Source organism: Triticum aestivum, chromosome 6A (genome assembly GCF_018294505.1).
Source record: "Triticum aestivum cultivar Chinese Spring chromosome 6A, IWGSC CS RefSeq v2.1, whole genome shotgun sequence".
NCBI lineage: Eukaryota > Viridiplantae > Streptophyta > Magnoliopsida > Poales > Poaceae > Triticum > Triticum aestivum.
In genome coordinates this window covers 1,088,041-1,160,129 of record NC_057809.1, presented here as the reverse complement: position 1 = coordinate 1,160,129, position 72,089 = coordinate 1,088,041, and the positions used below count along the sequence as shown (strand labels likewise).

The following is a 72,089-nucleotide window of genomic DNA, read 5'->3' as shown; positions in this document are numbered from 1 at the left end:
CCACTTTTTGTCCTCACAACCACCATATTAGGCCACCATAGTGCTATGTCCATGGCTTGCGCTCATGTATTGCGTAAGAGTTGAAAAAGCTGAAGCGCGTTAAAAAGTATGAACCAATTACTCGGCTCGTCATCGGAGTTGTGCATGATGGGAGTATTTTGTGTAATTAAAATGATGCATGGGCTAACTATATGATTTTGTAGGGATAAGCTTTCTTTGGCTATCTTATTTTGATAGGACATGATTATTTGTTAGTAGGCTTTGAAGCATTATTATTTTTATGTTTTGTAAGCTTTTATCTTGAATCATTTGGATCTGAACATTCATGCCACAATAAATAAAATTATATTGAGAATTATGCTAGGTTGCATTCCACATAAAAAATTCTATTTTATCATTTAACTACTCGAGGACGAGCAGGAATTAAGCTTGGGATGCTTGATACGGCTCCAACGTATCTATAATTTTTGATTGTTCCATGCTATTATATTACCTGTTTTGGATGTTTATGGGCTTTATTTTACACAATTATATCATTTTTGGGACTAACCTACTAACCGTAGGCCCAGCCCGTATTGCTGTTTTTTTGCCTATTTCAGTATTTCGAAGAAAAGGAATATCAAACGGAGTCCAAATGGAATGAAATCTTCGGGAGCGTGATTTTTGGAACGAACGTGATCCAGAGGACTTGGAGTGCAAGTCAAGAAGCAGCCGAGGGGGCCACGACAAGGTAGGGTGCCCCGCCATAGGGTGCGCCCCCTGTCTCGTGGGCCCCTCGGGCGGCCACCTACGTACTTCTTCCTCCTATATAAGCCTACATAGCCCGAAAACATCCAGGGAGCACCCGAAACACAATTTCCACCGCTGTAACCTTCTGTATCCGCGACTTCTTGAGGAGCCTCCTACTGGATTGATACCTTGGTTCTCAAAAATTGAGGGAAATACTTACGCTACCATGTTGCATCACCCTTTCCTCTTCAAGGAAAACCAACGCAAGCTCAAGATGTAGCAGTTGACACCCACTGAGATATCCTTGCAAATGGATGATAAATCAACTGCTATACCTGTCGGCATTTGTGAGGACGTGCTTGTCGTAGTTGCGAATGTTACTATCTTAACAGACTTTGTCATTCTTGATATTCCTGAGGACGATAGTATGTCGATTATCCTTGGTAGACCCTTTTTAAATACTGCAGGTGCTGTTATTGATTGCAACAAAGGCAATGTCACCTTTCATGTTAATGGAAATGAGCATACGGTACATTTTCCGAGGAAACAATCTCAAGTTCATAGCATAAATTCTATTGAGAAAATTCCATTAATCATTATTGAAGGTTTTGAATTTCCTCTCCCTACTGTCAAGAAAAACTATGATATTCTTATTAGTGGGGATGTTCATATTCCCGTTGAGGTAACTTAGTGTCACTTTGAAATTTCTCCGGTTCCGTGTTACTCGGAATGAGTTGGTTAACAAGACTTGATCAACCTTGTTAGTGGATTCATTTTGATGATCATGAGATGGACGAAACTAGAAGGCACAACCTTCTGTACTTTCTTTTTGCTTTCTGTTATTTCAAATAAATAAAGCAAAAATAGTATTATCTGTTTGTTTTCTGAATTATCCGTGCAATAAAAATACCCCGAAAATAAAAGTGCTCCAAATGCCCTGCAAATTTAGTATGATTTTTTATGGATTATTTGAGGATTTTACGCACTAAAATCACTACAGGAGGGGCAAGCACCAGGCCACGAGAGTGGAGGGCGCGCCCACCATCCCTGGGCGGTCCCCCCCTGTCTCATGGTCCCCTGGTGGCCCCCTTCCACTTATGCACACTCCATATTCTTCGCAAAGAAATCCCCATCCAGCTCAAGCACGAGTTCTAGCTCATTTTGCTGCGATTTTTGATCTCCTTGCACAAAGCTCCATTCACAAAACTGCTTTGGGAGATTATTGCTTGGTATGTGAGTCCTCCGTTGGTCCAAATAGTTTTTGTTCTAGTGCTTTATTCATTGCAAACCCTTGCTGCCTTGGTGACCCTCTTCTTGAGCTTGCATGTTAAATTTATGAGGTTCCAAGTAATTCTAATGCATGATTTAGGCTCTAGGCACTTGTAGGAGTAGTTGCTATCAAACTTGTTTAGTCTTATTCACTTTTATTTTGAAGTTACTAAAATTTCAGAAATTTTCAGAAAATGTTAAAGAGATTTTTGAGGGGCTCTTCTAGCCCAGGCTCCCAGGAAAAACAAGTTAAAGAGAAGGAAAAGGCCAAGTATAATCTTCCTCGCATAGCAGAAATACGGCCGTGTGAATGACCATGCGATGATTTCTTGAGAGAAGCTGGAATTTATGAAGATTTTTATTCTTTGATCAATAATGTAGGCCTCACCGATTTCCTCCACAACCGGATCGACCAGTATCTCTTACTCACCAATACCTTCGTGCAAAACTTTTATTATTATCTTGAGAAGTCACCGCCTTCAGTATCATTTCATTTATATGATGAATTTAGAGAAATGTCTTTATGTGATTTTTGTGCGGTATGTAGGATACCCTTTCAGGGAAAATTAGATGAACCGCTTCCTAGGGATGTGGATGGCTTTGTTAACACTATCATTGTAGGGGACCCATAGAAGGGTTCCGATGCGAGATCTCAAGCATACACTTTCCAGTTTTATGCTACTTTGCCATATTTGATAGTAGATGCTTGATTGGTCGTGGAAATAGTGGAAACTTCAGTGTCCCAGGTATTATTATCCTTTTCCATGCCTTGTTTGGTGATAATAGTTTTAGTATGGGTGCCGTTATTGTTAAACGTTTAAACATGGTCGTACAAAAGGCCCCATCTTTCGAGGTATCTATGCAGCATGTCTTGCTAGACATTTTGGGATACCTATTAGGCACTATGAGAAAGAGGAGACAATTTTGCCTTCTAACATTTTAGATTATAGGAGCATGGTAGCACACAACTTTATTGTTCAAAATGATGATAAGACGCTCTTATATAACTTGAGATTTAGTAAGAAACACAATGAGACTATTATTTTGCCTGCACCTTTGTTGTTTGATTTGACTGCAGATAATTTTCTTGTCACGCCGGAAGAGGTGTACGCTCATCGAGGCCAAGAATCCACTCTAGAACCTGAGCCCGAGACGGAACCACCACTGGACCCATATTGTCCATCATCTTATCAGTTGGATCCGGAGGAGATCTCCAACCAATGGTATCCTGATTACACCTCTCAGTACACCGGGGAGAGTAGCCGCGGTCCGTGGCATTAAACCAACTTAGGCCAAAAGCCTAAGCTTGGGGGAGTATGTATTTCTCACCGACTTTACATTCATGTTCACACACTATTCTAGTCGTCGGTGCTCATACTCTTTCATTGTATTATCCATGCTAGTTTAATTTTCTTTTTCAAGTTCTCTTCTTGTGTGTTTGATAAACCTTAAGAAAAACCAAAAAATTTAGTTAGTTTAATTTTTATGCTTGTAGTAGAAATTAAAATGAAAACCCAAAAAGATTTCTCGTTCTTCTTTTACTTGTTGGGAGCTTTCCCGTGTAAATAGTTTTATTTTCTTTTCTTTCCTTTGAGGGGTTGAGAGTAGAAGACCATATTTAAAATGTTTAGTGGCTCTTATATGCATGATTGTTTATTTAACCTAGAGCCCATATTATTTTGTCTTCTCTCTCGAGTTGAATGCTTGCAGAATCCAGCTTAGTCCAATGCACGTGCACTATTATTATTATACACATCGTTCGGTCGTGCAAGTGAAAGGCAATAATGATGATATATGATGGACTAATTGAGATGAGAGAAGCTGGTATGAACTCGGCCTCTCTTGTTTTTGTAAATATGATGAGTTCATCGTTCCTGATTCAGCTTATTATGAAGTAAACATATTTGCAATGACATTTAGAGATTATAGTTGCTTGTGCCATGCTTGATTAGCTATGAGTTATAATGGTTTACCTTGCGTGCCAGCATGCTATTAGAATGATTATGATGTGGTATGATGGGATGGTATCCTCCTTTGAATGAATTGGGTGACTCGACTTGGCACATGTTCACGCATGCAGTTGAAACAAATCAACGTAGCCTTCATGATATTTATGTTCATGGTGGATTATATCCTACGTATGCTTATACTCGGTGTGAATTAGTTTTAATGCATGTTTATGACTGTTGTCGCTCTCTCAGTTGGTCGCTTCCTAGTCTTTTGCTAGCCTTCACCTGTACTAAGCGGGAATACTGCTTGTGCATCCAAACTCCTTAAATCCCAAAGCTGTTCCATATGAGTCCACCATACCTTCCTATATGCGGTATTTACCTGCCGTTCCATGTAAATTTGTATGTGCCAAACTCCAAACCTTCAAATGAAATTCTGTTTTGTATGCTCGAGCAGCTCATGTTTCCACTAGGGCTGCCTATATCTTCCATGCTAGGCGGGTTATTCTCAAGAGGAGTGGACTCCGCTCCTCATTCACGAGAAAGGGTCGGTAACCGGGATGCCCAGTCCCATGATCCAAAAAGATCAAAGCAAATCAATATAATTAAACAAAACTCCCCTAGGGCTGTTGTTAGTTGGAGGCACTCCTTGTTTTGAGCAAGCCATGGATTGATGCTTGTTAGTGGTTGGGGGAGTATAAACTTTTACCATTCTATGTGGGAACTGCCTATAATGCATGTAGTATGGAAGATACAACCATCTCATGGTTGTTGCGTTGACAGTGAAAGTATGCTGCCCAAAATATTATTCAATCTCTATTTTAAAATCGAGCTTTGGCACCTCTACAAATCCCTGCTTCCCTCTGCGAAGGGCCTATCTATTTATTTTTATGTTGAGTCATCACCTTCTTATTAAAAAGCACCCGTTGGAGAGCACACTGTCATTTGCATTCATTATTATTGGTTTATATTGGGTATGACTTGATTGGATCTCTTTTACCATGAATTACAATGTTTAGTCAGTCCTTGATCTTTAAAGGTGCTCTGCATTTATGTTTTGCGGTCTCAGAAAGGGCTAGTGAGATACCATTTTGTTATATCATGTTATGATTGTTTTGAGAAAGTGTTGTCATCCAAGTTTTATTATTATCGCTCGCTAGCTAATTATGCTATTGATATGAGTAATTGTGAGACCGAGGTGTCATTGTGAGTATGGTTAGTTTATAATATTTGTTGAAACCTGAATGCTGGCTTTGCATGTTTACAACAACAAGAGCAAACAGAGTTTGTAAAAGTTTTTCTTTCTCACTTTCAGTTTATCAACTGAATTGCTTGAGGACAAACAAAGGTTTAAGCTTGGGGGAGTTGATACGTCCCCAACGTATCTACTTTTCCAAACACTTTTGCCCTTGTTTTGGACTCTAACTTGCATGATTTGAATGAAACTAACCCGGACTAACGCTGTTTTCAGCAGAATTACCATGATGTTGTTTCATGTGTAGAAAACAAAAGTTCTCGGAATGACCTGAAAATCCTCGGAGACAAGTTTTAGAAAATATAAAAAATATTGGCGAAAGAATCAAGACCACGGGGCCCACACCCTGTCCACGAGAGTGGGGGCGTGCCCACCCCCTCTGGGTGCGCCCCCTGTCTCATGGGCCCCCTGCAGCTCCGCCCACCTCAACTCCAACTTCATATATTCCGTCTCACAGATAAAAAAATCAGAGAGAAAGTTTCATCGCGTTTTATGATACGGAGCCACCGCCAAGCCCTAATCTCTCTCGGGAGGGCTGATCTGGAGTCCGTTCGGAGCGTCTGAGAGGGAGATTCATCGTCGTCGTCATCATCAACCATCCTCCATCACCAATTTCATGATCTTCACTGCCGTGCGTGAGTAATTCCATCGTAGGCTTGCTGGACGGTGATGGGTTGGATGAGATTTATCATGTAATCAAGTTAGTTTTGTTAGGGTTTGATCCCTAGTATCCACTATGTTCTAAGATTGATGTTGCTATGACTTTGCTATGCTTAATGCTTATCACTAGGGCCCGAGTGCCATGATTTCAGATCTGAACCTATTATGTTTTCATGAATATATGTGTGTTCTTTATCCTATCTTGCAAGTCTATAGTCACCTATTATGTGTTATGATCCGACTACCCCGAAGTGACAATAATCGGGATACTTCTCGGTGATGACCGTAGTTTGAGGAGTTCATGTATTCACTATGTCTTAATGTTTTGGCCCGGTTCTCTATTAAAAGGAGGCCTTAATATCCCTTAGTTTCCGCTAGGACCCCGCTGCCACGGGAGGGTAGGACAAAAGATGTCATGCAAGTTCTTTTCCATAAGCATGTATGACTATATTCGGAATACATGCCTACATTACATTGATGAACTAGAGTTAGTTCTGTGTCACCCTATGTTATAACTATTACATGAGGAATCGCATCCGACGTAATTATCCATCACTGATCCATTGCCTACGAGCTTTTCATATATTGTGCTTCGTTTATTTACTTTTCCGTTGCTATTGTTACAATCACTACAAAACCCAAAAATATTACTTTTGCTATCGTTACCATTACTATCATACTACTTTGCTACTAAATACTTTGCTGCAGATACTAAGTTATCCAGGTGTGGTTGAATTGACAACTCAACTGCTAATACTCAAGAATATTCTTTGGCTCCCCTTGTGTCGAATCAATAAATTTGGGTTGAATACCCTACCCTCGAAAGCTGTTGCGATCCCCTACACTTGTGGGTTATCAGCGCCCACCCCTACAGGGCGCGCCCATCGAAAGTTGTGGCTCCATCAATGTACTTCTTCCTCCTATATATACCCACGTACCCCGAAAACATCCAGGGAGCCACCAAAGAAATATTTACGCCACCATAACCTTCTGTGTCCGCGAGATCCCATCTTCGAGCCTTCGCCGGCGCTCCGCCGGAGGGTGAATCGACCACGGAGGGCTTCTACATCAACACCATAGCCCTTCCGATGAGTTGTGAGTACTTTACCACAGACCTTCGGGTTCATAGTTATTATCTAGATGGCTTCTTCTCTCTTTTTGGATCTCAATACCATGTTCTCCCCATCTCTTGTGGAGATCTATTCGATGTAACTCTTTTTGCGGTGTGTTTGTTGAGATCCGGTGAATTGTGGGTTTATGATCAAGTTTATCTATGAGAAATATCTGAATCTCCTCTGAATTCTTTTATGTATGATTGAGTTATCTTTGCAAGTCTCTTCGAATTATCGGTTTGGTTCGGCCTAGTAGATTGATCTTTCTTTCCATGGGAGAAGTTCTTAGCTTTGGGTTCAATCTTGTGGTGTCCTTTCCCAGTGACAGCAGGGGCAGCAAGGCACGTATTGTATTGTTGCCATGGAGGATAAAAAGATGGGGTTTATATCATATTGCATGAGTTTATCCCTCTACATCATGTCATCGTTCTTAAAGTGTTACTCTGTTCTTATGAACTTAATACTCTAGATGCATGCTGGAGTCGGTCTACTTGTCACAGACGTGATGCCTATATACATGATCATGCCTAGATAATCTCATAATTATTCCCTTTTCTATCAATTGCTCGACCGTAATTTGTTCACCCACCGTAATACTTATGCTATCTTGAGAGAAGCCTCTAGTGAAACCTATGGCCCCCGGGTCTATCTTTTATCATATAAGCTTTCAATCTACTTTTATTTGCATCTTTACTTTTCCAATCTATATCATAAAATACCAAAAATATATTTATCTTATCATATTATCTATATCAGATCTCACTTTCGCAAGTGGCCGTGAAGGGATTGACAACCCCTTTATCGCGTTGGTTGCGAGTTCTTTGTTTGTTTGTGTAGGTGCATGGGACTTTTGAGGAGCCTCCTACTGGATTGATACCTTGGTTCTCATAAACTGAGGGAAATACTTACGCTACTATTACTGCATCACCCTTTCCTCTTCAAGGAAAACCAACACAAGCTCAAGACGTAGCAGTGGGTCATCAAGAATATTTTCAAGCCTATGCAAGTTGACAGCTACGGGGTTCTCTTCTCCTTTCCTATCAGTGATATGCAAATCAAATTCTTGTAGCAGAAGAACCCACCTAATGACTGTAGGTTTAGCAACTTTCTTTTCCATAAGATATTTTATAGCAGCATGATCTATGTGAACAATTACTTTATAATCAACAATGTAAGATCTGAATTTATCACAAGCAAACACCACTGCTAAGTATTCTTTTTTAGTAGTAGCATAGTTTCGTTGAGCACTATCTAGAGTTTTAGTAGCATAATGAATAATATTCAGTTTTTTATCAACTCTTCATCCTAGAACAACACCAACAACATAATCACTACCATCACACATAATCTCAAAATGCAAGTACCAATCAGGCGGTTGAACAACAGGTGCAGTAATTAAGGCTTTCTTTAGTGTTTCAAAGGCTTCCATACAATCATCATAAAAAATAAAGGGAATATCCTTTTGCAAAAGATTCATAAGAGGCCTAGAAATTTTAGAAAGGTCTTTCATAAACCTCCTATACAAACCAGCATGACCAAGGAAACTACGAATCCTTTGATATCTTTAGGACATGGCATTTTCTGAATTGCATCAACCTTGGCTTTGTCCACCTCAATGCCTCTTTCAAAAATTTTATGGCCCAAGACAATAGCTTCATTAACCATAAAGTGGCACTTCTCCCAATTCAATACGAGATTTGTTTGTTCACATCTCTGCAAAACTCGATCAAGATTTCTTAAACAATCATCAAAATATTTCCCATCAACAGAAAAGTCATCCATGAAAACCACAACAAACTTTTTACAAAAATCAGAGAATATAGCAGTCATACATCTTTGAAAGGTAGCAGGTGCATTACATAAACCGAAAGGCATACATCTATAAGCAAATCTTCCAAAAGGACAAGTAAAAGTGGTATTTTCTTAATCAGATTGCAAAACAGGTATTTGTGAAAAGCCGGAGTATCCATCAAGGAAGCAAATATGTGTGTTCTTGGATAATCTTTCTAACATTTGATCGATAAAAGGCAGCAGGTAATGATCTTTTCTAGTAGTTTTATTTCATTTTCTATAATCAATTACCATACTATAGCCTGTGACAATTCTTTGTGGAATAAGATCATTCTTATCATTAGGAACAACAGTAATACCTCCTTTCTTAGGGACACAATAATACCTTCTGATTTTTAGCAGGATCAACACAACTATCATCGTAAGCTATCCTAAAGGTATTACTTGGCACTTTATTGAAATAAAATCTATAAAACATGATTACTATAGTATCTTAATCATGTCAACACTAAAAAACAGTAAGGTAAATATTGGGTCGTCTCCTAACACGCGCTTTTCTTTAATGCCTTTCTAGCTAGGCATGATGATGACAATGACGCTCACATAAAAGATAAGAATTGAAACATAATGGGAGCATCATGAAGCACATGACTAGCACATTTAAGCCTAACCCACTTCCTAAGCATAGGGATTTTGTGATGAAACAACTTACGGTAACAAGAATCAACTATCATAGGAAGGTAAAACAAGCATAGCTTCAACATTTTCAACACATAAAGAGGAAACTTGATATTATTGCAATTCCTACAAGCATATGTTCCTCCCTCATAATAATTTTCAGTAGCATCATGATTGAATTCAACAATATAACCATCACATAAAGCATTATTTTCATGATGCACAAGCATATAAATTTTACTACTGTCCACATAAGCAAAATTCTTCTCATTCGGAATAGTGGAGTATCATAAGAAACTCGACTACTATTAATTGTTTCCACGTTGAAAGATTAATGTTCAGAAGAAGGGTAATCATAATCATGACAAGTTTTATAAATATAATCATCACTACTTTTTATAACATAAGTGTCATCACAATAATCATCATAAATAGGAGGCATGCTATCATCATAATAAATTTGCTCATCAAAACTTGGGAGGCTAAAAATATCGTCTTCATTAAACATAGCATCCCCAAGCTTGGGACAAACATTAATTACAGCAAATATATTCTCAAACATGTCATTCTCATCAAACATAGCATCCCCAAGCTTGGGCCTTTTCATATCATAAGCATAATCACTCTCATCATTAATAGTATGGATAGCACCAAGAGTATAGAAATTATCATCATCACAATGAGTAATAGGAGCAACATCATTTGGGAGGGATACCTTTCTACCTTTGCTTCTCTGTCTAAGAAATAATAGGAGGATATTGGGAAGTCTCTTCCCTCTCATTAGTATTCTCTTCATCTTCTATTTGTTTTATTTTCTTTATGTAATTGGCAATATAAGGATTTTCAATGCAATTCAGCGCACAATACATAAAAATTACTTCTGGATCAAAATCAAGAACTTTATCAAGGAAAAATTCTGGCATATCCTTAGTTATACATTTCATTTCTTCATAACCAAAAAGCAAACTAAGTTCATTATGATGTGCAAGGGAAAATCTAGTCATCACAATTTTTATACACGATACAATCATGAAATAATTTGCATTGGATATTTAAATGACCACGTTCATTGCAAAGTTCCCAAGGATGATTAAGAAAATTTTAATTTTCAGCACAAACATGTAGCCTTTCTTGCAACCATCTGGTCTCTCAATACTTATGCCTCTTGCAAAATCTATCTTCCATATTTGGTGTGTACTTGAAAACTCTATGCGCTCCATAAAAATTGACATGCTTATAAGAGACATTTTCATCATGACTAGTGCAATCATCATTAGTACTATGGATATTCAAAGAGTTCGTACTAACCACATTGCAATCATGCTCATCATTCACATATTTTATGCCAAGCATTCTATGTATTTCTTCTTCTAGTATTTGAGCGCAATTTTCCTTCCCTTCATTTTATGAAAGACATTACAAAGGTCAAGCATATGAGGCACCCTTAATTCCATTTTTTTGTAGTTTTCTTTTATAAACTAAACTAGTGATAAAACAAGAAACAAAAAGATTCGATTGCAAGACCTAAGATATACCTTCAAGAACTCACCTCCCCGGCAACAACGCCAGAAATTGCTTGATGTCTACTACGCAACCTTCTTCTTGTAGACTTTGTTCAGCCTCCAAGTGTAGAGGTTTGTAGGACAGTAGCAAATTTCCCTCAAGTGGATTACCTAAAGTTTATCAATCCGTGGGAGGCATAGGATGAAGATGGTCTCTCTCAAACAACCCTGTAACCAAATAACAAAGAGTCTCTTGTGTCCCCAACACATCCAATACAATGGTATATTGTACAGGTGGACTAGTTCGGCGAAGAGATGGTGATACAGGTGCAATATGGATGGTAGATATAGGTTTTTGTAATCTGAAATTATAAAAACATCAAGGTAACTAATGATAAAAGTGAGCACAAACGGTATTGCAATGCTAGGAAACAAAGCCTAAGGTTCATACTTTCACTAGTGCAAGTTCTCTCAACAATAATAACATAACTGGATCATATAACTATCCCTCCACATGCAACAAAAGAGTCACTCCAAAGTCACTAATAGCGGAGAACAAAAGAAGAGATTATTGTAGGGTACGAAACCACCTCAAGGTTATCCTTTCTGATCGATCTATTCAAGAGTCCGTAGTAAAATAACACGAAGCTATTCTTTCTGTTCGATCTATCATAGAGTTCGTACTAGAATAACACCTTAAGACAGAAATCAACCAAAACCCTAATGTCACATAGATACTCCAATGCACCTCAAGTATCCGTGGGCATGATTATACGATATGCATCACACAATATGAGATTCATCTATTCAACCAACACAAAGTACTTCAAAGAGTTCTCCAAAGTTTCTACCGAAGAGTCAAGACAAAAACGTGTGCCAACCCCTATGCATAGGTTCACAAGGTCACTGAACCCACAAGTTGATCACCAAAACGTACATCAAGTAGATCACGTGAATATCCCATTGTCACCATAGATAAGCACATGCAAGACATACATCAAGTGTTCTCAAATCCATAAAGACTCAATCACATAAGATAACTTCAAAGGGAAAACTCAATCCATTACAAGAGAGTAGAGGGGGAGAAGCATCATAAGATCCAACTATAATAGCAAAGCTCGCGGTACATCAAGATCATGCCAAATCAAGAACACGAGAGAGAGAGAGAGAGATCAAACACATAGCTACTAGTACATACCCTCAGCCCCGAGGTTGAATTACTCCCTCCTCGTCATGGAGAGCGCCGGGATGATCAAGATGGCTACCGGTGAGGGATCCCCCGTCCGACAGGGTGCCGGAACAGGGTCCCGATTGGTTTTTGGTGGCTACAAAGGCTTGCGGCAGTGGAACTCCCGATCTATGGTGCCCCTGGATGTTTTCGGAGTATATGGGTATATATAGGAGGAAGAAGTAGGTCGGTGGAGCTGCGAGGGGACCACGAGGGTGGGGGGCGTGCCCAGGGGGGCAGGCGCGCCTCCCTGCCTCATGGCCTCCTCGCTTCTTTCTTGACGTCCAATCCAAGTCTTCTGGATCATGTTTGTTCCAAAAATGACTCTCCCGAAGGTTTCATTCCGCTTGGACTCCGTTTGATATTCCTTTTCTGTGAAACACTGAAATAGGCAAAAAAAAACAACAATTTGGACTGGGCCTCCGGTTAATAGGTTAGTCCCAAAAATAATAAAAGTGTATAATAAAGCCCATTAAACATCCAAAACAGATAATATAATAGCATGGAACAATAAAAAATTATAGATATGTTGGAGACGTATCAACCTCCTAGAGCTTCAATAGGGAAATTGTATTTAAGCAGAGGTTGTTGTTCAAAAAAGATTCGATCTATTTCATTTCTTTCATGAATATGCAAATCATTTTCATGGTCCAATAAATATTGATCCAAAGGATCAGTAGGAGGCACAACAATAGAAGCAAGACCAATAATCTCATCCTTACTAGGCAAATCTTTCTTATGAGGTTGTTTACTAAACATGGAAAAATTAAATTCATGAGATTCATCACCAAAGCTCACACCGACAGTTTGTTTCTCACAATATATTTTGGCATTGACGGTGTTCAAGAAAGGTATACCAAAAATAATGGGACAAAAGTCATCTTGTGGGGAGCTAAGAACAAGAAAATCAGTAGGGTATTTTCTTTTCCCACAAAAGATTGAACATCTCTAAGAATCCCAATTGGTGATATAGTGTTTCTATTAGGAAGTTTAAATAGTGACATCTGTGCCTTCTATTTCAGCAGGTGCTATTTCATCTTTAATTTCTTGATATAAGGAGAAAGGAATAGCACTCACACTAGAACATAGGTCACATAACCTATGATAACAGTGATGTCCTATCTTAACTGAGACAACAGGCATGCCAACAAATGGTCTATGTTTATCTTCTCCTTCAGGTTTGGCAATTCTAGAAGCTTCACCACATAAGTAAATAACATGTCCATTAATATTATCAACTAAGGGATCTTTAACCGTAGCAACACTTGGTTCAACTCTGATTTGTTCAAATGGTTTGGGTGTTCTAACATAACTTTTGTTAACCACAATTAAAGCTTTAGCATGTTCCTTCATCCTAACAGGGAAAGGTGTTTTTTCAATATAAGTAGTGGGAATTACAACTGGATCAACGTTGTAAATGATAGTTTCTTCTTTAGCTTTTACCGGTTCTTTAATTTCTACTTTAATTTCTGGGTGATTTTTAAACCACTTATCCTTAGGGAGATCAACATGAGTAGCAAAAGATTCACAGAAGGAAACTACTATCTCAGAGTCAAGTCCATATTTAGTGCTAAAATTTTGAAAAGCATTTGTATTCATAAAAGATTTAACACAATCAAACTTAGGTTCAATACATGACTCTTTACCTTCGTCGAGTTCACAATCTTAAGAGTTGTGTTTAATTCTTTATAACAGATCCCACCAGAATTCAATAGTCTTCTTCATAAAAGAACCAGTACAAGAATTATCGAGCATGGTTTGATCATTATGAGAAAGCCGAGCATAAAAATTCTGAATAATAAATTCTCTTGAGAGCTCATGATTGGGGCATGAATATAACATTGACTTGAGCCTCCCCCAAGATAGAGCGATACTTTCTCCTTCACAAGGCCAAAAATTATATATATAATTCTGATCACGACAAACTAGATGCATAGGATAATATTTTTGATGAAATTCCAATTTCAATGGATTCCAGTTCCAAGATCCAATATCATCGCATAGCCTATACCATGTCAATGCCTTTCCCTTCAAAAATAAAGGGAAAACCTTCTTCTTAGCCTCATCTCCGGGCAAACCTGGAAGCTTAAAGAATCCACAAACTTCATCCACATATATCAAGTGCATATCAGGATGTTCGGTTCCATCTCCTGCATAAGGATTGGCTAGCAGTTGTTCTAACATACCCAAAGGAATTTCATATTCAATATTTTCAGTAGGTGCAGTAGGTTGAGGGGAAACTAATTGTGGTTCCGGTCGAGGTGAAGATACCCCGAACAAACCCCTCAAAGGATTGTTTTCCACAGTAGCAAGTGACAATAAATTTCAGCATGTAGTAATAATGTTTCCTTACCAAGAGCGCTTCACTCTCCGGCAACGGCGAAAATAGCCTTGATGACCCACACGTATATGGGGTCAATTGTAGCCTTTTCGATAAGTAAGAGTGTCGAACCCAACGAGGAGCAGAAGGAAATGACATGTGGTTTTCAACAAGGTAATGTTTGCATGTGCAAAAATTGTAAGTAGTGGAGTAGTTTGATAGCAAGATAATTTCTAACGAGCAAGTAACGACAGTAGTAACAAAAGTGCAGGAAGGTAGCCCAATCCTTTTGGGGCAATGGAAAGGCCAAAACGGTCTCTTATGATAAACAAAGTGATCTTGAGGGTACACGGGAATTTTATCTAGTCACTTTCATCATGTTGGCTTAATTCGTGTTCGGTACTTTGATAATTTGATATGTGGGTGGACCGGTGCTTAGGTGCTGTTCTTACTTGAACAAGCCTCCTACTTATGATTAACCCTCTTGCAAGCATCCGCAACTACAAGGAAGGTATTAAGAATAAATTCTAACCATAGCATTAAACTTTTGAATCCAATCAGTTCCTTACGGAATAGCGCATAAACTAGGGTTTAAGCTTCTGTCACTCTCGCAACCCACCATCTAATAACTACTCCACAGTGCATTCCCTTAGGCCCAAATATGGTGAAGTGTCATGTAGTCGATGTTCACATGAGACCACTAAGAGAATGACAACATACATATCATCAAAATATCAAACACATATCAAGTTCACATGATTACTTGCAACATGATTTCTCCTGTGACCTCAAGAACGAAAGTAACTACTCACAAATGATAAATATGCTCAAGATTAGAGGGGTATTAAATAGCATAATTGATCTGAACATATAATATTCCGCCAAATAAACCATATAGTAATCAACTACAAGACGTAATCAACACTAGTAGTCACCCACAAGCACCAATCTATAGTTTTGATACAAATATTGAACACAAGAGATGAACTTCGGTTTGAGAGGAGTTGGTGCTGTGAAGACGTTGATGAAGATAGCCCTCCCCAAGATGGGAGAGTTGTTGGTGATGATGATGATGATGATGATTTCCCCCTCCGGGAGGGAAGTTCCCCCGACGGAATCACTCCGAATGTCCTCCACCTATTTTTTCTAGGTCAAAATGACTTATATACCAGAATATGGGCACCAAAGGTGGGTCGAGGAGGGCAGCACCCACCAAGGCGCGCCTGGGCCTCCTGGCGCACTCAGGTGGGTTGTGCCCACCTGGTGGCCCCCCTTTGGTACTTATTTGCTCCAATATTTATTAAATATTCCATAAAAAATCCTCGGGAAGTTTCATCTCATTTGGAGATGTGCAGAATAGGTAGCTTAACGTAGCTTTTTCAGATCCAGATTTCCAGCTGCCAGAATTCTTCCCCTTGGTGCATACCTTGCATATTATGAGAGAAAAGGCATTAGAATTACTCCAAAAAGCATTATTATGCAATAAAACAACATAAATAAAAGTAGGAAAATATGGTGCAAAATGGACGTATCAATGACGATATCTAAGGCAATGATCGTGAATATAGGCATCACGTCTGTGTCAAGTAGACCGACTCCTGCCTGCATCTACTACTATTACTCCACACATCGACCGCTATCCAGCATGCTTCTAGATTATTAAGTTCATAAAGAACGGAGTAACACATTAAGTAAGATGAAATGATGTAGAGGAATTAACTCAAGAAATATGATGAAAATCCCATCTTTTTATCCTCGATGGCGACAATACAATACGTGCCTTGCTGCCCCTATAGTCACTGGGAAAGGACACCGCAAGATTGAACCCAAAGCAAAGCACTTCTCCCATTGGAAGAAAAACCAATCTAGTTGGCCAAACCAAACTGATAATTCGTAGAGACTTGCAAAGACATCAATCATGGATATAAGAATTCGGAGAAGATTCAAATAATAGTCATAGATAAGATGATCATGAACCCATAATTCATTGGATCTCGGCAAACACACCGCAAAAAAGTATTACATCGAATACTTCTCCAAGAACATCGAGGAGAACATGGTATTGAGAATCAAAGAGAGAGAAGAATCCATCTTGCTACTAGCTATGGACCCGTAGGTCTGAGGTAAACTACTCAAGCTTCATCGGAAGCGCAACAGTATTGATGTAGAAGCCCTCAGTGATCGAATCCCTCTACAGCAGAACACCGAAGAAGGCCCCTAGATGGGATCTCATGGGTACAGAAGGTTGTAGCGGTGGAAAAGTGTTTTCATGAATGCCTCTGTTTGTTTGGGGATATATGGGAATATATAGGCGAAGAAATTAGGTAAGGGAGTGCACAAGGGGCTCACAAGGGTGGGGGCGCATCTCGTGGCTCTTTCGACTTCATCTCCAAGTCTCCTGGTTGTCTTCTGGTCCAAGAAAAATCATCGCTAAAGTTTTATTCAGTTTGTAATCCATTTGATATTCCTTTTCTGCGAAACTCAAAAACAGGGGAAAACAGGAACTGGCACTGGGCTCTAGGTTAATAGGTTAGTCCCAAAAATAAATAAAATAGCATAATAATGCATATAAAACATCCAAAACAGATAATATAATAGCATGGAACAATCAAAAACTGTAGATGATGTATCATCTCCCAACTAGCGCTTTTCTTTAATGCCTTGTTAGCTACGCAATATGATGTCAATGATGCTCACATGAAAGATAACAATTGAAACATAACGAGAGCAGCATGAAGCATATGACTAGCACATTTAACTCTAACCCACTTCCTATGCCTAGGGATTTTTTTAGCAAACAATTTATAGGAACAAGAATCAACTAGCATAGGAAGGTAAAACAAACATGACTTCAAAACTTTACGCCCATAGAGAGGAAACTTGATATTATTGCAATTCATAAAAGCATATACTCTTACCTCATAATAATTTTCAGTAGAATCATGAATGAATTCAACAATATAACCACCACATAAAGCATTATTTTCATGATCTACATGCATAGAAATTTATCTACTCTCCACATAAGCAAATTTATTCTTCTTCATAATAGTGGGAGCAAACTCAACAAAATAACTATCATGTGAGGCATAATCCAATTGGAAATTAATATGACAAGTTTCATGGTTATCATTAATCTTTATAGCATACATGTCATCACAATAATCATCATAGATAGCAACTTTGTTCTCATAATCAATTGGAACTTGTTCCAAAATAGTGGACTCATCACTACATAAAGTCATGACCTCTCCAAACCCACTTTCATAATTATCAAAATAAGATTCAACACCCTCCAAAATAGTGGGATCGTTACTTCCTAAAGTTGACACTCTTCCAAACCAACTTTCATCAATATAATAATCATAAATAGGAGGCATGATTTCATCATAATAAATACTCTCCTCAAAACTTGCGGGACTGAAAACATCATATTAATCAAACATAGCATCCCCAAGCTTGTAGCTTTGCATATCATTAGCATCATCGATATTCAAAGAATTCATACTAACAACATTGCAATCATGCTCATCATTCAAAGATTTTATGCCAAACATTTTATTGCATTCTTCTTCTAACACTTTGTCACAATTTTCCTTTCCACCGTTTTCAAGAAAGACATTATAAAGATGAAGCATATGAGGCAATCTTAATTCCATTTTTGCAGTTTTCTATTATAAACTAAACTAGTGATAAAACAAGAAACTAAAAGATTCAATTGCAATATCTAAACATATACGTTCAAGCAATAACCTCTCCGACAATGGTGCCTGAACAACTTGTTTCCAACGAACCAAAAGAACATCATTTGAAAAACAGAAGGAGGAGACAGCACTGCCAGCAGAAAGAGGTACTCCTCTTCCCTTATTTGTTCAAATATTACATCTTTGTTCACACCGTATTCATCCCACGATAGATAATAGTTGACTTCCTCTTACTACACCCTCTTCGCAATACTCACAAGGTTTCCCCCCATATACTATTTCACTGGACCAAACACGGCAAGACTCCGGAATTCATGGACCAAACGCGAAGATAAAAGATCACTGGGACTCATTTGGGGAGTTCAAGCAATTGGAGCGGTCGAGGATAAACACGATAAATGCTTAAAAGAAAGAGTGGCACCATTCTCCGGGGCTAGGTGGCTACAAGAGTGGCATCCATAAGTGGGAGCAATCAGAGCAGAAGATGCTTGATGCAGGGGTCCGGCCAAAAACATTGGATTGGCCCGACAGGTCCAGGACATGGTTTTATGTGCATTGGGGGAAGTTGGACCTAGAGAGAGGGGAGGTTATGGAGCTGGCAAGTCTTAAAAATGCCTTTGACGCTTTAGTTGCTGCAATAAAAGATGCTCATACGGGGGTGTTCCAGCCCGACAGAGAGAACGATGAGCTTACACACACCCTCAAGAATCCTGAACACACGGGACGAACACGAGGCAAAGGTGTTGTTCCGTGGGTTGAGGGATTTAAGGACTGGAATGAGTCTCGTAGAAGTCATTTGTGAAAGAAGAATCAGGAGGCAGCCAATGATGTCTACTACGCAACCTTCTTCTTGTAGACTCGTGTTGGGCCTTCAAGTGCAGAGTTTTGTAAGACAGTAGCAAATTTCCCTCAAGTGGATGATCTAAGGTTTATCAAACCGTGGGAGGCGTAGGATAAAGATGGTCTCTCTCAAACAACCCTACAACCAAATAACAAAGAGTCTCTTGTGTCCCCAACACACCCAATACAATGGTAAATTGTATAGGTGCACTAGTTCGGCGAAGAGATGGTGATACAAGAATAATGTGGATGGTAGATATAGGTTTTCATAATCTGAAAATATAAAAAAAGCAACGTTGCAAGAAACAAAAGTGAGCGAAAAGGATATAGCAATTCTTAGAAACAAGGCCTAGTAGGGTTCATACATTCACTAGTGTAAGTTCTCTCAACAATGATAACATAATTAGATGATATGGCAATCCCTCAACATGCAACAAAAGTAACTCCAAAGTTCCTATCGCAGAGAACATAAGATGAAATTGCTTGTAGGGTACGAAACCACCTCAAAGTTATTCTTTCTGATCAATCCATTGAGCTATTCCTGTAAGAGTCACAAACAGCCCTAGAGTTCGTAGTAAAATAACACCATATGACACACATCAATAAACCCTAATGTCACCTAGATACTCCAATGTCGCCAGAAATATCTGTGGGTCAATTATATGATATGCATCAAACAACTTCAGATTCATAATATCCAATCCAACACAAAGTACTTCAAAGAATGCCCCAATATTTCTACCGGAGAAATGAGGACGAAAACATGCATCAACGCCTATGCATAGATTACCCCAATGCCACTTCTGGAATCCGCGAGTTGAGTGCCAAAACATACATCAAGTGAATCAATAGAACACCCCATTGTCACCACGGGCATCCCATGCAAGATATACATCAAGTGTTCTCAAATCCATAATAGTATTCAATCGGATAATAGTGTAACGTCAATGGTAAAACACAATTCATCACAAGAAGATAGATGGGAAAGAACACCATAAGATGCAACTATTGTAACAAGGCTCGCGATACATCAAGATCCTGCCAAATCAAGAACACAAGAGAGAGAGAGAGAGAGAGAGAGAGAGAGATAGATAGATAGATAGATAGATAGATGGATGGATAGAGAGAGAGAGAGAGATCAAACAAATAGCTACTGGTACATACCCTCAGCCCCGAGGGTGAACTACTCCCTCCTCATCATGGAGAGCGTCAAGATGATGAAGATGGCCACCGGTGATGGTTTCCGTCTCCGACAGGGTGCTAGAATGGGCTCCCGATTGGTTTTTTGTGGCTACTAAGGCTTGAGACGGCAGAACTCCTGATCTAGGTTTCTTTATTGGGTTTTCTCTATTTATAAGAATTTTTGGCGTCGGGGACAAGTCAAGGGGGTCCACGAGGCAGTGACAAGGCATGGGGGAGTGCCTCCACCCTTGTGGATGCCTCGTGGCTCCTCTGCTCCATCTCCGATACTCCGTGGGCTTCTTCTAGTCCATAAAAAATTGTAGGAAAGTTTCAGCTCGTTTGGACTCCGTTAGGTATTCCTTTTTTGAATAACACAAAAACAAGGGAAAAAACTGAAACTGGCACTGGGCTCTGGGTTAATAGGTTAGTCCCAAAAATAAAATAGCATGGAACAATCAAAATTATAGATACGTTGGAGACGTATCAGCCAAGCAAAAGCAGGATGCTGACCGGCTTGAAAAGGTGGAATCAAAGAACGCTGAGTTGGAACATGCTTTCTTGCGGCAACAGGAGCAGCTCAACACACACAACTAGCAAAGGGCGTCGTCTCAGTGGCTGGAGCAACCAGATCGAGCATTGGATAGCATCGTCCCATCGAGGCCGGAAAGCAGCATGGGTTCCACGGGGTCCTGGACGATGATGCACTGCTGGCTCGCTACCCCGTGGATAAAATCACAGGGGTGAAAGGTTGTGAGCTACACGTGAAACTCAAGAACATATCCATGAAGGTAGCGGTAGGCTATGCATTACCAAATCCCCTTGATGCAACCTTCCATTGGAATCTGATTCTAGCTGGCTATGCTCGTGTCGGGGTGGATGAAGTGATGGCAGGATATGAGTCAGTAGATCTTGACATTCCGAGAGGTTAAGGGTAGACGACACTGCGAGAAGTCGGACCTAGACTCTAATTATGGAAAAAGGACTGCATCATCTTTCCAAGGCCACCGACTCCTCCTCCAAGTCCGCTGCGTCGGCCAACTCTACCCCACCCCGACATAGAGCCCAGCGCAAGTCAGCCACCGTGTCAGCCAAATCCACCCTGCCACCCCAAGACGAAGCCCAACACGAGTCCACCGGCATTTAAATTTGTGCATTGTGAGCAGACTCCAAAGCGGAAGAGAGCACCAAAGAAGAAACCCTCCCCTCCTGCCAAAAAGAAGTTTGCTTACGATATGTCTATCGATGGAAACAATGCCATAGTGGCTGGCAAAGTCAAGGCCCATTTTGCACTGAAACCACCCCCGCCACCAAAGAAGATAGTACCTCTTGAAACCATACAGTGGGTTGTGAGGAATTTTACCAACCCGCCTCCGGAGAGAACGAAATCAGACTATAAACGCTTTATCAGCAAGTCCTTTCATGCATAATAAAAAAAAGGATTCGAGCGGTAGTAAGAAAAGCAGGGAAACTGTTCCCTAGCTGAGAGAAAACCCAGTACAATCGATCCTGTCGCTCAAGGGTAGTACCGACCAGATGGAGATCGATCATGCTGCTCAAGATGAGTACAGACCCGATGGAGATCGATGCTGCAGCTTTTGCCAGAGAGTTCGGTCTCACTATTGAACAACTCCTGGGCACTGAGGACATGCCCAGGGTGCATAGGAGGAACTAGCATGGAGATATGTCAGAGGGAACCCTCTAGTCAGGTCTATTGAGGTCCATCTTCTATCAACACAGATGCGCAAATTGCATGACCGGTACCTTTGAGAAGCAGATACCGGGAGACAGAGCCTCATGGTGAAAGTCAAGCGAGAGCATTACATCAATTAAAACAATATGTGGATTGATTTTCCAGAACTTATTCAGTTATTCAATCAAGATGCACTCAAGAAATCTCTCGTCAGTTGCTATTGTCTATAAGTGATTTCTTTCTGTAATGTAAGTCTCTAGCTTCAGCTCGTTCATTGCATGTAATTATCCTCACTATATTCTTTTGTGTGGTATTATCCAGAATAAAGATGTTTGAAATGAAAAGAGATTGAGTCTATGGCATTAGGTTCATTGACCCAAATACCATTTATGATACTGTGTTAAGATACTACCCAGATGACACAGAGGAGAACGTGCTATGGTTTATGAAGGAACAAAATACCCAACCAGATATAGTACTTCCTTATATCTACATGTGAGAATTAGTGTCTTGCACTACAAATCATTTTTGGCTTACTCGATGTTAAGTGTAGTACTAGATGAGCTATGCATGCCCGCTTATACAACTTAGTTTGCACTGGATCCTGGTAATTATTAAAGTCGATGATGGGCAATTTGATGTACTAGACTCACTACAAAAAGATCCTGAAGAGTACATGCCCCTGAAGTTGATGCTCGACAGGTAATTTCAATCATTATCGCACTATGTCGGTCTATTTAGTTCATTTCCTAATATCAAGTAATCAATAACTCCTTTTATTCTTTTTCTTTGTCGGACAGGGTTTAGAAACGGTTCAAAAAAGAGGTGACCGGTTCATGGAAAAAGGAGCTGTCATGGAAAAGGATCAAGGTAATTGATTAGTACTAGCTACATCCGCGCATCTCTTTAGTTCTGGTTTCAATACCATTATCATGCTTGATTATTATCTGACTGAATTGTATTCTCGCAAAGTGGTGCCTAACACAGGAATAGGGGACTAATATATGTGTATACATTGTTTGCGAGAACAGTCGCATTATGACCGAAACGAGGAATGATAAAGTAACTATTGGTATACATACACTATTCACAATTTTTTTTATCATGATCTAATATATATACACACAACTAATATATTCATATTGATCTCCTTCTTAATTTAAATATGCAGTAGATGCAGAGTAGGCTCATGCCAAAGGACCGCGTACGAGCACTTCAAGAGGAAATATCGAGATTTTTGCTTCAGCAGGTCATAGCTCCCGAAGAAGAATACCATTATGCCAATTATTGATCTGCAAAAAGTAGGAGAAATTATATATACCAAATTATATAGTGAGCCTGAGCGCAGGATCGCTAATCGTGTGCTCCGGCCAGGCTACGCGCGCCCCCTTCCATCTTGTCAGCCAACCACCTTCCACTAACCGTAACAAAAGCTAGAAACCATGGTAATAAACTGTTTTTTGCCGGTAAAAACCATGGTAATAATCAAAAGTGATTACTAGGTTGCACGCACCACATCCCACCCCTGTTAAATTTTTTTTTTGAAGGTCACCGGGGAGGGAGAGGACTCCCCCACCTAAATTGTATTCAAATTGCCTATAAGACTTCGCAGCCTTTTGCAGGATGGGTTCAAGTGAACCAGAATTACAGATGGCCACAGGAGGAGAAGAGGTAAAGCAAAGAACACAACAAATAAACAAGGGAGAACAAAGAGGGAAAACACGCCCCGACACAACACAAAGCACTTCCAGCGAGATCGAACGGCATTGGCCAGCCGAGAACAAGCCATGGCACTGCATCATCGACGCAATCGGAGGCATCACGCAACCAAGACTGCACAACGCCACGACACCACTGCGTCGGGAGTGCATTCGAACGGTCACGCGAGGCCCAGACGACGCCACGGCGCCTATGTACCGCAGGCAAAGTCGGCGTCGCCAAGCAGACAAACCCATGACACTGTACCATCGACGCAATCGAAGGCATCACGCAACCAAGACTGCACAGCGCCACGACACCACCTGCGTCGGGGGTGCATTCGAACGGTCACGCGAGGCTGAGACGACGCCACGACACCTGTGTGCCACCAACAAAGTCGCTTGACATCGCCAAGCAGAGACTCACCAAGGAGCGCAGGAGCAAGAACACAAGAAGAACACCGCCAAAGAGGGGCTCCAGCCACCGCCGACCCCAAACCGGTCACACGACCACCACCTCAAACTTATCAGCAGAGCTAGCCTGAAGGAGGACACCAACTTTCATCTTCATCTGACCAAACAAGGCGAAGTGCCTCGAACATTGGCCGTCTGGTCGCCACCCAACAACCCCCCGAAAGGGGAGAGGTGGGAACGAGGAAATCCAATATAGGACCACACCTCGCTAACCCGGCTTTCGACGAAAGAATCAACCCCACTTCAGGGCATGGCCGAGCCAAGATCATGAAGACAGAGCACCACTTCTCCGCCACCATCTCCCCCACGGACCACCAACGGAACCACCTCGAGCCACTGGTCACCCTAGCAAGGCAAGCTCAAAGACGAAGCCCATGGAGGGGATGTGACGTTTGAGCGCCACCATCGCCTGATCCAGGAGACCGGGATCCAAAGTTTCCTCTGGAGCAGACAGGAGGGGAGACGAGCACCGCGTCACGACGCCTTCAACAAGGATACAGTGCCCACAGGCACCGCCGTCGTTGGCTTCGACCGAAATCGGAGCTCGGCATTAGCCGGCAGTGTGCGCAACCCCAACACCTGTAGCCTGCTAGTCCCCCCAAAGCAAAATCCACACAAGCAGATGAAGCACTCGCTGCCAGCCCACGAACAGAGACCGCCGCGCCATGCGAAGCCTCCAGATCGGGAGAAAGAACCGGGGACGAGCGAGAACGACACCTGCTGCATGCCTAGCCCTCCGCACACCACGTGCGTAGAACCCCGACACGCCCACCTGCCCCCCTTCCGAGTCCCAGCTCGTGGGAGAGAGCAAGGACCGCCAGATCCGCCGCCGATGGCAACGCACACCCAGGCCCGCCACCGCCATCCACAGCCGAGGCACAGGACCCCGCCGCCGGAGACGCCGCCCTCACGGCCGGAGGGACTCACCCCACGCCACACGCGCCGATGGAGGCACCGCGGGCAGGGCCGCTCCGCAGATCTGAGAGGCGACGCGCCGACGCGCGCACCACAGAAGCAGGGCACGAGGGCGCAGCGCCAGCCGGCCGCGATCACCGCCGCCCTCCCCACCGCGCCGGAGCACGAACGGCGCGCGCGGAGGAGCGACGCACCGCGCCGCCACACGAGCCCCCTGCTCGTAGACCGGCCGCTTCGGCGCGCCAGAGACCCGCCGCCGCCGGATCCGCGCGGGGCTTTGCCCGGCGGAGGCTGTTGGGCGGCGGCGAGGGGGAGGGAAGCCGGTGGGGGGGGGGGGGCGCTGCGGTGACGAGATGCGCCGCCGCCCGAGTCGCCCTGGGGAGGACGACGCGGGGGAGAACCTGAGCAAGCAATTTGGATGCACACCCACTTCCACCACCCACCCCTGTTAATCGCCTAGTTAGTTTTGCTTTCTTCTACTTGCTTGTAACTCTTATGCAGGATATCGTAAAAACGAAGAACAGATTACCTCTTTAGTTTCATATGTAGTAATTAAATAGTGCACTACTAAAACATGTGTGTTCTAGTAAATGCATTGGAAACAAGGGGTAAAAAAGTCTAGTTCTAGTAACCGTATGCAACGACCTAACGACATCAAAACTAGAAGAAAACTAATTATATATAGTAGACGGCCCAACTAATTATAGTAAACATCAAAGAATTGGTGGTAACTTTTTTGACATGGTAGCTGTCTTACGGCTTGGTCTGAGCGAACTGATATTAGCTTCTAGGTACTAGATAGTAATTGTGTTACGACAATAATTTATTTACTAAAATTCAAATGAGTGACATACATTCGAAATATCAGAACGCTTGAGAGTATTTCTCAATACTCATCCTATCGTAACATATAAATTATACTTATCAATTACAGTAAAAAAACATGGAGAATTTCACAATGATGAAGAGAAAAGGACACCTTGAAACCAAATTAACTGTGTTGCCATATTATACTATTGTTTAACTATGTGTAACTAGAAGCAAACATATAAGGAGAATGGTGGCAAGCGGTGAACCTTTGTGTGCACCCAGTAATCAGATTATTTAAGTTACCATGTTTTATAGCGCAACCTTTGTGTGTGTGTGTGTGTGTGTGTGTGTGTGTGTGGGGGGGGGGGGGGACGTCGTACGAGAAATTCTATGATATATGATTGGTTTTACAAGAAATTCTATGATATATGATTGCTTGTTCGAGAAATTCTATGATATACTATTGGTTCTACGAGAAATTCTATGATATATATGCCTAACATGTACAATATGTAGTACCGTAAAATATCTTTGAAATGAAAAAGTACTAAATGAAAAAAAAAACAATAAACCCGTAAAAACCAAAAACCCCAAAACCCCTAAACACTTCAGTCCTGGTTGATATCACCAACTGGGACTGAAGGTCCCGGCCCCCCGCGCACGCTGCTAGCCACGTGAAAGGACATTAGTCCCGGTTCGTGAAGAACCGGGACACTAGTGCAGAACCGGCCTTTAGTGCCGGTTCGTAACGGGCTTTAGTGCCGGTTCGCCAACCGGCACTAAAGAGTGGGGACTAAAGGTCCCCTCCCTTTAGTACCGGTTCGTCACGAACCGGCGCTAAAGTGCCACCACGTGGCACGAGCCAGGCCCGTTTGCGTGGAGGGCATTAGTACCGGTTGGTAACACCAACCGGTACTAAATGTTTGGGTTTTTTTAATTTTTCTTTAATTTTGTGTTTTCAATTTAATTTAGTGATTGTTTTACATTATAATGAGTTGTTAAATCATTAGGTGAAAGTACCGTGGATTAGTTTCGACTGGATGCATTGGATATCTCTACTAGCTATAGCTAGCTAGCTAGAGTATATGCCATATCCATATTATACTTGATCAATTATAATATATACGGATATGGCATATACTTGATCACTTAGGTAGGATCCATCCAGCTGAAACTAATCTGCGGTTTCTTTCATTAAATGATATAATAATTATCGATCGAGTTCAACATGATTGTCATGATATTATAAGAGTTCATATATAACACCACAAAAGCAAATCACTTAAGTTCAGAACGAAAAACACGGACATGAAAGGACAAGTACTAATTAAGAGCAGCATGAAGAACTAACTAAATCACTCCTGCTAGCTACTCTCTCTCTGGTAAAATAGCATAGAACATGTATAGCTCTCCCGATTGATCATACTGGAGCATGCCGATGAACCTGTCTCCTAATCGTGGGTTGCGCTTCTCATTGCTGCCCCCTAGTACTTCTCTGCGATCATTAACAATTTTCCTTCAATCTTTCACTACTAAGCATTCATCGCTTCTAGAAATCCTGAATACATTCATGTGCAATGCAAGATATCTTGGCCATAAGCTAACAATTGACATCTGACTTTAGTCTCGATCCCCTGAGGCACAACTGTCATTGGGAGTCCCTATTGAAGAACATTGTATAGTACTTAATTAATATACTTAGCAATGGAAGTTTAGCAAAAAAATTATGTATGCAAAATATGCGCTGAGGACAAATAGTAAATATCTTACCATCATTCCTAAATAGATGTGACCGTAGTTCAATACCATCACTATTGGTCGCACGTTTTGAGTACTAACATTTCTAAGTGCAAGAAGAAAATTTGTCTTGACAGTATGAAGATCCTCAAGCCATGAGACATAATGATTTATCTCCTCGCAGTTTAGTTCAGCTCCTGTCTACCAAGCGCCGGACATGTTTGGTTGAATGGAGATAAGCTGTCAATAGAAATTAGTTGTCAATTATTTTTGAATAAGCAATATCAAAGACAAAAATATAGTTGAGAAGAACTCACATAATGGTAGAACTGGAGGCGTCTGCACATCGACCCATATGTCTCTATTACCTTCAATATCATCTTCCGGACGAATATCAAAAGTGATAACCATACCAGGCTCAAATGCATAAGCCTTGCATAGTGCTTGCCAAGTTTTGCATTCAAAATAGGTGTACGTGTGTGCATTATATACTTTGATGTTGAAAGTATAACCATCATGCTCAGTTTTCAGGTAAGCTCTCTTTACCTCCATAGTTTCCATAACTTTGAAACCTATCTTATCCAAGAAAAAAATTCTTGCATGGCACGGGATGCGCTAGTAGAATAGTGAAAATTAAAAATTATAAGTCAGGCAAATGAAGCATATATAAGTCATGCTTAATTACGAAAACAGACTTGTCGTTGTGACTTACTGTATCGAATTCGAAAGTCTCATCCAACTTGATGTTGAATCGCCTACCATCAACAAAGAAATTTTTGTCGCACTGGCCGCGCTGGTCTTCACAGTATTCACACATAATGAAATTTTTTCCATCGTCAGACGACATTTCCTATGTTCATATTAGGCGAAACATTAATCACTTACTAAAAATAAACTAGTATTACTACTTCTATTAATTCAACTAAGCATTTGCTAAAAATAAACTAGTTATATTAATTCAATTAGTTTAAAGCATTTACTAAAAATAAACTAGTTCTATATATATATTAATTCAATTAGTTCAACTAAACATTTACTAAAAATAAACTAGTTATATTAATTCAACTAGTTCAATTAATTCAACTAGTTCAACAAAGCATTTACTAAAAATAAACTAGTTCTATATATATATATATATATTAATTCAACTAGTTCAACTAAACATTTACTAAAAATAAACTAGTTATATTAATTCAACTAGTTCAAACTAAGCATATATCAAAAATATACTAGTTCTATATATTAATTCAACTAGTTCAACAAAGCATTTACTAAAAATAAACTAGTTATATATATATATATATATATATATATATATATATATATATATATATATATATATATATATTTATTTATTTATTCAACTAGTTCAACTAAACTTTTACTAAAAATAAACTAGTTATATATATGAATTCAACTAGTTCAAACTAAGCATATACTAAAAATAAACTAGTTCTATATATTAATTCAACTAGTTCAACTAAGCATTTACTAAAAATAAACTAGATCGATCTAACATAACATTTATAACATTCTAAAAATAAACTAGATAATTCTAATTCATCTAAATATTAGAAAACAGAAAATAAGTAAAAAAAATGTGTATGTGTGTAGTGTGTGTGTATATGTGTGTACGTACGTACATGCATGTGTAGTGTACGTGTAGTGTGTGTGTGTGTGTGTGTGTGTCTGTGTGTGTATGTGTGTGTGTGTGTAGTGTGTCTGTGTGTATGTGTGTGTGTGTGTCTGTGTGTATGTGTGTGTGTGTGGTGTGTGTGTATGTGTGTGTATGCGTGTGTGTGTGTGTGGAGCGGGCCGGGCGCGTACGGGCGGCGGGGGCGGCGACGACGGGCGGCGGGGGCCGGGGACAGTGACGAGACGGGCCGGCGGTGGCCGGGGACGGCGACAAGACCGGGCGCGGCGGGGGCGGCGACGACGACGGGCGGCGGGGGCGCACGCGACGACGACGACGGGCGGCGGGGGCGGCGAGGGCGACGACACGGCGGCGCGGCGGCGTCAGCGTCGTCGAGATCAAGACTCGCGCGCGCGAGAAGTGGAACGAATTAGTGGCGACAATAACTAATTTTTCGTAAGTGTAGTATATATAGGATGGGCCTTTAGTACCGGTTGGTGGCTCCAACCGGTACTAAAGGGCAACACATTAGTACCGGTTACAGGCTCCAACCGGTACTAATGCCCGTGCGCTGCCACCCGCAGTGCCCTACGTTTAGTCCCACCTCGCCGAGCGAAGGGCAGCCGCACTGGTTTATAAACCCAGCCGCGGCTGCCCTTTCGAACTCCTCTATAGCAGGCTTCTGGGCCTAACTAGGGCGCGCTGCCCTGTGAGCCTGCTGGCCCTACTGGGCATGTATTTGCACACCCAAGGTCTGGCAGGCCCACCGGGCAGCGCCCCAACATGTTTTTTATAAAAAAAATTCTTTTCTGCATTATTTATTTTCTTGTATTAATTTTTGAGTAATTTTTTATATAGTTATTTCTTTTTTGCTTTATTTTTTTCTTCTATTTATTTCCGAATAGTTTTTTTGCTTTATATAATTTTTTTCTTTTCTGCATTATTTATTTTCTTCTATTTATTTTTGAGTAATATTTTTAGATAGTTATTCCTTTTCTGCTTTACTTTTTTCTTCTATTTATTTCTGAATAGTATTTATTTTCTTCTATTTATTTTTGAGTAATTTGTTTATATAGTTATTTCTTTTCTGCTTCATTTTTTTCTTCTATTTATTTCTGAGTAGTTTTTTTTGCTGTATTTAGTTTCTTTGTGAATATTTTTGCTTTATATAATTTTTCCTTTTCAGAATTATTTATTTTCTTCTATTTATTTCTGAGTAGTTTCTTCTTCTTCTTCTTCTTCCTCCTCTTCTTCTTCTTCCTCCTCTTCTTCTTCCTCCTCTTCTTCTTCTTCTTCCTCCTCCTTCTCCTCCTCCTCCTCTTCTTCTTCTCCTTCTTCTTCCTCCTCTTCTTCTTCTTCCTCCTCCTCCTCCTCCTCTTCTTCTTCTTCTTCTTCTTCTTCTTCTTCTTCTTCTTCTTCTTCTTCTTCTTCTTCTTCTTCTTCTTCTTCTTCTTCTTTTTCTTCTTCATCTTCTTCCTCTTCTTCATCTTCTTCCTCTTCTTCTTCTTCTTCTTCTTCTTCTCCTTCTTCTTCCTCCTCTTCTTCTTCTTCTTCCTCTTCTTCTTCTTCTTCTTCTTCTTCTTCTTCTTCTTCTTCTTCTTCTTCTTCTTCTTCTTCTTCTTCTTCTTCTTCCTCCTTCTCCTCCTCCTCTTCTTCTTCTTCATCTTCTTATTATTATTCTTCTTCTCCTCCTCCTTCTTCTTCTTCTTCTTCCTCCTCCTCCTCCTCTTCTTCTTCTTCTTCTTCTTCTTCTTCTTCTTCTTATTCTTCTTCTTCTTCTTCTTCCTCTTCTTCTTCTTCTTCTTCTTCTTCCTCCTCCTCCTCCTCCTCTTCTTCCTCTTCTTCTTTTTCTTCTTCATCTGCTTCCTCTTCTTCTTCTTCCTCCTCTTCTTCTTCCTCTTCTTCCTCTTCTTCTTCTTCTTCTTCTTCTTCTTCTTCCTCCTCCTCCTTCTCCTCTTCTTCTTCTTCTTCTTCTTCTTCTTCTCCTTCTTCTTCCTCCTCTTCTTCTTCTTCTTCCTCCTCCTCTTCTTCTTCTTCTTCTTCTTCTTCCTCTTCTTCTTCTTCTTCTTCTTCTTCTTCTTCTTCTTCTTCTTCTTCTTCTTCTTCTTCTTCTTCTTCCTCCTCCTCCTCCTCCTCCTCCTCCTCCTCCTCCTCCTCCTCCTCTTCTTCTTCTTCTTCTTCTTCCTCCTCCTCCTCCTCCTCCTCCTCTTCTTCTTCTTCTTTAAATTGTGCATCTGAACGCAGAAAAAATACATTGATCAGTACCGCCTTTCAGCCAAAACACGCCCTACTGCTACACAGAAGTACATATAAAAAATACACTGATCATCAACGATCTTTTTGTATAGAATCTAAATCGTCAATAGGAATCTACCACTGATTTAAGAACCGGCGAAGACTCCTATTGCAGCCACAGATCCTACACATAGAGTTCAATGAAGACCAAATGCTTGGGATGGTTTGAGAAGTAACATACTTAAGGTGGTCAAATTCTTGTTAGGGGAGCGAGGTGGGACTAAAAATAGCGCCTGCCACAACCTATTTAGTACCGGTTCGTGCCACGAACCGGTACTAAAGGTGCTGGCCGGGCACCAGCATCTTTAGTACCGGTTTGTGGCACGAACCGGTACTAAAGATTCCCAAAGAACCGGTACTAAAGGTCACCTCCCGCCAAGTCATTTACTAATGGGAGCACTAGTGCCGGCTCATATGCCAACCGGTACTAATGTTTCACATATTAGGTCCTTTTTCTACTAGTGGGACTAAAGGGCCGGGGGGGTGCTTTAGTCCCCACTTATTAGTCCCAGTTGGTGAACCGGGACTAAAGGCCCTTACCAACTGGGACTAAAGCCCGGTTTTCCACTAGTGTTTGCACTTGGTATATCAAATACAATCTTCTCCTTTATAGAAACTTAAATTTCAGTGTCTATGACAACCTTTAGTCCTCAAGCAGAAGCCAAATTAGGAAACAAAAAAACCCCTGATCTCCCATGATTTAACTTTTATGAACGGTAATCCGTTTCTATGGTCCAAATTTGGTTGGTGAATATTTCTCTTTGCTTCCTTGTGAGGTAAAACACTCTATCATTCCATGCTTTGCCCCAACCCCGTTGAATATCCCAACCAGACCCAAGAAGCCCAACCCACCCCGCAACAACCAAAACATCTATCTTTCCTATTTTCCGCCGCCACCAAGTTTCCTCTTCCACACCCTGGTAATTTTCCCCTAGTGGCCACCTCTGCCGAGGAGGAGGAAGGGGAGGTGGTTGTGATGGTGGGTGGTGGGGCTGCTCGAACGGAGGTGGACATTGGCGATGCATCCAAGAACTACAACGTTGGTCACGTACTTGCGAAGTTCAGCATAGGAAGAGACAGGGAACGACATAGAGGAGATGGCCCAAAGAAGGGGGTCATTGTGGTGTCGGGCGGATGCAAGAGAGAGGAGGCTAGTTTGTGGCATTGGGGGCAGATGGTGGTGCGGTGCCCACCACACAAGATCACGATCCACGGTTGGATAGAGGTGGTTGGGGAGGGATGGGGTTGCGTGGGATATACAAAGGGGTTTTGTGCAAAAGAAAAGAGCGGAGCAGCAGGAGCTCTTTTTAAAATTGTCATCGCTGGCCTTGCATGCGCTACATATAGATCTAATGGTCCAATGTGTGCCTACGCCTGCTCTTTTGGATCTCACCAAACAAATTATGTTCAAATTTGGTTCGACTTGGTCTGGTAGTACTTGGCTTCTTTTCTTTGTGATGTACCATAGATAGCTATACGTCCACGTGTTGCCCTGCCTCAATAAATAAATGCCCCCAGACGCCAGCGCTACCCACCTAACAACCACTAAATCTGTCATCTTTTTCTCTCTCCCGCCGTTGTCGCAGTTCTAGTGTTTCCCTGCTCCCCAATCCATCCCGACCCCGCCCCCGTCTTGGATCCTATACTGTTGGCGACCGCGGAAGCTGGCAAGAAGAAGATGATCACCCTGAAGTATGTCAAACGGTGAGGAGTTTGAGGTGGAGTAGGCGGTCTCCATGGAGTCACAAACCATCCAGCATATGATTGAGGATGATTGCGCCAACAAAGGCATCGCAATCCCTAACGTCAACATCAAGATCCTGTCCAAGGTCACCAATTACTACAATAAACACGTCCTGGCCAAGCCAGTCGACGCCATCACTGGAGCCACCGGTGCCGTTGCATCCAACACAACGGCTCCCTTCGCAATTGCCGAGGACCTCAAGAACTGGGATGCAGAATTTTCCTCTTGGACCTCATACAGGTATGCTATCCTTTCATTGGACCATCTCCTTTTTCTAGATTTACTTTTCTTCATGTTCCCCTTCCGGGACTCAAATCTAGATGGGCTTGCACTTCTTGCTACTATTTATATTAGACTGGAAGGACTCCTCGTACAACCATCGATGCAGTATATACATTTTCAAAAATACTTTTTGAATGGTATGATACAATATATATTAGACCGGAAGGACTCATCTTTTTAGAACATGTGAACATTTTCTTTAAATGGCTCGAACATTATTTTGAATAGTATGATACAATTTTCTTAAATGACATGACTATTTTTGACATTCTATAAATATTTTGAAAAATGTCACAAACATATTTAACATTTTCCAAAACTTGCACTAACATTTTTTCAATGGTATGAAATAGTTTTTCTTAAATAAATTGATATGTTTAAAAAATATAAACATTTTGTGTAATCACAAATATATTGTCAGAAACATATCCATATTTTTTCAAATGTTATGAACATGTTTGTCAATCTATAAAACATTTTCTGAATTATGTGAACATGTTTGACATTGTATAAACACTTTTACAAATGTCACGAATATTTTCTTGAAACAAGTGAATATTTTGTAAATTTAACAAACATTTATTAAATGTGATCAACATTTTTTAGTAGTCTTGCGAACATTTTTTTCGCACTATAAGACCATTTTATTAAATGTCACGAATATATTTTGAAACATGTGGTCATTTTTAGAATGTCACAATATTTTTTGTGAGTTTTATCTACATTTTTGGGATTGGTTTTTTGTCCATGGTAACTGCAACACACCTACAAAGACAACAAAGCCAAGAAAACATAATAAAATCTGAAGTTTATACAATTGTCTCGATAAAATGCAGACAACTTTAAAACTAGATGAAGATGCCATGGGAGACTTTGATGTGAATATTTGTAACAAACGAGCCTTAAAAATATCACAAATGTCCACTCATCATGTCAGTACCACTTCTCTCACTGACTTAATATTCACATTTAGCTGTGAGCTGGCTGACGACAAAGTGTGTCGCCTAAGTCGGCAAGAATACTTTGTCGTCGGCTTTTCATCACGCAGACGACAAAGATTTTGCCGTCATCCAACTACAAATTAGCCGTCTTCCGTAAAAATAACAAACGACCAAGAAAAGTGTCTTTGCCATCAGCAAGAATCTGTCTTTGTTGTCATCCTCAAAAATAACATACGACCAAGAAAAGCGTCTTTGCCGTCAGCAAGAGTTTGTCTTAGTCGTCATCCTCAAAAATCATAGACGACAAAGAACTTCTTTATTAAAATAACCTGAACCAATAGTCCAAGTGCAGAAGACAACAATTAACACCACACCACTATTATAAATCAATACTTTGTTCCAAGAATCTACGACGAACGTACAAATTTCACAATACAAAATTACTTTACTTACATAGAATACATCATCACTTGCTGATCCAAAGGCAAAACTCCTCTATTTCATAAGCTGAACAGACTACACACGAAAAGATTACAAAAGAGCAGTGGGTGATGTAGCAGCCCGAGATCCAGCATGCTCATCCATATTGATTTTGATCGGGACACCCATGCCGACCCCAACCACCCCCTGAGCGTGTGCTCTCCGGAGCAGTAGCAACCAGCAACCACGCCCCTTTCCCTTCCCCTTCCGTTCTCGAAGAACATAGCACACAGACACCATCATGGACGCTCATGGAGCTATCACTGCTCCTCGAGGTGGGAGGTGGTGCCCGTGGGACGGCGGAGGCATGCGGGGGCGATGGCCGACGAGGCTGGCACCACCCGGTGCAGAGAGGGAAGGGGCGGCAGGCGAGATGGTGGTCATCGGGTCCAGCGAGCGAGATGAGGGCAGCGAGGCCGGGGACAGCGGATGAGATGGTAGCCAGCGAGGCCTTGGTTGGCGGCGAGGTGGTGGAGGGCACCGATGGGCATGTGGGGGCGACGGGGATGGGGCCGGTGGCGAAGGGGGAAGTGGTCGACGCCAGCTGGCGAGGTGGTGGCTGGCAAGGACAGGGCCGGAACGCTCAATTTGAAATCGAGAGTAGGGAGAGAAATGAGAGAGATAGATCGTGGTGGGGTGGGAACTAGCTGGGTGGACATGGCAGAGAGTGGTGGGGCGTGGGGTGCGTCGGGGCACATGGGGTTTTGCTGTTGTGTGAGATGTGTGGATCAGGTGATGCCATGTCATCGATCCGCGCGCGTTGTCATTCTTCTTTACCATCTCTGTTTTTTGGTACAATCGGAAAAGAGCGCATTTTTGCGGTCTGCAAAACAAAAGACGGACGGAATACGACAAAATGTGGTCTTTTTTTCCTGTATTTTTTTCCAGACGAAAAAGTTTGTTGTGCCGTCAGGTTTTCATTGCCGTCTAATGATGACAGCAAATACTTTCTTTGCAGTCTGCACGACAAAAAATGGACGTCAGTGATGTCCCCTGACGACAAATTAGTTGTTTCCCGTAATGAGACGAACTACCTTTGCATTTTCTCTCTTAATCATATAGTTAATTTGTCTAGGGTATCTACAATTAGCACTTGTTATCACAAATACAATCTTCTCATTTATAGAAACTTAAATTTCAGTGTATATGACAATCTTTAGTACTCAAGCAGAAGCCACATTAGGAAACCAAAAATTCAACAACCTCCCATGATTTAACTTTTATCGGCGGTTAATCAATTCATATGGTCCAACCTTGGGTTGGTAATTATTTCTCTTTGCTTCCTTATCAGGTATGACATTCTATCCTTCCACGCATTGCCCCAACCCCCATTCAATATCCGAACCCGGACCCGAGAAGCCCAACCTACCCAGCAACAACCAAAGCATCTGTCTTTCCTATTTTCTAGCGCCACCACGTTTCCTCTTCCACACCCTCCTAATGTTTGCCCTAACAGCCACCACTGTCGAGGAGGAGGAAGGGGAGGCGGTGATGATGATGGGGCGGCTTCAACATCGGAGGACATTGGCGATGCCTCGAGGAACTACAATGTTGATGATGTACTTGCGAATGTCAGCGTACGAAGATAAGGGGAAGGGCATAGAGCAGATGGGCCAAAGAAGGGGGCCGTTTTGGTGTTGAGCTGCTACAACAGAGAAGAGGCATGTGTGGCGTTGGGGCAGATGATGGTGCGGTGCCCACCACACTAGATCAGGACCCACGGTGGATAGAGTAGGTTCGAGGGATGTGGTTGCGCGGGAGATACAAAGGGGTTTTGTCCTAAAGCAAAGAGTAGAGTTGCTGGAGTCTTTTGGTAAAACTGCCACCGCTGGCCCTGCATGAGCTTCATAAATATCAAACTGTCGAATGTGTGCCCGGAACCCTACTCTTGCGGATCTCACCAAACAAATTCTGTTCAAATTCTGTTCGACTTGGTTTGGTAGTACTTGGCTTCGTATCTTTCTGATGTACGATAGATAGCTATCCATCCAGGTGTTGCCCCGCCACAAGAAATAAATGCCCTCCGGACGCTAGCGCAACCCACCACACGACAACCAAATCTCCCATCTTATCCTCTCTTCCATCGCTCCCGCGTTTCTTTGGTTTCCCCGACCCCCAATCCGTCTCGCCCCCACCCCCATCCCAAATCCAACAGTGATGGCGACCACATACGCATGCGATAAGAAGATTATCACGCGGAAGTACGTGGAGGAGGCTGTTGCCACGGAGTCACAAACCATCCAGCACATGATTGAGGACGACTGCGCCGACAAAGGCATCGCAATACCCAACGTCAACTCCAAGATCCTGTCCAAGGTCAACAATTACTGCAACAAACACGTACTAGCCAAGCCAGCCGATGCCATCAATCGAGCCCTCGAAGGCGCTGCATCGGACACCACGGCTCCGGCCACCCTAGCTAAGGACCTCAAGAACTAGGACGCATAATTGGTCAAGGTCAACCATATATACCGCCCTCTTGGACCTCATCCAGGTATGATATCCTTCGATTGGACCATATCTGCTTTTTCTAGATGTACTTTTTCTTGATGTTCCCCTTGTGGTACTAAAATCTAGATTGGGCTTTCGCGTTTTGCTACTATTTATATTAAATTGGAAGGACTCCTCGTACAAGCATTAAGGTGTATTCGATTCGATTCAATGCATTCTACACATTTTCTAAAAAGGCATGCACATATTTTTAAAACATATGAACATTTTCTTTGAATCGCTTGAACATTATTTTGAATGGTATGAGACAATTTTCTTAAATACATGACCATTTTTTGACATTCTATAAATATTCAAAAATAATGTCAGAAAATATTGAACATTTTTTAAAACTTGCACTAACATTTTTCAATGGTATGAAGTAGTTTTTCTTTAATAAATTGATAGGTTTGAAAAACTACAAACAGTTTCTATTGCCACAAATGTATTGTCACAAACACGTCAATATTTTTCCAAATGTTATGAACATTTTTGTGAATCTATAAAACATTTTCTAAATTATTTGCACATTTTTAACATTGTCTAAATTTTTTTACAAACGTCTCAAATATTTTATTGAAACATTTGAACATTTTATTAATTTCACACACATTTATTAAATGTGATCAACATTTTTCATTCGTCTTGCAAACATTGGTTTCACACTATAAGACCATTTATTAAATCTCACGAATAAATTTTGAAACATTTGGTCATTGTCAGAACACAATAATATTTGTGAATTTTATCTACATTTTTTGGGCTTGATTTGTTGTCCATGGTAACTGCAACACACCTAAAAAGACAAAAAAAAGACAACAAAGCCAAGAAAGGATAAAAAATCTGAAGTTTATAAAATTGTCTCCTTAAAATGCAGAGAAAATAAATACTAGATGAAGATGCGATGGGAGACTTTGAGGTGAATATTTGTAACTAACGAGCCGTAAAGCATGTCACAAATGTCCACTTATCACGTCACTTCCTTTGCTCTCACCGACTTATTATTGGGATGGGTACATTGTTCTAGTACTACTGGGTACATTGTTTCTTTACAAGAAGTGTTCAATGCTGGATGGAGCCCACTATGACATACACACTGAGTCAGCATTGCTTTTTTTCAGCATATAGTGTTTCCGAATTACCACCCGAATTTTCTAATAAAACTGAAAGAAAACCTTTTCCACATAGGCCGACCCACAAATATTTTTTATTCAAATTTGGTGAAAATGCGGTTCCGTTCGGTCCTATTTTCGATTAGTATCCTTCTGGGGTAGGATATCTCTCTATCCGCGCATCACCCATCCCGCTACCAACAAATTGCCCACTTGGGGCCCAAACCAACCCACCCACCCCACAAAACCAAATATCCAAACTTTTCCCTCTTCCACCAGTTTTATGTCTTCCTATTCTCGCCAGGGTTTTGCTTCCCCAAGTCCCAACATGCTCACATCCAACCCAGTCCCCGGAGCCAGCAGACAGAGGCCGCGAATGGAGACCAAACCTTAGATATATTGATAGATAATCCAATATCGAACATTGAAGGCCCCTCAGCATATGTTTTGCCTCGTGGGTTGGTCTTTGAATCAATAGATACATGTGTTGTTTTATGTTTTAGCTTGTTGCAAAGTAATCTTATAAAATTTGCTCTTTGAGTGAATACAATCGTTTAATTCATGTCATGTTTTTTTGTTTTAGTTTGTCATTCATGCATATAAAGAAATCTATCTAACTATATAAGCAAGCTAGTCATTTTTAATGAATGATTATCTTTTTGAAATGATGCTTGCCATCTCAAGAACCCATGCTAAAATTTCAATAGCTATTACAAAATCCTTACCTTGTGCGAAGGAATTATTTGGTGTGTGTATTTGGTACCACTTTGTTACAGTTCGGTTGTTTTGTCTTTAGATAGAGCGGTAGTTTGCATGTGGCATCTTAAGTTTCCATACGTAATCCAATAGCATACCTTACTAACCCCTAAACTTATGTTCTATCTTGTGGTTTTATCTTGGAATCCAGTCCTTCAATTTGTGTCTTGTTTTTTGTTTTAAATTTCCACGAACACATCTTTATCCATTTCAATCCAGCACCATACATTCCTTTCCCATTAATCTAGTATCTTACTGATTAATAACATGGGCCGAGTCAGGCGGTAATCAAACTGACTAGCCAAAGGATCAACATATTACTTAGAATATCCGAATGAACTGCATCTTGATACAATACGAAAAATACATTACCTACAAGGAACCAACCACGCCGTAGATCTCTAGGCTTATGCGAACTTGTTGTAGATGGCTGGATGACCCTGTGGATCTATAGAGCATACAAGTACAACTAGCGAACATCTGTTTGTTATGCATGGGAGCCATTTCATTTCCAACGCTTTGAGAGAAACGTAATGAAAATTGGTGTAAAATATCAGAGTAACAAGTTAAAGTTGCAAACTGTAGGGGGGCATTGGCAGTAGTAGGGAGCAGAAATTAACTCTCATAATATTTCGCATACCCAATAGGAAGGAGAGTTAACAGTATATAGATAAAACTGAGATCCATCCATCCGTAAGTAATTGTATATATCTATAATACCTAAATAGTTCATCCCCACCACCCTATTTCTCTAGACATGCAGCATATCCACCTCATCATTGTGCCACATCAGCGTATTTGTATTCCACGTCATTGTGTTTCTGCCGCAGAGTTTTTCTTTCCGCTGTTGTCCGCACGGTGGAGGAGTAATCCCGGCTCAGTTCTCCCCAATTATTCCCCCAGCCATCTCCAAATTAACTCTCCCACCCATTGATGCCCATAACTAGACCGTATTCATCTTCCCCACCGAATAGCAGATGAAGCGACTCCCTCCTTTAAGCTTCCATCTTCATTAGAGTTCTCCCTTTAAGCTTCTGCCTTCACCACATCGACTATCGCTTTTGTCGGAGAGGAAGTCCCAACGGTCCATGCCCTTCGTCTGATGGCAAATCACGAGGAGGAGGCGGGGTGTGGAAGCTTCTAGACCCAGATGGCCGTCCATGGGAGATGCCCGCCGCCTCCATCGCTCAACCACAGCCCGCAGGGTCGCCATCCTTCTCCTACCTGAGTACCTGACCATGTTCAACACCTGTCCACTCGTCGCCATTGTTCTTGATTCGCGATCACTGATCCATCAAGATCTGCACCACATGGTATGCCTCATCCGCCCTATACCTCAGGATCTGCCGCCAACTGTACCTGATACGTGATTGCGTACACTGATCCCAGCCCTTGGAGCCAGAAGTAATGACCAAATTTATGCTGCCACAACTCCCCACCAGCAATGACTACCTAAGTGGCTATCGTTCATGTACTGATGTTTGAGTATTGTATTCTCAAATCTGTGTGTGCGTGCATACCCTTCCTTGCAGGTTGATTCTCCCAATTGATTACTTTATGTTTTATCAAAAGTTCTAAGTGGAAGCTTTGCTTTCTTGGAGATTGTAAACTCATTTGCAGATTCGCTACTGATCTCATTTGCTCAAGCAGGTTGCGCCAGTTAAGAGTTACTGAGTCCCTTTAAGATTGGCAATGATACCATCCACTTGAGGCAACTCTTGCTCCGCCATTCTGTAAGTAGGATTGCATCGCACATATTGTAGTATTGTCTATTGTGCATCGCTAAAGAAGACCTCTGAAGAAATTACCTTCCAAAAACACGCAATTTTTTTATGGTATCACACAATCTTCTGTGTGGTTCAACACATCTTCTATTTGTAATTACTAGTGTGTGCTTAATGTATTTGTGAATAATCAAAATATCTTGATGTTTGCAGGTTACTTTTGTTAGAGTTTTGCAACTGTCTTCCAGTCATTTTCATGTGTTAATGTCGTGAGTTACTCAGGATATATGGACACCTGAGAATAACAAGTATAGGTCTGAACAGTTGAAAGAAGGTGAAAAAAAATAGTTGAGGAATATCAACATATCTTTTCTGTCCATTCTCATTAGTCTTGCGTGAACCTAAAAATTGTATTGTGAAACAGGATACAGATTGTTTGAAACATGCCAAAACTCCAATGGAGAAGCATCAGTAGTGATCACTCCTTATTTTTCTTTCTAATCTCTATCTTCGGTATTACATATGATTTTTTATTTGTTATATATGACGACAAATTTGGTGGATGTGCTCTCAAATGCTCATTTCCCTATCTGTCGAAGTAAGGACATGCCCTTTAATTATCCTTACAGATTGTTATTCTTTGATTACTATTGAATTTCTTCAGTTCAACTTTGCAGAATTTGTAAGGTTCATTTTACTATCTCTCTTCTTTGTCATAGTTATTCGACTTAGGATACATGCCATTGTTTTGGAACAGGTTATCATGACTTCCCAAACCATGAATATTACCGATATTAATTAGAATAAAATGGATGTAATGAAATGCTCGTGGAATACCATGTTTAATTGTGGAAACAAAGTTCATCATTGCTCTAAATTTAAAAGCCTTATTCCTTGACTGGTCTTGCCTTACTAAGTCAAGTAGTATCACTATTTTATATTTATTTCATCTGGATTTTTCTCGCTAATTCGAATTAATATTGCCTCAATAAATGTAGTAGAGGTTGATTTATTTTGAAAAAAATTATGGTACTACATGAATGGGCATATTTCTGCTTTCACTCTTCTTAAACATTTATTATTTTTTTCACTTTTGAAGTGCCACCACCTGAGGTCATAGACACCACTTGAGGTCGTCTCTTGTCTTGCTCTCTGCTATTATTTCTTCTTTCACTATAAAAGGTCTATGTAGGCTCATAGACACCACTTGAGATCGTCTCTTGTCTTGCTCTCTGCTATATACTACCTAGCTAAGCTGCCCCTAGCTTGCAACTGACCAATGGCGCCTTCACCGAGTAGCAGTGCAGCTGTGTTGGCCGTGCTGGTGGTTCTCATGCTGCTGGGGATGGGTTGCCCGGCGGCGGCAAGGGCATCATGCAAGGACTGCGCGTTGCAGTGCCGCCAGCTTCGTTGCAGGGCCATGTGGCGCCGAGTGCAGCCCGGCTCCGTGATGCACGAGCTGCCTCGCCGCCTAACTTTCGAAGTGCAGGCCGTTATGCTTCAGTGGGTGCAACGCCCAATCAACTGGTGTACATGACTGCGAAAGCGCGTGCAATAACCCAAACCTATGCAGCGGCTGGTGCGGCGCTGTCTGCGGCGAGTCACAGACGTACAATCTGGTCTGGAGGTTAAGTGCCACAACTCGAAGTTGCTCCTGATCATAAATATTCACATCGTCGAGCAAGAGACTTTGACAATCTATCTATCGTCAAAACTTCGCTAATTTGTCTCAAGGAGGGGAGTTAATAGTGTATAGTACACGGCAAGAAAAGATATGCATGCATGTTGACATCTAGGGGGGATCTCTTCCATTTTTATATATCTCTTTGTTCACGTACATAGTTTTCAGTGAGTTATACAGGAATTTGAAGTCCTTGGACTTGCAGTTTCCTAGTAAGTTCTGTTTGCAAGTGTAAAATGAATTTGAAAGCTAAAGGTAATATACCATCCTATAGATCCAACATATTTTTACTCATGATGACCATTTTTTTTATAATAGCCATTTGAGAATGTTTTCAAATACATGATGAACATATATTTTGAAAACACTATGGACATTTTTTAATATAGGGCAAACATTTTTGAAGAAACTATGATGAATGTCTTAAAATACACGAAGATCGTTTTACAAAACATGATGATCTTTTTTTCAACAGGAAGAATAATTTTAGGTACACGTCCAACATTTTTTAAATACACGAAGAACATTCTTATGCATAATTAACACTATTTTTTTTGAGTAGCACTATTTATATTCTAAAACATAAGGTGCATTTTTCAAGTACACGCTAGACATTTCTAAAACACGATTTGTTTTACAAACGCAATGCACATGTTATTAAGAAGATGAGCAAAATAAATAAATAAACTATACGGCAATAAATATGAATGAAAAATGGAAATAAAAATTGATTCAAATATCATGTATTTAAAAAGAAATGGAAAATAAATGCTATAGCAATAGGAAAAGAAAAAACAAAAAAAATATCATTTTACGACTAGACTGGTAGACAAGCAAAAAGGTACCAAACGATACCACTTGAGAAAATGTTGAGAAGATGACCAGGTGCAGCGCCCTTGTCCAGACCACACCAAAGCGTGCCAAGGGACGGGGTAGAGTGCCCCGCATCCGGAGGTTATTTGTTGTAGCCAAGGAATGATTTGCACTCTGCGTACTAAGTGGAGTCACAGCTTCTGCAGGAGAACCTATGAGCGTGTGCGTTAAGTATACTAGACAACACCCCGCGCGTTACAGCGGGATGCTAGTGTGACAAAGAGGTCAAAGTAGAAGGGCACTTTACTAAGAAAAGAAAGAAAAATAGAAAGATGACGGGAGAAGATGGCGCATATATAATCTAACTCTGTAACCATCTTTCTCTGTATGATAAGCTTGTGACCAAACTTGTACATGATCTTCGTATTCATTGGATCATCAAAAGTATTTTGTTCATCTCAATGGCAAGGAAAGCAATGCAAACTGATGTTCTGCTAATGTAATATTAGCACATAATTTATGTAAATAAAATGTATTACTAATCAGAGAAGGGAAATAAAGGAAACAACATGACCATCAGGGCATGAAATTGCTATGTCCGCACCTTAATGAATTCCTTGCTTTTATATTTCTTGGGCACGTGACTACACTCAACTTCTATATAGTGCCGCAAGTATATCAACTATCTAGCATCCGGGTTACAAAGAAAATTCTGACGTTTGTGCTGAAAATAGTATAAAAACTTGTAGGCTCTTTCTCCCCACAGCAACTGGATGTGCAGCCCACGCAGCGGTGTCAGCATACACTGCGAGGAGTTGATGTAGCATGCATATGCATGTGAAGGCCAACTGGGCATCGTAACGGTCTGGCGCAGCATGGTGACCTGCTCGTGTAGGGGATAGAAATCAGACAGGTACTTGAAGGAAAGAAATCAAGCGACGAGGGAGTCATGTGTGAGCGACCTGTTGTGTTGCATATGACGCTTCGGTAGAAGGCGGGACGGATGGCCTAGATTGAGCGCTTCATGGCTTCACCCCACACTTCATGGCGTCGGCAATATAATCAGTAGTGGCAGCAGCGTCTCCGCGTCCGGCCATCCAACTTGGCCGGTATGGTGGAAGACATGCATGCAATGCCTTGCTCCTTCGTCGGTGTCTCCGTCTCCATCATCTCCTGTCATTTATGGAGAAACTGACCTCAACAATGAATCATTGCTAGTATTTAGGAAGACGTTGTGTGAGAAGAATGGGAACGACGGGCATGCAACATTTGTGGTCTAATGAGGTATTTAAAGGTGAAAACAATTTCTCAACGCCTCTTGGGTTGCTCTTTACATGGAGAATTCTTTTCTTTCTGAAACGTACATGGAAAATTTGAAGGGCCATGAGATAGTGGGGATATTAAGAACCATCCGTTTCTTTTTGCATCATTTGCGTGGAAGATATGGCGGCTTATTTTTGCATCATTTGCATGGAAAATATGGCGTCCTAGACAGTAGTCTGAAGTAAAGGAAGCTGAGCTGGAAGGTTGCATGTCTTAACGGCTGCAAACAAAATGCATGCCGTTGTGGAAATTGGTGACATGGCATGAAGCTGATGTGGACAGCGTGCATGATGAGAGAATTGGTAGAAGTGGGGAGCAACTTCTTAAGAATATATAAGATGTGACCGCCTCAACTTAGCTCACCAGGTTAGTCTAGCTTGTTGGGTCACAGGCAGGAAACAGATGACTGCGAGAGATGCACACAGCAGAGCGACACAAGGAAGCAGATGATTTTGTGCCGCATAACTTCCTCGGCTTTTCCTTCTCTTTTCTTTTATTCAACGAGAAAACAAACTGTGATTGAGATCCTATAGTTACGCCAACTCTAGATGAATCGTGCCATCTCACGACTCGGCGTCGTGACCCAAAAACACACACGACCCGGCCAAACGTGTACTCTCACGTCAGCCCATAACTAAGGCATGCAGCAAGTTACATGTGCTGTGCCATCTACATGCAAACTCTAACACAAAACAGAAAAAAGCAAACCTCAACGTGAACGAGCATGTTTCAGGCTACAACTGGAAAACTGTAACAACCAAACCTCAAAGGATTTGAGTCTCTGTGCTTACCATGCTAGCACACACAATATAGATAAATACCAGGATAGCAAGTGCATCATTTATTACAACGTATGATCCAAAATGTATAAAATAAAACAATTTGCATAGCACTTGGCTAGCTTTATTCAATCAAACAATGGAAAAGTAGTAGAAAATAACGATGAGTCCCATCATAGTCCACTGGCGATGCTGAGTGCAGACTCGCGACCCTAACAGTGCCTTACTCTTCGTCTGAATATCTTGCAACATCAGACGTTGCAGCCAGATAGCTAATATAGCAGACCTACATGTATATGCATAGTACAACAAAGGAAGGCTTGGGGGTTTATTTTGCAGGAAGCTGATTTTGTCCTCATAACTACCTAATAGTCAAATTTTAATTAAATTTTGTTGCTACAATTAAATACACAAGGTTGAGTTGGCAAAATCAACTCCAACCTACCCTTTATTAAGTTTTCCCACAAGTATTATTAATTATCACATCTGTCAAGATCATCCAATAATTGTAATGGCATAGTAGCTCAAATTTATCCATAACCGGTGACACGGATAATCATGATTTGTTTTAATACTATGCAGAGTTTAGTACACTTTACCCACTGGACCCAATGCGAAGATTGAGATGAAGTCTTTCAGAAGAGGTTCCCTTAACCACCTGACGGCCACAACCCACCTATATATGCTACATCTGTCGACACTGTCTGGGCAAAGGTTCCAACAACTGATCAACTAAGCCAGACCCCATATAGCCAGTGGCCGCACATGGAAGCTAGTCACTAAGTCTGCCTGATCTTTTTGAACCTTGGCGGCAGTCCACTTAGGATGCACTCTCATGAGTGCATGGCCTTAAAAAAGGTGCAAGACCCCATGATGCCTTCCCTCAACACCAAGCAATACAACTTCCGCCCAGAGGTGAATTAAATCCTTAATTACTACTCAATTTAGTTATATATATAATCCTCACATAAACTCAATGTATACACGAACCAATCCCATCTACTAGTAGAGCAAAGCTACAACTACCACGATCTGCAATGACGGGAGATAGCTCAACAATATAGCAAAAAAAAAGAGTAATCCTATACATGCATATATTCATTGTGTGATATAACTACATGCAAAGAAAATGATAGGTAAAGGATGATCAACATGTAACTTGCTTTGGTTCTGGTTCAAATGGACACACTCCTGACAATAGCTCGCGTCACATTCCGGACAATCTACACGTTTCACACAATCAACAATCAATCATCGAAACTTCCAATAGAACCAAATAAAACCAACAGCAAGAAAACCATTTTAAAATGCAAATAACAGCAGCAAAACAGCATGTACAAACATCTAAATTGCACTACGATCACAACGCAAAAAGAAACGCTCAAAACTGACAAACAGTTTGAAAGTTACGGCCTTCGGAAGTTTTAATTCAAATTGTTATGAATTCAAATTTGAAAGGTGCAAAGATGTGACATTTTGGTATTGAGATAAATTACTGGTTTTTTTTATTGCATAGAAAAAAGAATTACCTAAATTGGAGCTATAGACTAAAAGATATAGCTAGTTTAAGTTTAGTTGAAAATCTGAAAATAAAACAAAAAGAAAAGCAACAGAAAACATCTGGACTGTAGCGACTCCTGTCGCAACTCCTGTAGCCAGCGCCACGTGGCGGCTCGTGATTGGCTGGGGGATATCCTGCAGATGCGTGCTCACCAGAAGCAGAGAATGTTAGAACTAATCTTGATATTTGTATCAGCATGTTATGTTTGAGTCTGCATGTAGCTTAGCTCAGCGAGTTGTCCTCCGGTGAAGTTTCAGATGAAGCACGCAAGGAAGCGAGATGCCCGGCAAACCGTGCGATGCGGTGTGTAGGCGTGATGCCATGGTGCTGCGCGAGGCAGCACGCCGGCAAGGCGTGGGATGGCTAGAGGCAGATCGGCTGGATAAGTTAGTTGTAGTTAAGAGATAAGATAGGTTAGTTATTGCATGCATGCATGAGTTGTTAGCCGATGGTGCAAGTCCTGGAGAGATTCTAGGATAGATGGGGTCGTCCGTGCACTAGTGGGCATAGGAAAAGGTCATGTATTAGTTAGTGGGTTATGTAGGCAATAAGCATGCGCGTCGGGTGCGCGTGTGTGCGTGCACGGGACGCGTCGGGTGCGCGTGTGTGCGTGCACGGGACGCGTCGGGTGCGCGTGTGTGCGTGCACGGGACGCGTCGGGTGCGTGGCGTGCGTGCGTGTGTGAGTGTCTGGCCAATGTCTGGCCATAGTCTGACCTGTGTCTGACTTGTGTACGTGGCTAGGTCGTAGGTAGTTCTGCAGGGCTTGGTGCTACTCGTTCGCGTACGTGCGCGGCGAGGACGCGGCCAGAGTGGGCCAATCGGGGCGCGCGGGTGGGCAGGGGTGTGGGGATCATTCTCCTACGGTGGCCCAGGTATTTAAACCCTGTGGGGATTGTTGTAACGGTGTGGCAGTGTGGCTCGAGTTTGTTGCTTGAGGGATACAACCATTGTTGTGGCGGTGGCGTTCGTGCGCCAGGAAAAACCATCGAGTCCACCGTGTCTTCTTCTTCCTATCTCCGTCTTCCTCTTCGCTTAGAGCCAGAGCGAAGCAAGCTAAGAGAGAGAGAGAGAGAGAGAGAGAGAGAGAGAGAGAGAGAGAGAGAGAGAGGACTCCGGCGAGCTAGGGCAAGAGCTAGCTGTGCCAACAGGTTAGTGCGTCTGTACTGGCTATTTAACTTGAAGAGATGAATGAGAAGGGCTGAGAGGGCTGGGTAAGAAACATGTAGCCACTGTGTGCTCACCTAGGAAGTCTCTTTGGCAAAGCCAATGCATTCCACTTCCTTGGTGAAGTGTGTGTGTGTACGATGTGTGTTTTCTGCGTAGTGTGTGTTCTTGAGAAAGAAAAGAGAAAGAGAAGAAGTGAGCTGTGAGAGGCAGCTCGAAGAAGAAGAAGAGCGACGTCGCGAGGAGGCGGCGCCAACAGCGAAAGATGGCGGCGGCTTCGGCCGTAGTCGTCGGTGCTGCTGCGGTGGTCCTCCGGTGAAGGTGAGGTGGCAGGTGGATGTGGTATCGAGTGGCGGAGGTGGTTGGTTGACGGTGGCGCTGAGGATGGACGGCGGCTGCTCCAAAGCTCAAACAAACTCCGGCGGCTCGGCTAGCTCGCTCTCGTGCTATGTGGCCAAAAAAAAACCATCAAGAAATTGCGGGATCGAGGGAGGGTCGAGCAAGGCCAACGTGATGGCGGAATTTGCTCTTACGCTGACGGAGCGGACCCGCAAAGTCAACGGCGACCTGAGCTCCTCGTGAGATCCAAAACCAGGGATGCAGGCTCTGGCGGCGGGGAAGATCGAAAAGGGGCGTACAAGGGTCCCCGAGGAGTTTTTCCTTGCGTGCATCACTCATCGAATTGATATTGCTAAAGAAATGTTGAAGGTCCTAACGCGGCACGATGCATAAAATTGCTAAAGAACATGACAAAATTATTTTGAAACCTCTGCTCTCCGGATTTTATTCATTCAGCGGTAGCAAATCTGAGTGTACAGCGTATCTCCGAAAGCCAGGGATTACATTAAAGTATGTCGCAACATTCTCTACAACTAAAACTTCCTTAGCACAAGTATGAGCAACAAAATTCACTAGACGGCTAGCATAACAAAGCTGAAATCCCTGAAAAAAGGGCATCTCCACCTGCATCTCTTGGAAGATATGGAACCCCTTCGATTTTCCTCTCAGCCTACCTTCCCATAGCTGAACAACATTGAGGCAATCTGTCTCGACTATCACATTCTGATAGTTCTTCTCCCTCGCAAGCAAGGTAGCATCTCTGCAAGCCAAAATCTCCACTGTTAGGGGATCAACCACCCCTTGGTAGCCAGTGCACCGCGCACTGGTGGAAAAAGGGCCTTTGGTCGCGGTTCGCAACTGCCATTAGTCGCGGTTGCGCAACCGCGACCGAACGGGCGCGACTAAAGGCCCCCCCCTTTAGTCGCGGTTGCTTAAGAACCGCAACTAAAGGCCCGTCCACGTGGGCGCCAGGTGGCCGTCGGGGCGGAGGACCTTTAGTCGCGGTTCTTCTGGCCAACCGCGACTAAAGGCCGCCGCAGGTTTAGGGTTTTAGCCCCCCCCCCCTTAAACCTGTTTTCTGTTTAATTTGTATTGTTTTATTTCTTTTGTGCTTTATTTTAATTTTGAAGGAGTTTCATATATTCTACGGTACTACATACATGCATATGAATGTACTATTTCAAATAAATTTGAAATTAGAACAAAAAGAATTCAAGAGGAATATACAATATATATTCAATATCATCGGATGACCATATACAATTTTGAACAAGTTTCCATACATGATTTAATGCATATAAAGTTCTACGTCCTCGTAATAGTGTTCTCCTTTAGGATGGAGGACTTCCCTGCTGAACCATCCAGCTAGTTCCTCTTGAAGTGGTCGGAAGCGAGCTTCTGGACTAAGCATCCACCGGAGGTTATTCCTCTGAGCATTGGTATCACTCGGAACCCGCTCAGAGGTGTATCTCCGGATCATCTCACAGACATAGTATCCACATAGATTGGTCTCCGGTGGCTGAATATCCCCAGCATTCTTAGCCTTTAACATTTTGAATTCTAGCTCTTTTTTGAATTCACCGACCTTTGTATCTACGAACCGTCTCCAAACCCTACGAGGCAAAGAAAATTAAATGAACAAGAGAGTTATTAATTAGTTACTTGATATTAGGAAATGAACGAAATAGGCCGATCGATATAGAGCGCAAATGAATGAAAATAATTACTTCTGCAGCATTCTTCTCATGCCGCCCCAAAGCTTTGGATCCATATTCACAGAGTCGTGGACGAGACATTCTGAGGTGTTAACTTTAATTACTAGCAGAATCCAGTGGAACCTGCGGACACGATACATGCACAGTACGTCATGCATAACTCATCGATTAGCCGGCCACATACCATGCATGGAGTAAACAAAAGAGAATGTGCTCAAGACAGAAACACTCACTCAAAATGGTAAGGAAATAGAATATCACTTTTGAGTTCCTGCTTTGTAAGAAACTGCCACAGGTCTGCCTCCACGTCGGCGGGGTAACGCTCCAACACATGTCCATTAACGATGTGTGGGTCAATGAACCCAACATCATGGATGTTCCTTACTCTGCATTCCTTAATCTTCATTCTGCATGTATAATAGCGGACACAACAATATAGTTAGGACATATATATAGTGCAGGCAATATGAACGAGATGGGGTAGAAATTAATAAATCACTTACAGAACGTAGCAACTGATGATAGATTTATCGAGCTCGCGCAGATTTATCGAGCTCGGCGTCACGGAGAGGGGAGGCGAGGACAACACATTTATAACCCTCGCCGTCCCCTCTCGATCCCTAAAAAAACACCGCGCGCATCGCCGCCCCCCTCGCCGCCCCTCTCCGTATAAACAAATTGTCCGAACAGAGCTTGGAGTAGAGTGGCTAGGGTTTGGCCAGGGATGCGGATGGAGACGAATATATGTGGGGTCGGGATGGCCCATGTGCAGGGCGGGGGGTGCTGGCCACACTCTTTTTTCTTTTCTTTTTCATTTCATTTCATTTTTTCTTTTCCTGTTTTTATCCTTTTCATCTTTAAAACAATTCAGTATATCAAAATATAGCAATGAAAAAAGATATTTGAGAAATCATAAAATGTATGTGAATTCAAAAAAATGAATCATAAAATGTTCATGGATACAAAAACATTGTGATTTTGCAAAAAAAAAGGTTTTCAAAAAATGTTCATGATTTTGTGGAAAAAACAGGAATAAAAACATATTGTGTATTCAAAAAATGTTTAGGGATTTCAGAATAGTTCACGTATTTAATTTTTTCACTGATTCATGACATATTCGTGAATTTAAAAATTATTCGTGTATTTCAAAAAATTGATTTTATTAGACACAAAAAAATTCATCAAAACAAAAAAATATTAATGAATTCCAAAACATATTCTTTCTTCTTTCTTTCTTCTTTCTTTTTTCTTCTTCCTTTTTTTTCTTCTTTCTTTTTTCTTCTGTTGTTTTCTTCCTTTTTCTTTTTTTCTTCCTTTTTCCTTTTTTCTTCCTTTTTCTTGTTTTTCTTCTGTTTTTCTTCTGTTTTCTTCTTCCTTCTTTCTTCTTCTTCCTTTTTCCTTTTTCTTTCTTCTTCTTCTTCCTTTTTCTTCTTCCTTCTTCTTCTTCTGCCGGCGCGCGGAGGACGGCAGGCAGGGCCAGCGGGCGGCGGGCGGCAGGGCGGCGGGCGGGCGGCGGGCAAGGGCGCAAGGCACGGGCGGCGGGCAAGGGCAGGGCACGGGCGGAGGCGGCGCTCACTGGGGACGGGGGCGGCGGCGCGCAGGGCTTCGGCGTCGGCGTCGGCGTCGGGGCAGGGCTTCGGCGTCGGCGTCGGGGCAGCGCTTCGGCGTCGAGAGAGAGGAGAATGGGAAGTGGCAAAACTGCTAAGTGCAGTATTTATAGACGCACCTTTAGTCGCGGTTGGAGAGGCGGACCGCGACTAAAGGTACCCTTTAGTCGCGGTCCGCCTCCCCAACCGGGACTAAAGGGTTTTGGCGCCGCTTCCGTTCCCGCGCAGAAAGACCCTTTAGTCGCAGTTGGGGACAACAACCGTGACTAAAGGGTACCCTTTAGTCGCGGTCCGCCTCCCCAACCGGGACTAAAGGTCTGTGCTAGAACTGGCGCGGTGCGGTGGGATGTTTAGTCCCACCTCGCTAGCCGAGAGGCTTCGACAGTGGTTTATAAGCGCGGCTGCGCTCACCACTTCGAGCTCCTCTCAAATGCAGGCTTACGGGCCTATTCTGTCACTATGTGCCTGTGGGCCTACTCGGCCTTCTGCGGGCCTGAATCCTGGCCCTTTAATGGGTTTCTAGTCGTATTCAGGCCGTGGTGGCCCAGTAGGTGGCATATTTTCTTTTTTTCTTCCTTTTTTCCTTTTTCCTTTTTCTTCTGTTTTTTCTTCTGTTTTTTTCTTATGTTTTTCTTCTGTTTGTTTTTTTCTTCTGTTTTTCCTTTTTTCTTCTGTTTTTTTCTTCTGTTTTTTTCTTCCTTTTTCCTTCTTTCTTCTTCTTCCTTTTTCCTTTTAAAATCAGAAAAATAAAACTAATTCATTTTAAAACCCCTTGAAGGTTTGACAAAAGGTTTGATACATCATTCAGTTCATCGACCAAATACAAAGTTTGGTACAATAAATTATTACACATCAATTCTTCCCTTGTGTCCCTGCTTGCTTACGATTGTGCCGTATCCATGGAGCATCCTCATCATTTAACTTAATGCTTGGGTCAATGTTCACTTTGAAGGGCGGAATTTCACCAAACATATTATAATCTTCTGACATGTCTGTCTTGTCCTCCACTCCCACGATGTTTCTTTTCCCTGAAAGAACAATGTGGCGCTTTGGATCATCGCATGATGTACTGATCGTTTTCTTATCTTTCCGTTTCCTCGGTTTGCTACTCATGTCCTTCAAATAAAAAACCTGAGCGACATCTTTGGCAAGGACGAATGGTTCGTCAAGGTAACCAAGATTGTTGAAATCCACCATTGTCATTCCGTATTGCTCGTCCACCTTTACCCCACCTCCTGTTAGCTTGAACCATTTGCACCGGAACAAAGGGACCTTAAAGGAGGGTCCATAGTCAAGTTCCCATATCTCCTCTATGTAACCATAATATGTGACCTTTTGCCCATTCTCGGTTGCTGCATCAAAGCGGACACCACTGTTTTGGTTGGTGCTCTTTTTATCTTGGACGATCGTGTAAAATGTATTCCCATTTATCTCGTACCCTTGGAAAGTCGTTATAGTCGAAGATGGTGTCTTGGCCAACATGTACAGCTGATCTACAACATCATTGTCATTCATTAAATGTTTTCTCAACCAACTGCCGAAAGTCTCCATGTGGGCCTTCCTAATCCAGGATTCAGGCTTCCCCGGGTTGTCCGAGCGTAAAATATTCTTGTGTTTCTCAAAGTACGGAGCCACCAAGCTGGAATTGGTCAGTACAGTGTGGTGTGCTTCAGTCAGAGAATGGCCGTCCATACATATCGTTGATTTCCTTCCGATCGTGCCTTTTCCACTTAGTCTCCCCTCGTGCCGCGATCGAGGAAGACCAATCGGCTTAAGGTCAGGAACAAAGTCAACACAAAACTCAATTACCTCCTCATTTCCATAGCCCTTGGCGATGCTTCCTTCTGGCCTAGCACGGTTACGAACATATTTCTTTAATACTCCCATGAACCTCTCGAAGGGGAACATATTGTGTAGAAATACAGGACCGAGAACGAAAATCTCTTCGACTAGGTGAACCAGGAGGTGCGTCATAATATTGAAGAAGGATGGCGGGAACACCAACTCGAAACTGACAAGGCATTGGATCACATCGTTCTGTAACCGTGGTAGAACTTCTGGATTGATTACCTTCTGAGAGATTGCATTGAGGAATGCACATAGCTTCACAATGGCTACTCGAACATTTTCCGGCAGGAGCCCCCTCAAAGCAATCGGAAGCAATTGCGTCATAATCACGTGGCAGTCGTGAGACTTCAGGTTTTGGAACTTTTTCTCCGCCATGTTTATTATTCCCTTTATATTGGACGAGAATCCAGACGGGACCTTCATACTGCTCAGGCATTCAAAAAAGATGACCTTCTCTTCTTTGGTCAGAGCGTAGCTGGCACGACCTTGAAACCATTCCGGATGCCGGTCATCAGGGTCTTTCAAACGTTGCTGGTCCTGCCGTGCTTCCTTTGTATCATTTGTCTTCCCATACACGCCCAAGAAGCTTAGGAGGTTCACGCAAATATTCTTCGTAACGTGCATCACGTCGATTGCAGAGCGGACATCTAGGACTTTCCAATATTCTAGCTCCCAGAATATAGATTTCTTCTTCCACATGGCTGCGTGCCCGTCAGCTCCCTTCGGAACTGATTGTCCGCCAGGACCCTTTCCAAAGATGACTTTCAAATCCTTGACCATATCAAATACCTCAGCACCAGTGCGTTCCGCAGGCTTCGGCCGGTGATCTGCCTTGCCGTTGTAATGCTTGCCTTTCTTTCTTACTGGATGAATTTTCGGAAGAAATCGACGATGCCCAAGGTACACGTTCTTCTTACAATTTGGCAAATGTACACTTTCAGTCTCATGTAAGCAGTGCGTGCATGCATTGTATCCCTTATTTGACAGTCCCGAAAGGTTACTAAGAGCAGGCCAATCGTTGATGGTTACGAAAAGCAACGCTCGTAGGTCAAATTCCTCTTGTTTGTGCTCATCCCACACACGGACACCACCCCACAGCTGTAAAAGTTCATCAACTAATGGCCTTAGGTACACATCGATGTCGTTGCCGGGTTGCTTCGGACCTTGGATGAGCACTGGCATCATAATGAACTTCCGCTTCATGCACAACCAAGGAGGAAGGTTGTAGATGCATAGAGTCACGGGCCAGGTGCTATGGCTGGAGCTCTGCTCGCCAAAAGGATTCATGCCATCCGTACTTAGAGCAAATCTTATGTTCCTTGCGTCAGCTGCAAAATCTTTGAACCATCTGTCGATCTTTCTCCATTGCGTTCCATCTGCGGTGTGTCTCAACTCCCCGTCCGACTTACGGTCCTCTTTGTGCCATCGCAACAACTTGGCATGCTCTTTGTTCCTGAACAGACGTTTCAACCGTGGTATTATAGGAGCATACCACATCACCTTGGCGGGAACCCTCTTCCTGGGTTTCTGGCCCTCAACATCGTCACCAGGGTCATCGCCTCTGATCTTATAACGCAATGCAGTGCATACCGGGCATTCATTCAAATTCTCGTATTCACCGCGGTAGAGGATGCAGTCGTTGATGCATGCATGTATCTTCAGAACCTCTAAACCTAGAGGGCAGACAACCTTCTTTGCTTCGTACGTACTGGCGGGCAACTCGTTATCCTTTGGAAACATATTCTTCAACATTTTCAGCAAGTTTTCAAATGCCGAGTCAGCTACACCTGCCTCTGCCTTCCATTTCAGCAAATCCAGTGTGCAGCCCAGCTTTTTCAGACCATCATCGCATCCGGGGTACAGCGCCTTTCTGTGATCCTCTAACATGCGATCCAAATTCTCCCTCTCCTTTTCAGTTTCGCAGCGTCTCCGTGCATCAGCAATGGTCCGACCAAGATCATCAACGGGATCATCACGTGCCTCTTCTTCACCTTCCCCTTCACCTTCAGCATCCTCCATGAAAGTATCACCGAAATGAGCAAGATAGCTTTCATCGATGAAATCATCCCCTTCTTCATCTTCTTCCATTATAACCCCTCTTTCTCCATGCTTGGTCCAACAATTATAGCTTGGCATGAAACCGTGCCGAAGCAGATGCATGTGAACATCTCTTGAGGAAGAGTAACCCTTCTGATTCTTACAGATAACACATGGACAGATAACAAAACCCCCCTGCTTGTTCGCATTAGCCACTACGAGGAAATCTTTCAAACCCGTAGTGAACTCGCCGGAGAGTCGGTTACCGTACATCCATTGCCGATTCATCTGCATTATTATAATATAAAATATATAATTAACCATCATGCATTTGTTAAACTAACTAGCTACAAACAATATAAATTAAACAATGAACTGCACACATGCATATTTTATCAATGACACACATGCATGAAAGGTTCAAGTTGCTAACCGCGATCGAGGAGGAAAAAATAAATGAGGAACCTCAAGTGTGGCTCCAACACTTCATATCATGTTTGTTTCACCCTCTTAGGGCATTTCATCAAACACCTTGTGTGCATAAGAGGAACCAAAAGCAAACCTACACCCCCTTGTGAAGCTTGTGAAGAGAAGTGGCACCAAATGGCTAAGTGAGCGTGCTGAACTGGTATATATAGGGGAGGAGCTTTAGTCGCGGTTGGCCTGGCCAACCGCGACTAAAGGCCTTTGCGCACCTTTAGTCGCGGTTGGCCTGGCCAACCGCGACTAAAGCCCCTCACGTGCACCAGCTGGCCACCGAGCGCCCTGGGCCCAGGCCTTTGGTCGCGGTTCGTCTGCCGAACCGCGACTAAAGACTTCATTAGTCGCGGTTCCTACAGTTTCGCGACTAATGGGGCTGGACGGAAGCCTCTTTTTCTACCAGTGGCGACACTAGTAGTCTGCCTTCGCTGCTACGGGCGACTACGCCGGTGCCACCTTTTGCGCTAGCCGTGTCGACTGCGCCGTCGACATTCAGCTTGACAACCCCGGTCGTCGGCGCCTCCCATCGCTGCTGCTCATAAACAGCAGGTGTATGTGTCGTGGGGGGAAGCTCCAGCGTCCCCACGATTTCAGAAATAACCTCCATGGATCGCTTTGGTTGATATCTTTCTTCATGGTGAGTGAACCTGTTCCGGCTGCTCCAAATAGCATACATCACTGTAATGCCAATAGCTGCATCTTTCTTTGGTACCAACCTAGCATCGAGCAAATCAGTAGCCCAAGTGTGTGGATGGGGTCGGGGCAACTTTATAGCAAATACAGTTTCTGCCTCCACCCAAAACAACTTGGCGTGATCACATGTTATCAAACAGTGATAGAGACTTTCATCCTCATGTCCGCACATCGGACAGGCTGCATAGTCACTCACATGTCGTCGTTGCAGCTCCTGCATGCAGGGTAGCATATTTTTGACCACCCGCCACCAAAAGACTAAGATTGCGGTCGTTTCACCAACCTAAGCCCCGTATATATAGTCCCGTATATATGTTCACGGGACAGCACCGGTCATGTTCCTAACATATGGCCTCAGCATATTGTACAACGAACATGAACAAATGTTATGTTCTAAGAAAACTGAAACGTCAGGCAGCCATGGAGAAGATCGAGCATATAGTTTCATACAATACATCTCTACAAACAGCAGCCAACATGATTGGGATATTAGAAGAACCGAGCAAGAAACTATGGGTCAGATCAAGCAATCCGGTTACACCTGTCATCAACAACCACCAGCGAAGAAGATTACAAAATTAGAAGGAACGAGCAAGAAACTATGGGTCAGCTCAAGCAATTAGGTCAGACAAGTCGTCAACAACTGGTAGCCAATAAGAATAGGAAATTAGAAGAAACCAGCAAGAAACCACGGGTCAGCTCAAACCTGTCATCAGCAACCAGCAGCTGATAAGATTAGGAAACTAGAAGAAACGACCAAGAAACCATTGGTCAGCTCAAGCAATCTGGTGTCAGATCAAGCAGCCAAGAAGATTAGAAAAAGGCAAGAATCAAGCTAGATGTTTTAGGCCAACTCTAACACATGGAGACGTTTTGTCCTCGCGTGTTCGTTTATGTCCAAACGGACAAAACCAACAACCAAATTTTATTCTTTTTAATTCAATATTTAAAATGTTTGTATGAATATTCACTGAAGGAATATATTCACATTATATATAAATTTTGAATACAAGCAATGAATGAAATTACACACCAGTGTATATTCATAATTATTAGTAAATACTATTATCCATATTTTTGTATAATTTATATATAAGCCATGCATGTATGAGAATGTGTCTATTCATTTACTTTCTATTATATAAATACTTCTATATACTAAATATTATTAAACACTCATGGCTTCTATTTTAAATATTATTTTCTATTCAATAAGTGGATATTTCTAATAATTAGAGAAACATTTTAAGTAGTTATTTTATTGGATATATCTATTTTTTTAAACTATACATATTTATTTTGTGTGCATATAAATATTTGTGTAACAAAAGGTTATCATTTATGTATCATGATTATTTAAAATTCGTAGTGTAGGCATCGGGTTAGGTATTTAGAATTTTTTTACATGCACACGGATATTTGTTTACCACAAGCTATTTTTTAATAGCACACGAGTATTCGAATCTATTTTTTTTAGAATGATTATAATTTACAGAAGATTCATATTTATTTAAAAAACAGTGTGTTCGGTTCAATTCCGGTCTGCCACATTTTGTCATGTTAATTTTTCTTCTGGACTGATATGTGGGACCCACAAATCATAGAGACATATATATTATTCAAATAAATTCTGTTTTGTCACCATGAGTGGTCCCAAAGCCACAGTCAGCCATATACGACGTCTACGGATGAGATTAGCACAGTAGATTTACACATATGTACCAAGTTTTAAAACTAATATATTTTTTAAATCCAGTCATTAAAGTCAACATATGTGGCAAGTTCAAGCATAAGCGGTGCAATTACCTCATATAAAAAAACAAAAGGCTGCAGGTCTATGGCCTGTTTCAAGGTTCGAGGCCAAGGAAGCCCACGGGTTGTTACTGGCGACGCGCTACTAATTCCGAGACACCACACCCAAATCGTCGTCCAAAACAGAATGCATATATATGCCGTATAAAATTCCGCGTCTTGAATCCATGGATAATTAAATCCTTCAGGAAAAAAATATATGGATAGATATAGGGTCTATCTAGCCCGTAACTTGACATCGTCTCTTGTCTTGCTCTCCGCCATATACTCTTACTAGCTCGCTAACTAACCAATGGCGCCTTCAGCGAGCAGGAGTGCAGATGTGTTGCCCGTGCTGGTGCTCCTCGTGCTGCTGTGGATGGGATGCTTGCCCGCCGCTGCGACAGCTTGTACGGTCTGCATGTTGCAGTGCACCTCGACATGCAGCACCGCCAACTTCGGCGGGTCCGGGCCGTGCGGCAAAGACTGCAACCCGTCGCCGGCATGCGCGAGCTGCCTCGCAGCGTACAAATCCAAGTGCATGGGGCCCTGCGTGAGTTCGTGTAAGGCCCAAACACCTAGTGGATACGACTGCGAAAGCTCTTGCACAAGCTCTTGCAGCAACCTCACCGGCTCGTGCGGCGTCTGCGCCGAGTCGCCGACGTGCACGGCCTGTAAGGTCAACTGCTCCCGCGGGTGCACATCCAGCTGCACCTCTTACTGCAAGTCCCACTGCGTCTAGGCTTCTGCTACTCACTGAGGCCCATATGTCCGTGCAATTTCGCCCATATATCATGGAATATAGGTACATCAGTTTTCGCGCTGTGTTTGTAGTTTCTTATTTGGCTAGTAGTTGGATTACTGGAAGAAAAATACAATACTCTACTTTCTTATGTATTATTGCTTGGTATTTTCTTGCTTCGATATGGGATCGTCAGAATCAGTATATGGCATACCCCTCCAAGTATATTTGCGGATATCATATGTAATTTTTTTTTGCGGGGGGCGGAGATCATATGTACTATCCAACTACTTGTTATGCCATGACCAAATCATAGTCTCAAATACTCGAAGAAGGCCGTGACAAGAAGATAGTGGCTTGGTCAAAATCAAACCAGGCTGCACAAAAATTGTGTTCCATATCATAAGCAAGACATTAACAATTGATTTTGGTTACAGTACTGTCTAATGTCATACCATTCATCCTTAAGAGTCCAGGATATAATCATAATCAGAAAGTCATTAGGGCATAGCATTATAGATTAACCATTAATATAACATTAGTACAACTTAATCATGCCAATTAGTGTTGAAACCGAAAAACGTTAAGGCCAAACGTGACAACAAGTGCTAACAGAAAAAATCATTGGGCTCTACATACAAATGAAAACTAGCACTGATTACATAGATAGGTTTCACCATTAATATAACTTAATCATGGCTACCATTAATACTAATTTGAATCTACTCAAAGACCTCGATGATGTCGCTATATCTAATATAAGTAATTCAGCATACAAAAAGATGAAAACTAGCACCTCATCTAGCAACGAGATAGCCCTAATTCCATAAAATAACCACATGGCGACCAAATAGACCAAAAAAATTAGATATAAAGCACTTGTAAATGCCACGTTTGAAGTTGTCTCGGTTTAGTCTACACTCAAAGAACATGGGGTGTCATGAGTAAAAACTCCATGTCTTTGGTGTGGTATCCTGGGTGCCACCTAGCTATGTGCAAATCTAGTGTTCCACGTGAGGACCAAGCACATTGAGATAATAAGTAGCTACTGACCAGATTTATCTCCTCAAAAGAATAGATTGCCGATGAATTGACAAAGGCATTGCTCATAACAGGTTTAGAGGAATTCTAGTGTAATCTTAATTTGAGAAGCTGTGGTTAAGGGAGGGTGTTGATGTATGGGATTTCTACGTCATCTCTAGAAGCTTACTGCTGGATCACATACACTAGTGCAGAATCGGGCTATAGTCCCGGTTCGTTAGGACCTTTAGTCCTGGTTCTGCAACCGGCACTTAAGGGTGGGGGTGTTTTGCTAAAATAGTTATCAAGTAGGATATTCTTATAATATAAACAAATAACTTTTTAGCATCTTGAATACAAAATACGTACACTATCAATTTTCATAGGACACTATGGCCATCCCTTTTTGATGGTGCTGTTGGTATGACAGAGAAACATATAACTCTGCGGAAAAAAGCCGAAAGTCCAATAGATTTCTAAAATAAGAGTGTACGCTATATGTTATATCAATCAAGTAGCAATAGGATTGACCCAAAGATTTTCTTTAACAGAGAACAATCGGGAAAATTTTCACATAGGATGGGCATGGGAAGTGTGACCCACCAAGTACTCAAAACCGTTTAATTATCTTAATAAAGTGCTACATCCTTGAAAGTTATGGAAAAGGCAATATGCACGACTGATATCAAAGTCTCCGTAGTTTCTTTGCACCACATTGTTATGAGCAACTACAGTATTAATGGAAGTTATACTACAGCTTTAGAATCGGTGAAATTAAAAATATATGCCATATTTAGAAGCAGGGTAAACTTGTCCTAGCTTATGCATTGCAGCCATCATTTTGTGTCTAATCATGCTAGATTTATAACAATAACAATAGATGTAGAAGTAAATGTGGATTTGACTTTATTACGTAATAGGTGAAGATACTAAGAAGACAAACTCAGTGTGATATTTCTGCCTGTTGAGTCTAGTGTCAGCCCACTATAAAATAGGTGCATCCCCGTTATAATAGAGGTAAAAAAACTGAACTCATAACCTTCTAGGTGTATATATCCCAAAATATGAGATAAAGGTATATAAGGAGAAATATGTTCAATAAAATCAGAGCTGCAGCCATGCTGGAATCCCCTAGACCATCCATAAACGTCTCTACATATAAATTACTAATTTATTTGAAGTGACTTAATGTTTGTGAAATCTGATCCCAGAATTGTACATTAAATTAATCGTGAAATATAACCAGCAAAGAAAAAACTTATTTTAGAGTAGTGATTGCAAGAAAAATTCTTAGTGATTACCTTTTTTACAATGGAACATGACCAAGGATCCCCGGCGAATAGCAAGGTTGCAAAATAAGCCAAAGCGTAGAACTCTGACTATTCGTGTAAAACATCGATAGAGTATACAATTCTTCTAACTTTTGGACTCCAATACAATACTTGAACAAATTGTGCAAGTAAAGAAAAGTGACACCAGAGAAACTGAATTTATGTCATGAAAAAACTATACGATTCATGATGAAAATATGACAACAAAACCATCTAACTAAGTTGATGTTTGCTTCTCTGACGTGCTGGCTGCTGAGCTTGACACGTCCGTGCAAACCCTCCACGGTGTTGCGCTTGCCTGGCGCCGCGATGATGGCTGCCTTGTCGGGGGCCAGAAGGAGGATCATCAGCAAGTGGGCATCGTCTTGACATACAGGATGTGGAATGTATGTGTTCGGGGAAGAGGTCTTCAGCCAGCTCATCGGTTCGTGATTTTTTTCTCTGGTTGCAACTAACGGGCATGTTTATTAGTAATTAATAAAAATGGATGTATGCATCACTTGATGCAGAGGCAAGGTGTTATCTTCCTTTCCAAAAAAAGGAAGCCACCATATATTTTTGTCCGTCCGATTCTCTCGATCCTCTCGCTCGCGTGACTCACCCTTCACCTGTCTAGGCCTCAGTTCATGTTGTTGTGAGGGATGGAACTCCCGACCCGTCGTCGAGTTCCAAATGTTGCGTCCAACTGAGAAACTACACGATGGTGCACAGACAGAAGGTTTGCTCGGTTATTACGTAGTCCCATATCGTCCCTATAATTGAACACATCAATTTAAATATGGCTGTGAGTTGAAATCAACAATACTCCTGGAGGATCAATCGGGAGAGGATGAGGAGTGGGTCCCCTATATCCCTACGGAGACCAAACGCAAGAAGGACTAAAATTAAATCCCCGGCATATATGCCCCGTTGCAACGCCCCGGCATATATGCGCTAGTTTCGTACATATATATGCCAATATGAATATGTGTATTATTCATGATCAGGAGTACAATACATCATTCGTGATAGGAAGTGTGAAATATAATTAGGTATGCATGCATGAGAAGGATATTGCACAAATCCTGTATATCACTAGCTTATTTCATGGTGATGAAGCCATGCAATGGCATCATCGAAGCACTTTTGGAACCTCCGCATGCCATCTGGACGCAGAGAAATGCCGACCTCCAAGCCATCGCCGGCGTTTCTCCCGCGGCTCTCCGCCACCGCCATTGCACCGGTCCTTGCCACAGACACGATCTCCACCTTGGCCGGCCTCCCGAACCCGAAATCAACATCATAGACCCGGAACCTTGGCGATCTGGCTGCGGTCAGCAAATCACCACCACTCACGACGGCCTCTCTTATCTTCTTTCCCCACAACTCTGAAAGCTTGAATCTGAGAGAGATTGAGCTTTCAGGAAGAAAAATCACATGGGCTAACGCGAGGCCAAATCCGACGTTTCAAAAGTTGGATCGCGTGTTGCCTAGCGTCGAATGGGAACAGAAGTTTCCATTTGTAACAGTTCAGGCTCTTTCTTGTGGAATTTCTGACCATACACCGTTATTTGTTGATTCTGGTGAGGCCACCCATTTGGGAAATAAAATTTCGTTCACCTTTGAGCTTGCTTGGTTTGAGCGAGATGGCTTTTTTGATCTCGTAGTCCAGGGGGACGCGAACACTCAATTCTTTCACATGATCACTAATGGTAAACATAGAAAGAAGAGGATCTTCCAGCTTGAACAAGATGAAGGAACGATTTTAGGGCAGGAAAACCTCAAATTATACATTACCGAGTATTACAAGCAGCTGTTTGGACCCCAGAGGATAATTGTGTGTAGTTGGATGAGTCCAGGATTGAGGATGTTCCTCAACTAACAGCAGTGGAGAACGATATTTTGGCGGCCCCGTTCACTAAGAAAGAAGTGTTCGAGGCTATTTCGCAAATGAAAAATAATAAGGCTCCCGGTCCGGATGGATTTCCGGCTGAGTTTTATAAGAAGTGCTGGCACATCATTAAGGGGGATCTGTTGCCCTTGTTCAATGATCTCTTCTCGGGGCAGCTTCAGCTTTTCCAACTGAATTTTGGAACGATAACCCTCCTTCCTAAGAAAACAGAGACTCTCAGAATTGAGCAATTTAGGCCAATCTGTGTTCTTAATGTTAGTTTCAAAATTTTCACCAAGGTCGGGACTAATAGGCTCACACGGATCGCGCATGCTATGGTGCAGCCTACCCAAACTGCTTCATGCCGAACAGGAACATCCTTGAAGGGGTTGTGGTCCTTCATGAAACGCTGCATGAGATCCACACAAAAAAGTTAGATGGAGTTGTTTTCAAGGTGGATTTCGAGAAAGCGTACGACAAAGTCAAATGGCCTTTCCTTCAGCATGCCTTATGCATGAAGGGTTTTGATGAAGCTTGACGACGCCAGGTAGAATCCTTCACGCAAAAAGGGAGTGTTGGAATTAAAGTGAATGATGATATTGGTCATTATTTCCAGACATACAAGGGCCTGGAACAAGGTGATCCAATGTCTCCTATTCTGTTCAACATTGTGGTTGACATGTTGGCGATTCTGATAGGAAGGGCCAAGGAGGCCGGTCAGGTGGGTGGATTGGTGCCTCATCTAGTTGATGGAGGTGTATCCATCCTGCAGTACGCTGATGATACAATCATCTTTATGGAGCATGACCTGGCGAAAGCGAGAACTATGAAGCTGGTGTTATGCTTATTTGAACAATTGACCGGACTGAAGATCAATTTTCATAAAAGCGAGTTGTTCTGCTTTGGTGAAGCCAATGAGGAACAAGAGGCTTATAGGCATTTGTTTGGGTGCAAATTGGGGGCGTTACGTTTTACTTACTTAGGTATACCCATTCACCATCGTAAGCTGACAAACAAAGAATGGAAGAGCATCGAAGACCGGTTTGAGAAGAAACTAAGTTGCTGGAAGGGCAAACTCGTGTCTTATGGAGGCCGACTGATCCTTATTAATTCGGTGCTCACGAGTATGCCTATGTTTCTCTTATCTTTTTTCTAAGTCCCAGTTGGTGTTAGGAAAAGGCTGGACTTCTATCGATCCTGGTTCTTCTGGCAGAGTGATGAAACAAAGAAAAAATACCAACTAGACAAATGGGATATCATCTGTCGACCAAAGGACCAGGGTGGCCTTGGTATTAAGAATCTTGAAGTCAAAAATAGATGTCTTCTCAGCCAGTGGTTGTATAAACTTTCAGTTGACACCGAGGCCACGTGGGCGCAGATTCTTCGTAGTAAGTATCTGCAGTCCAAGACGTTGTCCCAGGTGACTGCGAGGCCCACAGACTCGCCACTTTGGAAGGGGCTTATGAGAGTCAAAGCTGCCTTCTTTAATAGAACTATGTTAATAGTCGGTAATGGTAACAACACTCGCTTCTTGGAGGATACTTGGCTTGGTGAAACGCCATTGGCGCTTCACTATCCATCCCTGTATCGTATTGCTCAACGATGTGATACTCTTGTTGCCACGATTTTGCAGTCCATTCCCCTTAATATTCAGTTTAGGAGGGCGCTTGTGGGCGACCGGTGGGAAGCATGGCTTCATTTGGTGAGTAGACTGATGGGGGTTCAGCTATCTCAACATCCCGATAAGTTGTGTTGGAAACTTACTAGGTTTGGTGAGTTCACTGTCAAGTCGATGTATATTGATGTCATTAACTCAAGTGTTATTCCTAGTTCCAAAGAGGTTTGGAAAGTCAAAGATCCTTTGAAAATTAAAGTGTTTATGTGGTTTGTGCATAAACAAGTCATTCTAACAAAGGATAATTTGATTAAGCGCAACTGGACAGGATCTACTAGGTGTAGTTTTTGTCAACGGGACAAAACCATCAAGCACCTCTTCTTTGGCTGCCCCTTGGCAAAGGATTTGTGGCACACCGTGCATATTGCCTTTAACATTACTCCTCCGAATTCGGTCAGTATGTTATTTGGAACGTAGCTTGTCTGGATTGAGTCCGAAACAACCATACACATTCGCGTAGGAGTATGCGCTTTGTTGTGGACAATTTGAAATTGCAGAAATGATTTGACCTTTAACAGAAAAACGAATATTCATTTTTTGCAGGTTTTATTCCGAGCTACTGCGCCGGTCCGTATGTGGTCCTTACTCACTCCGATGGAAGCCAGGGAGCGTTTGGTTACTGGATTTGTCCGGTGGAGATGGTAGCGCGGGTTATCTTCAACCGGTTTGGATGGCGGTCATGTAATAGGATAGACAATTAGTTTACCTATCTTTATTTTGCCAGCCGGTTGTGGCTTTTGGGCCTTGTGTTTCTGGCGTTGTGGCTCTCTGTGAGCTCACCGTTATTTTGTTTTCAGACTTTACGACCTTGTTGAACAACTTTATTTATTTATTTATGTGGCAGTATGCATCGTTCTGATGCAGAGGCCGGGAGCCCCCTTTTCAAAAAAACAACTCTGGTGACCTCGTGCCACTGGACTCCTCGATCGCTGTAGCCACCGCGGTACACGCGACCAGGAGGCCGCTGGCGGCGGCAGCCACAAGTTGTGCCTTGGGCGCGCCCTGCATGGCGGGGCCAATGCAGTTACCAAAGTAGTCATTTGGGATAGGATCGGGCTTCATCCGGGAGCGGTGGTTAACAGAAATGGCAATGTAGGTGGTGTGGCCGCCACGGATTGCTTCGTCATCGTCTTTAGCTCGCTGGTAGCATGACCAGATAAAGCCCAAGGTGGCAACCAGCGAGGAGCAGCGCGGCGGCGGTGCTCGCGCCTCGCCGGAAGCAACCAACACGACTTCTTTGATGCGCTGTATGTCTTGCTTGGACAACGTGAAGGTGGCGAGGAGTTTGTTGTTGGACATCTTCACGAACTCCCACTGGCCGCGGCTCTTATGCAGACGTCGTAGAACGGTAGAAGCTGCTTGGGTCCTTGACGAGCCTTCTGTTCATGACAGGGGTTGGCTGCAGCTGCATGGCGGCCGCTCCGGCTGCAGCTTCCGCCCAGGTGTGGAGAAAGCGCGTGGAGGATGCCCCATCGCAGGCGGCATGGTGCAGGACCATACCGACGGCGAGGCCGCCGCGCAGAACAGTGGCCTGCAGGGCTAGCGGGGCTCCCTCAGAAGCTCTGAGAGTTGGCACAAGCGGTAAGATCTTGGCGACCTCCCTCGGGCCGTCCACCGCCAGCTCATCAACGTCGACCTCGTACTCGGCGACGGTGAAGGCGACACTGTCACCGGGATCGTAGTGCAGTTCGTAGCGGTCGGCGGTGCCGGGCGTGAGGCGGAGGCGGCCAGCGAGCGGGTAGAAGGCGTGGAGTGCTTGGGAGAGTGATGTCTTAAGGTTGGAGAGGACATGGCCGCGGTTGCAGGGGCTGAGTCGGTAGAAGAAGAGGCGCTCCACCGGTGGGGAGTTGAGCCAGATGATGTCCAGAAAGGTTAGCGGGAGAGAGGTCTCCAGCACCCCCGCTGGCAACGGTGCTACGACGGCGGTCTCTAGCACGATGAGCTGCGGACAAGGTAGCGCCATTGCTCCTTATGTTATGTTGCTTGGTGATGGGATGATCTCAATTATGCAGCCGAGCAGAGCATGCAGCTAGCTCTATATATATTATAAGGGTCTGTCTAGATCTCAGTCGACTAAGACTTAGCGAAGTCTAAGTCGACTGACGTCATATATAAATTAATTGATCGCAGGTTAAACTCTGTTCGCATGTCTGGAGTCAGTTTCCTGTTTGTTTTGGAGTCAATTACATCACCGATGCTTAAACTTGGCTCGAAAAGTCATGGTAGTGCTAAAATTTGCGGTGTACATTGAATCGGTGCAACAACTTAAATTCCTTGTGCAAATACGGTGCAAATCACAGTTGAATATGCCTCCGGGGCTGACTAGGCACGCCAGCATGGCATGGGGCCCGCTGTCAGCGACCAGACTGAAGAGGCAGGGCGTGTGGGCTCTTTATTTGCAAAAATACCCTCAGATTTATTTTTTCAAGAGAAAGCCCCAGCAAGGCGGGTCCCGTGTGTCAGTACAAGGTGTGAGTAAAAAAAATATGTCCGGCTCGGTATTATACACAAACATTTTTTTACACTCGTGGCTAATATTTAAAATATACAAAATATTGAATACAAACATTTACGAAATATTTATGACCATTCATTTGTGACCTATATTCAATTTACTTTACATAATTTAAGTATTACCACTATTGAAAATTCACATCAACATTTTATTTTATAAATTGTGAATATTAATTATTATACAAACATTTTCTTAAATGATATCCTTATGTGTTACAATTTAAGAAATATTTGTATTCTTATACGAGAATTTATTTGAATATATTTGAACTGTTTTAAATGACTCATACAAATATTTGCATATTTACTAATTTAATTATATGTATATTTATAAATTAATAAGTGGATATTTTGTGAAAGTACATGAAAATTTTCTAAATGTTTTTTCTTTTATGTCTATGTACATTATTTATAACACATGATTATTGTTTACATACATAAAGTACTTCAGCCGTTCCTATTTATAAGTATTTTTAGAGATTTCAATAAGAACTATACAGATATATATAGACATATTTTACAGTAATATACATTCACTTATTTTGTTCTGTATATAGTCTTAATTGAAATCTCTAAAAAGACTTATATTTAGAAAATGAGGGATTATATCCGCAAAAAAAAAAGGAAAGGAGGGATTATACTTGTTGTTTGGAGGCAACAATTGTCTTTGGTTGGAGTGGCAGGTTCGACTGCAGGTCTTTTTGTGGTCGCTAGTTGGATTCCCTCCCTATCAACTTTTTTAACTCGTATAGAAAATCTCAATTTACATTGTTTAACGATACTAACATAAAATATTTGTATTCAGATGAGACAACAAATTCCCAAGGCTGTAGTGGCTAGTTGCCCATGCCCCGTACATTTAACGATTTTATTTCTCATATATATGTAGGAAGCTGAGAACTAGTATTTATTTTAACCCACGTCGGGGGGGGGGGGGGGGGGGGGGGGTTGTGGAAAAAATATTAAGACTGTTTTCGCAAATAAGCGGGCCACACGCCCTTGTCTCCGAATTTGAGTTGCTGACAACGGGCCCCATGCCATGATGTCATGCCTAGTCAGCCCCATGGACGTATTCAGCAACAATTTGCACCGTCTTTGCACGCCTAAGCCAAGTTGTTGTACCGGTTCAATGTACACAACAAGTTTTAGCACTAAAGTGACTTTTCTTGCCAAGTTCAAGCACCGGTGGTGTAATTGACTCTTTGTTTTGTGTTGGCCTGCGTTGGCTCATCGCGTGGGCTGCTCTTGGGCTTTATTGACACTGTCCATTCGTTGTGCCTGTGCCTGTGTTTGTTTTTTTATTTTTTTATTTGTGTGTTTTACTGGAATTGCTAGAATATTGTCCTGTTGGTGTATTGCTACACACAATGTAGCTCTTATCTTTTACGCTAGCATTGCTAATGCTCTGTTCCTTCTTTTTGTGTCATCTTGTTTTTCTTAATCTTTTTTTTTAAAAAATATTTTGTATTTTTAAATGATAAAGAAATATTTGATGCAACAAATAAAAAAATTAAAAACAAACAAAATATAAAGAAGAAGACAATTTAATTGTCCGTGACTGACGAATAACTATATGCGGCCGACTAGTGTGAAAATGCGTATCAATACTATTTTGGAAGGGGAAAAAGTAATTTGCATGCGAATGGCATGTAATTGTATGCGACATGAAATTGTGTCTGATCGAGGACATGCAATTGCATGCCGCTGACATGTGTGCAACTGGGTAGACGGACAAGCAACTCATGTGGCCGACATGTGTGCCACCTGATGGCAAATACTAAAAAAAGAAAACAATTATGTTTGCTAGCAAATATTCAAAATACAGATTTGAATATTCCCTCATCCCTCACAAAACAATAAAGAGTTGCACTCTCTTTGAAGACATGCAATTATAGTCGGGAGACGCTTGCACTTGGGTGCATAGTAGCAACTGCAACAGTACTGAATTGGAGTTGCAATCAGAAGACGCGCATGCAATTGCGTAACTATTGGAAGACATGCAATTGCAGTTGGGGCGAAGCTTGCAGTTGCGTGCCTACTAGCAAACTCCCTTCACAACAGCATTAAAAATGTGTCCAGAGGATCTGGACAAGAAACTCTTCTCTCCTTTAATATGCTCCTTTTTTTGAGAAAATGAGCTCCGCTTTCAGAATCAGATACAAAAAAATAATCTTCATCCTTGGAAAAACCAAAGAAAGGCAAAAAGAAAAAGGAAAAAATGTGTATGATTTCAAAAAATAAGAAAAAAACACATACTGGTTGTGAGATCGGGTGTTTGATTTGTGTTTGCAGGCATGGCAGAAAACGGGGGTGTTATGGTGCTCGTGTGACACATAGCGAGGGTAGGGGTTTCACGGGGGAGCTGCCCCCCTTCCGACCAAGCAAAAAAGTTGATGAGGACATCAATACCATTGTTACACCCACATCCCCTGCTGCTACATATACTGGACCAATTACTAGAGCTCGTGCACGCCAATTAAATTACCAGGTACTTTCTTTTCTTGGTAATGATTCTAATGTTCATGAGAATATGATGCTGCCTAAATTGGATACATTTGTTGTGCTTACAAATGAAGGGCCTAGATTGGAGAAGGATAAACATTGGAGTAAGAACAAGCATGAAGATGATGGCATACGCAAGGGGAACTATATCAGAGTTACAAATGATGATTTTAGGACGGTGAAGCCACCATAATGAGTGCATGAAGCCTTGGGCGAAATATACAAGATGCTACTTCATAACTTTCGTCCACAGGCTATTCTAGGTGTTGCGTCACCTTATTATTGGGCCAGGCCCATGTAATTTCGAAATACTTGATTATAGGCTATTTTTAGAGTCCGTATGTGTGGGGAAACAAGAGATAGGGTTGATTTCGGACCCCTCCCTCAAGGGCCACGAAATCCACCCCCCCCTCTTCCTCCATATATATAGCCCTTAGGGCGTCGCTTAGACTTTGGGTTTTGTTTAGATTAAAAGTTCGCCATAGCTGCAACTTTGCGTACTTCGTTTGTGTTCAACGACCAGACAAAGGCGTCACAGAACCCCACCTTCATTAATAAAGCTTTCCTCTGTTATTCGCAATATCCAGATAGCAATCTTAGTTTCTTGCTTGTTCTTCGTTTGCTTGCAGGAAATAGACCTTCGTGGTCAGGTTGATCGTGCTCCGGCGTGGTCAATAACCTCTCGGAGTTGGTTTAGCGATTGCTAAGGTGCGACATCCTCGCACGTTCGTAATCGGATCATCAAAGTCGATTCCACCAAAACGATAGCCACCATTTCATCGAAAGACGGGACACCTTTGCCTCTATCAAAAGTCTAGTTGCGAAAAACGTTTGTAAGAAGACATGCAGTTATAGTCCAGGGGACAACACTTGCAATTTCATGACTAGTTGCCCCCTCCCTCTTGTTGCCACCCCTCCGACAAAACAAAGGCGGCTAGTTGCAACTAAGTTAGAAGACATTAAGTTGCGACCATGCTAGAAGACATGCAGTTGCATGAGATCCTTCAAGTAAGTTGTCATCGGTGCATGCAATAAAAATTGCTCTCTAAATATGTATGATCTATTAGTACGAAGAAAATAAGCTTTATACAAACTTGTGATAGGGAAGAAATAAAAGCGGCGGACTGGATAATAAAGGTCTCTATCACAAGAGGCAATATAAAGTGATGTTCTTTTGCATTAAGATTTAGTGCATCAAACCTTGAAATCGCATGACAACCTCTGCTTCCCTCTGCGAAGGGCCTATGTTTTACTTTTATCTTGTACCCTTATACATGAGTCATGGTGATCATCACCTTTCCTTTTTACACTTTTTCCTTTGGCAAGCACTTTGTGTTGGAGCGATCTGGATATATATATATATATATATATATATATAATATATATATATATATATATATCCACTTGAATGTAGGTTTTCATAAAGTATTATTGTTGACATTACCCTTGAGGTAAAAGGTTGGGAGGCAAAACTATAAGCCCCTATCTTTTTCTGTGTCCGATTAAAACTTTGAACCCATAAATATCACATGAGTGTTAGCAATTGTGAAAGACTATATGATAGTTGAGACTGTGGGATTTGCTAAATCAAAGCTCTTACATA

At 42.1% G+C, this 72,089-nt stretch overlaps 1 pseudogene; it reads right to left on the bottom strand.

Annotated features, from left to right (window-relative positions):
• Positions 1-62,999: 62,999 nt before the first annotated feature.
• LOC123131512 (coumaroyl-CoA:anthocyanidin 3-O-glucoside-6''-O-coumaroyltransferase 2-like) lies at positions 63,000-67,433 on the bottom strand (annotated as a pseudogene).
• Positions 67,434-72,089: the final 4,656 nt, after the last annotated feature.